The sequence below is a fragment of the Azolla caroliniana genome, unplaced genomic scaffold (genome assembly GCF_043228905.1).
Source record: "Azolla caroliniana isolate FFs.n. ecotype wild unplaced genomic scaffold, voAzoCaro1.0.p SCAF_2, whole genome shotgun sequence".
Lineage (NCBI taxonomy): Eukaryota > Viridiplantae > Streptophyta > Polypodiopsida > Salviniales > Salviniaceae > Azolla > Azolla caroliniana.
This window is the reverse complement of record NW_028230437.1, coordinates 4274563-4346651: the sequence shown is the minus strand read 5'-3', so window position 1 is coordinate 4346651 and position 72089 is coordinate 4274563. Positions and strand designations below refer to the sequence as shown.

General features: G+C 40.6%; 3 protein-coding genes across 6 annotated transcripts; 1 reads left to right on the top strand and 2 right to left on the bottom strand.

The window, feature by feature from the left end:
- Window positions 1-35883: 35883 nt before the first annotated feature.
- Window positions 35884-48484, bottom strand: LOC147867160 (embryonic stem cell-specific 5-hydroxymethylcytosine-binding protein). Of its 4 annotated transcripts, XM_087314942.1 has the most exons (9): window positions 48212-48484; window positions 44514-44670; window positions 43836-43850; window positions 41774-41859; window positions 41352-41464; window positions 41112-41177; window positions 38647-38759; window positions 38489-38554; window positions 35884-36840 (listed from the first exon to the last, which is right to left on the bottom strand). In XM_087314942.1, exons 1-9 carry the CDS (start codon window positions 48301-48303, stop codon window positions 36058-36060), a joined length of 1491 nt encoding a protein of 496 aa, XP_087171068.1. In that variant the 5' UTR covers window positions 48304-48484; the 3' UTR covers window positions 35884-36057. The 4 variants fall into 4 exon arrangements, with proteins under 4 accessions (XP_087171068.1, XP_087171069.1, XP_087171071.1 ...); XM_087314943.1 differs by lacking the exon at window positions 43836-43850; XM_087314945.1 differs by lacking the exon at window positions 48212-48484 and having other exon boundaries at window positions 43836-43905; window positions 44540-44656.
- A 5201-nt stretch (window positions 48485-53685) lies between these two features.
- On the bottom strand, window positions 53686-54117 carry LOC147867159 (uncharacterized). Its single transcript, XM_087339665.1, has one exon. It carries the CDS (start codon window positions 54115-54117, stop codon window positions 53686-53688), a length of 432 nt encoding a protein of 143 aa, XP_087195791.1.
- A 7692-nt stretch (window positions 54118-61809) lies between these two features.
- LOC147867158 (putative alpha,alpha-trehalose-phosphate synthase [UDP-forming] 7) lies at window positions 61810-65593 on the top strand. Its single transcript, XM_087314941.1, has 3 exons — window positions 61810-64055; window positions 64207-64483; window positions 64923-65593. The coding sequence occupies exons 1-3, from the start codon at window positions 62059-62061 to the stop codon at window positions 65256-65258; spliced, it is 2610 nt and encodes an 869-aa protein (XP_087171067.1). The 5' UTR covers window positions 61810-62058; the 3' UTR covers window positions 65259-65593.
- Window positions 65594-72089: the final 6496 nt, after the last annotated feature.

Here is a 72089-nt window from a genome sequence, read left to right as displayed (position 1 = left end):
ATAATGCTTAGTGCCTTCTTTTATAGTGTTCTCAGGAATAATCCTGAAGCTTCTAGAATGTTCCAGAGAAATCTGGAATATACATTACTTTCTTATAATAAAACATAAATGAAAATAATATTCTATGAATTACAATAGATGGTGAGATGGTTAAGAGCTCGACCCATATACCATAAGGTCATGGGTTCGAGTCTTAACCATCTCATGACAGCTGCCATCTCGTCCTCTTGGCCTTGAATTGATCTGGTTCTTCCAAATCCGTCTGTTGAACCGAATCGGATGTCTCCGATTCGTTCCAGCTCTTGTCCGAATCGGTTGCTCCCGATTCGTCTTCCGGTTCCAGGCCCTTCACCACATCAGACCATGTCCGGGTCTTGGCCTTCTTCTTCTGGTGGACTTTGTCCTTCTTGACTCTGCCATCGTTGCCGCTTGTTCTGACTTGTTCGGATGTGTCAACTTCCTTTGTCGACTCGGCTCCTTTCTTCTTCTTGTCTCCCCTTTTGTCGGTTCTTCCCTCACCGGCGCAATCAGCAGTTTCTTTGCCTTTGCCCGTTCTCACCCTCAAGTGTGGCACGTCGAGCTGCTGAACACCAAGCATTTCGGTGAAGTGCTGCAACTTGTCCGATCCGAGCGGTTTGGTGAAGATGTCGGCAACTTGCCGATCCGTATGAACATACCAAAGTTCAACTTCACCGCTCAGGACACGCTCACGCACGAAGTGGTAGTGCACTTCTATGTGCTTTGTGCGAGCATGGAATACGGGGTTCTTGGCAAGTTGCATGCTACTTATGTTGTCGCAGTAGATTAGGATCGGAATCGGCAACAGTCGCCGAAGCCAAATGGCTTCACAGGTGGCAACCGTAGCGCCCCGGTATTCAGCCTTAGTGTTGAGAGGGCCACTATTGGCTGCTTTTGGCTGCTCCACGCAACAGCTGCGCTACCAAGGGAAAACATATAGCCAGAGGTAGATTGGCAATCCGATGCATCGTTGGCCCAGTCAGCATCGGTGTAGCTGACTAGCTCTTCGGTTATACCACGCCGGTATAACAGTTCCCGGTCCTTCGTGCCGCTCACATATCGCAAAATTCGATGCGCGCACAGAAGGTGCTCCACGGTCAGCTTCTGCATATATTGGTTGATCACGCTGACCGGATAACTGATGTCGGGTCGAGTGATTGTCAAATATATGAGGCTTCCGACGATTTGTCGGAATCGCTTCTCATTGCAGGCCGGTCCAGAGTCGGGACGATGCTTCTGGTCCGATCTAGGGGTGTGGAGATTGGACGACATTCCTTCATGCCGAACTTGTACAACATATTCAACACATAGTGTCTTTGTGAGAGCAATATTCCATCGGGGGTTCGGATCACCTTGATCCTGAGGAAATAGTGAAGGTCCCCCAGGTCCTTCATCTCAAATGCGTCTGACATATGGGACTTGACTCGGTTGATGTCATCGAGTCTGGCTCCAGTGATGACTAGATCATCAACATACAGTAAGATGCAAACTGGACCGTCCGAACCTTGCCGAATGAACAACGAAGAGTCAGACTTGGAGGCCGCAAACCCCATCTTACGCAACCGGTGCGTGATCTTCGCATTCCAAGCTCGGGGGGCTTGCTTTAGGCCATAAAGTAACTTCTTCAGCCGGCATACCACCGACTTGTTCATCTCCATCTGGAAACCGGGAGGTTGGGTCATAAAGACCTCTTCTTCAAGATCTCCTTGAAGAAATGAATTCTTCACATCCATCTAGTGAAGATGCCACTCCCTTGCTGCAGCAACCGCCAGCACCACACGGACCGTCGTCATCTTTGCTACTAGAGCGAAGGTCTCATCATAATCGATTCCATGGGTCTACGCATATCCCTTCGCCACTAACCGGGCCTTCTACTGATTAACCGATCCGTCGGCATTGTACTTTACTTTGTACACCCACTTACATCCAATCGGTTTACAGTGACGAGGAGGGTCAACTAGGTCCCATGTGTCATTTGCATCAAGTGCCTGCATTTCTTCCTCCATAGCGGCATGCCAATTTGCGTCCTTTGTTGCTTCTGCGTAACTCTCCGGCTCACGCACTTCCGCCACCTTGGTCATGTACGCATAGTGATGCGCCATGTACTCATTGTACCCGTACCGCGTCACGGGGTTCTTTTGGCGGGAAGACCGGCGTAACTTGGTATTACCCGGTTTGGGGCCCTTCTTGGCCTGGTCGGACTTCATTCCCAGAGTTCCGCCTTCATCCTTTTGGAGTCGGATTCGTTCCGATTTGACTCAACGTTGCCAATTTCGTATTCTGACGTCTTCTTCTTCCCCTTCTCTCTGCGCGTGAACCGTCTCCTCAATTCCTTGCATGGGGAGAGCACAACAGAGTCTCCACTACTCGCCGGTTCCTCATCTGACTGGTCATCCCGACTCAACCGCATTCGGTCCACTTAACCGAAATGAGATCGGACTCTCTTCTAGAGTGCCGAGGTCTTCATCTTCTATCTGGGCCGGTTCAGGCTCACTAGCCTCATCCTCCAGTATCGGGTCAAGGTCGGAAGTTGGAGCCGGTAAGGCATACCATGATGCCGTCTCATCAAACTCAACATCCCAGCTAACTCGGACCTGCTTCGTCCGGAGGTTATAACACTTATACCCCTTTTGCTCATGTGAGTAGCCGACTAAGATGCACTTCTTCGACTTTGCATCCAACTTCCTCCGCTTTTCATCCGGCACATGCACATATGCAGTGCTACCGAATATCTGAAGGTGTCTCAAATTCTGATTGCGCCCGAAATAGAGCTCATGCGCAGACACCTTGTCATCGATCCAGTTTTGGATGTAGACGGCCGTCCGGACCGCCTCCGTCCAGTAGAAATGGGGCATGCTCTTCTCTTCCAGCATTGCCCTTGCCGTGTCCACAATCGAACGATTTTTCCTTTCGGCCATGCCGTTTTGCTCCGGCGTATATCTGCAATTGAATTCTCGCCAAATTCCCATTTGTTGCAGATACCCGTTGAGTTGACCGGAAAAGTACTCTTTTCTACCATCCGACCGCAAGCACTTGATCTTTCTCTCTGTTTCCCGTTCAACCAGGCTCTGCAGGTTCTGGAAACACTCGAAGACTTCACTCTTCTGCTCGATGAGGTAGATCCATGTGTGCCGGTTGTAGTCGTCGATGAAGGAGACGAAATATTGACTCCTACCAAGACTGACGTTCTGTGCCGGTCCCCATACATCCGAATGGATAAGGTCGAGCTTGTTACGGGTACGGTTTTGTTCGGTGGGGAATGGAAGCCGGTGTTGCTTCCCAAGTTGGCAAGCTTCACATACATGGGCCTTCCGGCCACTAAACTTCGGCAAACCGAAAACAACTTGTTTCGTTTGCATGTCTTGAAGCCACTGGTAATTGACGTGGTCGATCCGCTTGTGCCAGAGATCAATATCCGATTCAATCTTCTGTCCTTTGGCGAACAACGTGGTGCCGACATCATTGGTGTTGAGGATAAACATCCTCTTGTCTCTGCGCCCTTGCACAATGATTTGGCCCTCTTCCTCGATGAAGCACCCGAGGTGCGTAAACCGCACCTACATCCCCTAGTCGACAATCTGTCCAACTGACACCAGGTTCTTCGTGATGGTCGGAACGTGTAATACGTTCATCAGCTTCCCCCTCTGTCCAACATGGCTCAAAGGGACTTCTCCGATATGCCCGATTGGGTGAGGAGTGTCGTCTCCGATTTCGACAACTCCTGGTTGATCCAGTTTCTCCAGATAAGAGAATCACTCTTCATGGCTCATCATGTGGTTCGACGCACCAGAATCAACATACCATACTTCCTCCAATTTGGAAGTGGTCTTCTTCATCGAATTTGCCTCGTGCTTCATCACCAAGGCTGGACCCTTATCGGTCTTCCCGGTTCCGGATCCTTTCGATCCTTGTGCGTAGTGCGAGCCGGTTCTCCCGACCGGTTTTGCCGGATCCAGATTTGTCCGAATCAGCGCGCTTCTTCCAGCACTCACTTTCTCTGTGGCCCTTTTTGCCACAGTACCAGCATTCCGTGGCGGATTTGTCTTGCCGGCCTCCGGCGCTGCCTTGACTCCCCCTGCTTGTGGAAGTCCTGAAACTACTATCGGCACGTTCTCTATGCCTTCTTTCCTGCTCTTGCCAGCCGCCTCCAATGTGTGCCGACCCACCTCGTCCCCTACGCCCACGGGGCTTATCCACCTCCGTGTACAGCATCCGACTCTCCGATTGAGTGGTCATGGACCCACTCGCATGGTTTTCTTCGACCATCAACATCGATTGCAAGTCAAAAAAGGTCAGTGGTTTCTCTCGGGTGCAGTTCGCTGTCCGGATTGACCCATACCTTTGCGCTAGACCACCAAGGCAGATTTGTACCATTTCGTCTTCGTCTACCGTCACGTTGATGGACCCGAGCGCATCGCAAATCTCCTTTATTTTGGTGGTGTAGTCCGTAACCGACATATCTCTTTGTCAGATGTTGTTCAGTTCTTGCCAGAGCTGCAACTTACGGGTTGTGGTACTTGTGGAGAAAATCTTATGCAGATTTTCCCAGGCCTCCTTTGGCGTCTTTGCATACCTGATGTAGCCGAGCATCTGGTCGTGCACACAGGACGTGAAGCAGTATAATACTCGGCTCGCTCCTTGCTCCCATACCGGGAAGTCCTTGTGTCTAGGCCTTGGTGCTACCTCATTCGTTCCTTCCACGAAACTCCAATACCCATACCCAGTAGGTACTGGTGCAATTTGTATGACCAAGACGTGTAGTTGCTCCGGTCGAGCCTCTGTAGGAAGTGAACTCGCCATATCTTTGTCCATTTTTTTTTTTCTGTCTACTGTTCTCACAACCTGTAGGGTTCGTCTTGCGAAAGCAAATGTCGGCTGCAGAGGTCTTCAACCCTCGCACTCTGATACCATGTTGAAACATATGTGCGGAAGCGTAAGACAACAGCTTGGCTGCGTAGCAGCAGAGAGAGAGAGAGAGAGAGAATAATACACAGAATACATAGAGTAATCGGGAGAGATAGAGAGAGCAGAACAGGAATCTAGATTCAAAAATTATATCAACACTCTGTGCATACAACGTGCTCAACAACACTATTTATACAAGTCCTCATGGGACTGACAGAAGTACAACGTACTTCAATCAATGCTCACACGAGCGTCTGACACTAACTACGAGACAATAACTACCTAGTAATCTAAGCTATTACTCGGCTTTCGGTTACTGCTGGATCTGGCTAACCAGCTCCCCAGCTCACCGGCTCACCGATCCGGCTCATCCTTCCGGATGCCGATCCGGCTCAGGCTTATTCAGCCGATCCGGATCCGATTGAGCTTGCCATCAACAGATGTCAAGAACGCTTTTCTTCAAAGCGAATTAGAAGAGGAGAGGTGTACATGGTACAACCACCCGACTTTGAATCCAACATTATCTGCAAGCCATCTGCTGACTCAAGAAGCCTCTCTACAGCCTTAAGCAAGCACCACGTGCTTGGCACTCGAAGATAACACAATATCTTCATCGAATTGGCTTCTGAATGTCAAAATCCGACAATTCTCTCTATGTAAGAAGCGATACCGAAAGTCTAATCGTCGTCATCCCGTACGTGGATGATCTGGTCATTGGAGGTGAGCATCTAGTCGACATCAACAAGGTCAAATCCCTCATTTCCAACAAATTCGAGATGGCGGACATGAAAGAGCTCCACTACTTCCTTGGCATCAAGGTAATTCGAACTCCAGCCAAGATTATGATCTCCCAACGGCACTACATTCTCAACTTGTTATACAAGTTCGGGATGACTGAGTGCAAGTCTGTGGCAACACCTCTCGACCGAAACCTCAAACTAGATGCCAATTCTGGCACCACAGAGTGTGAGCCAACTCAGTATTGACAACTGATCGGTAGTCTTATCTACCTCACGATCACTCAACCAGACCTGAGCTATTCGGTCGGCCTTCTTAGCCAGTTCATGCAAATGCCACGAGATATCCATTTGGATTGTGCTAAGAGAGTGCTACGATACGTGAGCGGAACGATGGACTATGGCATTCTCTATAAGTCAGCCACACCAATTCAACTCGAGGGGTACACAGATGTTGACTGGGCAGGCTACAAAGCCGACCGATAATCAACCTTTGGTTTCATCTTCTCCCTTGGAAGTGGAGCCATCTCCTGGAGTAGCCAGAAGCAACCAACCGTCGCTCTTTTGAGCACAAAGGCCGAATACAGGGGCATGACGGTGGCTGCATGTGAAGTCGTATGGCTCAAGAGGATATTAAAGGATCTGGGCGTTCCCATCAAAGATCTAATTCTCCTTTACTGCGACAACATGAGCAGTAGTTATCTCGCTCGAAACCCGATGTTCCACGCATGCACGAAGCATATCGAAGTGCACTATCACTTCATTCAAGAGCATGTTCAGGCTGGCGATGTCGACCTTCAACATATCACTACGAATCTTCAGACAGCCGGCATCTTCACCAAAGCCCTAGGAGCCGACAAGCTTCGGCAATTCCTGTCATACCTTGGATTGACGGTCCTTGACTTCCCAAGCTTGAGAGGGAGTACAAGCGAAAACCGGATACCGTCCGAACCGGATACAAGCCGGTGTCGCGTTGTTACGCGCGTGCGTGTAGAAAGGGGCGGGACTACGGGGGTCTCAGACGAGGGAGTAGAGGAGAAAGAATAAGATATGATATGGAAGCTTAGCTCAAGAGGAGAAGAGGTAAGAATAAGATCATGACATAGAAGGATGTTGCACGCGGTGCTCGGCCACAACCGAGCAATAGGATTTACTCACAGAAAATAGGAAATACAAAGTACACGAAGATAGTAGAGAGAAGAGTACACAGGATATTTTTCGTGGAAAACCCTAAATGGGAAAAACCACGGGAGTCCTCAAACTCCAGCTATCACTATGAACAGAGATGTACAATGGTGAAGCTTCAAGGCAACAACCTTGAGCTCACTATCTTCGCCACAGGCGGCGGTAATACACAGAGGCAACGACCTCCTCGTCTCTCTCTCTCTCTCTCTCTCTCTCTCTCGGCTGCTCTCTTCACTCTCTCTAAGTGAAAAAACAGAAAAATAAGCAACAACTTACAGCACCAATAAACAGTTTGCCCTAAGTCATATTTATACACATATGACTTTCAGGCTATTTACAAATATAACCACAAGGGCCCTTGGCAAACATATTCACAAATATGTCCCCGCATCCGGATCTCTCTCCGGGTACATACATCATCCGGCTCCGTAGCCGGGTCTTCATCATCCGGCTCCGTAGCCGGGTCTTCATCATCCGGCTCCGTAGCCGGGTCTTCATCATCCGGCTCCGTAGCCGGGTACTCTTCATCCGGCTTCATGCCGGGTACTCTTCATCCTCCGGTTCCGTAACCGCAACCGGGCTTGCCGTCATCCATCTCCGGACATCCCATCCGGAGGGACCGTAAATCCCAACAAACTCCCCCTTCACTTCGGCATGGGATGTCTCTCCAATCCGATCCTCTTCCGGCATGCTTCCAGCTTGTCGGGTGTAAGTACCTTAGTCAGCATATCCGACCCGTTCTCGTCCGTGTGGATCTTCGTCAGCACGAACTCCTTGTCTTCTATCCTTTCCCGGATCCAGTGATATCTTCGCTGGATGTGCTTCGTCCGGGAATGGTAGGCCGCGTTCTTCGCAAGGTGGATGGCACTCTGACTGTCGCAGTAGAGTCGGTACTCCTCCTGCCGGATACCGAGCTCTCTAATGAAGTCCTTCATCCATATTATTTCCTTGCCGGCTTCAACAGCCGCCATGTACTCCGCCTCCGTGGTTGACAACGCAACCGTCTTCTGCAGCCTCGACTGCCAGGAAACAGCTCCCCCTGCATACGTCATCACATATCCTGATGTGGACCGGCTGGTATCTGCATCAGCTGACATATCCGAATCGGTGAAGCCGTCGAGTTCGGGCTTACCGGATCCGAATCGGAGGCACACGTTTGCCGTGCCCTTCAGGTATCGGAGTATCCACTTGGCCGCGTTCCAATGCTCTTTGCCGGGATTGCTCATGTACCGGCTCACCACTCCAACTGCATATCCTATGTCCGGTCTTGTACACACCATTGCGTACATCAAGCTTCCGACGGCAGAGGCATATGGTACTTTCATCATGTCCTCCTTCTCAGCCTTTGTCTTGGGGCTTTGCTTGCTGGACAACTTGCAGTTTGCCGGGAGAGTCGATCCGACCGGTTTTGCTTCCGACATGTTGAACCGTTTAAGCACCTTTGTCACGTACTTCTCCTGTGACAGCCACAACTGCTTCTTCTTCCGGTCCCGGATGATGTGCATCCCTAGTATTTGCCTCGCCGGACCCAGGTCTTTCATTGAGAAGGTTCGGTGAAGAGCCTTCTTCAGCATCCGTATCTTGACCTGGTCCCATCCGACGATCAACATGTCGTCCACGTACAGGAGGAGTATCAGAGAGTCTCCTCCTTCGAACTTCTTCACAAACACGCAGTGATCAGACTGCGTTTTGTGGTACCCTTCGTCTGTCATGAAGGAGTCGAACTTCCGGTACCATTGCCGGGGAGCCTGCTTCAGACCGTAGAGGCTCTTCTTCAACCGGCATACCAGGTGCTCCTTTCCTTTCTTCTCGAATCCTTCCGGTTGCTGCATGTAGATCTCTTCTTCGAGGTCACCGTGAAGGAATGCCGTCTTCACGTCCATCTGTTCTACCTCGAGGTCCATGCTTGCCGCTATGCTCAGCACCGTCCGGATGGAGGTCATCTTCACTACCGGGGCAAATATCTCGTCGAAGTCGACGCCCTTCTTCTGCTGGAACCCCTTCACCACGATCCTGGCTTTGTATCTCGGGGGGTTTCCGGCATCTCCCGGTTTCAGCTTGAACACCCACTTGTTTCGAAGTGCCCGCTTTCCTTTCGGCAACTCCACAAGTTCATATGTGTGGTTCTCATGCAGGGAATCCATCTCCTCCTGCATGGCACTTAACCACCTGCGGCTATGTGTGTCAAGCTCTGCTTCTTCAAAATTCTCCGGCTCCCCCTCGTCGGTTAGCAGCACATGCTCTGGTTCCGGAAATCTCCGGGGGGCCCTTCTCTCTCTTAGAGGATATCTCCGTTCCGGAGCTTCGGTAACCGGTTCTTCCGATTCTTCTTCATCCGAATCCATTTCAGGATCGGGGCCGGTTCCGGTATCATTTTCATCTTCTTCGGCCGGTTCTATTTCTTCACCGTCTTCGGCCGGATCTTCGAGTGTTAACCGGTCCCTTGCCGGTCGGGACTGCTCCTCGTAGAGTTTATCCTCACCGGTCGACTTGGAGCTCTTCATCTTTTTCTCCGACTCCAAGTCGGCGAGTGTCTTGTCCTCCATGAAGATGATATCTCGACTCCTGAATATCTTCTTGTCGACCGGGTCCCATACTCGGTAGCCGAACTCGTCGTCGCCGTAACCGAGGAATATGCATGGCCGGGTCTTTGGATCTAGCTTTCCTCTCCGGTCCTTTGCCACATGCACGTAAGCGAGACACCCGAACACCTTCAGATGCCGGTAGGACACTTCCTTACCGGTCCACACTTTCTGCGGCGTGTCTCCGTCCAAAGGTACTGAGGGTGATCTGTTTATCACGTATGTCGCCGTCGACATTGCCTCAGCCCAAAACCCCTTGGGTAATTTCGCATGTGCCAGCATACTCCGGACCCTCTCCATTATGGTCCGGTTCATCCTCTCGGCCAGCCCGTTTAGTTCCGGCGTCTTCGGCGCAGTAAACTCGAGCCGGATTCCCTTCGAGCGACAGTACTCCTGGAACTGTCCCCGGTATTCTCCTCCGTTGTCCGCTCGTATCGCTTTCAGCTTCTTGCCGGATTCCCTTTCCACTCTCGCGTGGAGTTCTTTGAAGACGGACAGTACTTGGTCCTTTGTCTTCAACGGTGCCGTCCACAGCTTCCGGCTGTGATCATCAATGAATGTTACGAAGTACTGGGCTCCGCCATGTGACTTCGTTTCTACCTGACACACGTCAGTGTGCACCAACTCCAATGGTGCGCCACGTCTCGTCGGTGGCCTTGAGTGGAAGGAGGTCCGGTTTTGCTTACCGGCCAGACAGTCGGTGCACTTCTCCAGGTGCACATGCTTCACTGGAATGAGGTTGTCTTCTGCAAGCCTCTTCATCCCCTTCTCGCTCATGTGGCACAGTCTCTTGTGCCACAGCTCACCGGCAGTGTCGGCTGCCACGTTCAGCTCCTCCGGACATAGCCGGGAGTTCATCAGGTACAGGGTGTTGACCTTCCGGGCCCGAGCCACTATCAGGCTCCCTTTGCTGAACTTCATGACACCGTTCCGGATGCTACCTGTGTAGCCTTCATCGTCTAGCCTCCCGGCCGAAATCAGGTTCAATCGAACCTCCGGAACGTGTCGAACATCCTTCAGCAGCATCTTGCATCCGGTCGAGGTTGTTAACCACACGTCTCCTATGCCGGCAATCCGGCATGTACCTTCATTTCCCATCCGGACAAAGCCGTGCTCGCCGGCTATGTAGGATGAGAAGTATTTCTTCTCCGGGGTCAGGTGGAACGATGCTCCGGAATCGACCACCCAGGTCGTCTCATCGCCGGCAAGGTTCAGCTCCCTTTCTTCGGTAATGAGCATGATCTCCTCTTCACTTGCCGCGAGTGCCGTCGTTCCTTTCCGGTCCTGCCCTCGCCGATCCGAACCTCTCCGGTCCGTGGCTCCCCTGTATGCACCGTTTCTCTCCGGTGACTTCTTCGAATCGGTGTCGTCGGCTCCGCTGTCCTTTCGGTAATGCCGACAATTCTTCCGGAAGTGCCCCGGCTTCCCACAGTGGAAGCATGTGGGTCTTCCTCTTGACTGCGACCGGGTCCCCGACTTCTCCCGTCTTTGCGGACTCCGGTTCCATTGTCTTCCCCGTTCCGATTCGGTAAGCAGCGCCTTCGAGTCGGAGGCCGGTTCTTTATCTCTCCGACGCGCTTCTTCGTTCAAGATACTTGTCTTTACCGTTTGTAGAGACAAGTTATCTTCGGTGCAGGAGGTGCTGAGAGTCACCACCAAGTTCTCCCAGCTGTCCGGCAATGTACACATCAGGATGATGGCTTGCATTGCATCCTCCAACGGGAACTTGATCGCCGCAAGCTGGTTCACGAATCCCATGAACGTGCTTACGTGTTCCACCATACTCTCGTCGTCCCGGTACTTGAGGTTCACTATCTTCCTCATCAGGGAGGTCCGGTTCAACGCATTCTTCCTCTCGTAGAGGCCCGACAGCTTCCGCCACATCTCGTATGCGTTGGTGTCGTTCGCCACATGTTGCAGAACACTTACATCGACGTATTGCCGAATGGTTGCAACGGCTTTCCGGTTCAGAAGCCTCCATTCCGACTCAAGTACCCCCTTCGGTATTTCCGACCTGTCAATCGGTTCGTACAGGTCCCGAACAATAAGAAGATCCTCCATCTTGATCTTCCAGTCGGCGTAATTCTGCGCATTCAGCACCATCATCCCCGGCTGCCCGCTGCTGCCGCCTTCCATTTTCTGTGTTACCGTCGCTCTGATACCACTTTGTTGCACGCGGTGCTCGGCCACAACCGAGCAATAGGATTTACTCACAGAAAATAGGAAATACAAAGTACACGAAGATAGTAGAGAGAAGAGTACACAGGATATTTTTCGTGGAAAACCCTAAATGGGAAAAACCACGGGAGTCCTCAAACTCCAGCTATCACTATGAACAGAGATGTACAATGGTGAAGCTTCAAGGCAACAACCTTGAGCTCACTATCTTCGCCACAGGCGGCGGTAATACACAGAGGCAACGACCTCCTCGTCTCTCTCTCTCTCTCTCTCTCTCTCTCTCTCGGCTGCTCTCTTCACTCTCTCTAAGTGAAAAAACAGAAAAATAAGCAACAACTTACAGCACCAATAAACAGTTCGCCCTAAGTCATATTTATACACATATGACTTTCAGGCTATTTACAAATATAACCACAAGGGCCCTTGGCAAACATATTCACAAATATGTCCCCGCATCCGGATCTCTCTCCGGGTACATACATCATCCGGCTCCGTAGCCGGGTCTTCATCATCCGGCTCCGTAGCCGGGTACTCTTCATCCGGCTTCATGCCGGGTACTCTTCATCCTCCGGTTCCGTAACCGCAACCGGGCTTGCCGTCATCCATCTCCGGACATCCCATCCGGAGGGACCGTAAATCCCAACAAAGGAGAGATCGGCGGAGGCAAGATACTCAACAAGTTATATTTAAACAAACGAATGATTACAACAATGGTGGCTGCATGGGCCACACCAAATGACTATGAGAAAACCCTAACCGAAGATGAATAAGGAAACCCTAAATGAAACCCTAACCCTAAAACGGTAAGAACTCTAGACTAAGTGGTATACCTCCCATACGCAAAATAGGCAACCCCTCAAAAGGGACCCCTCACTCCCTTTTATAGTGGTAAGGGGTGAGGCACAATACAATAGGAGTGGTCAATTCCCCTTTTCATTCAAAGGAGAATATTTGCCCCAATCTCGAGATTGATGGGCCTTAACTCTCTCTCCTCTAGCCATCCTACTCAATGCCCATCACTCTTACACTCATTCTCTATGTACCTCCCTCTAGTCCACAAAGTGCACATCACATTCACACTTAACAACTTTGTAGAGCACCTTAACTCCTTGCACTTTACATTTGCTTATTTGTCCCTATTTTACAATTTCCCTAAGTTCATGTGCAATGTTGCACATCTCCGTTTTCTCTATCCCGCTCGGTTTTCTCACCATGGGCGAAAAACATCACGACACCGGGTGTACCGGATACCATCCAAACCGGATACGAGCCGAAGTGGACATCAACCGAAGTAGCCGACCAAAGTTGAGCTTGAGGGGGCGTGTTGAGAATCAAGCTCAACCTAGTCTAGTGTGTGAACACACCCTTGAGAGTGTGCACTTAAAAGTCAAAAGTCACCACTCTTATCTACACATTAACTATGTGTCATAACTAATGAGTTTTCACATTCCCCATGACCCATGAGCTTTGGTAGTTAATGAAGAAAGAGAGTGACTATATAAAGCACTCTCCTCCTACTTTGTAATCAGGTCGATTAATCTCATTTGTAATATACATCTTCTTGAGTATTCTAATGTCTATCTAATCTATCTTGTGTTTCTCTCTCACTCACTCTCTCTCTCATACACACACACTCACAACAGATATCTCTAGTCTATTCCACAACCCAAGAATCACCATCGATTCTTTACAATACACCTAATTGATTATTATTCTACCTATTTTCTAATTACACAAGTTATCTTCTCCCTTTCTTAAGATTTTCTTATGATTTTCATCTACCCACCCACACTTCACTATTTTTTTAACCTTAATTTGTATGTTCATCTACACTATTTACTTGTGTTTCCCTATTGGGTAACGATTTTGTGTAGTCTATTTTTTTCGTATTAAGTGGGCATCATGCCGCATTTTAAATATTTTTTCCAAAGTGTCCTCTAGGTTTAACTCATGTAATTGAGCCTTAGAACTCGATTAAAAACACATGAGTTCCCCTATTGATGTTTAAATACTCATAAATTTGAGTACTACATCTTTGCGCACAACACCACCACCATTTGTATCAACTTGCGGCTTATGTCACAATTGTGCACATTACAATCGCCATATTGGGATGGATATATGCATACCTTGCACCATCCATTTATTGGTGGTATTTTTGTTTGGTAGACCACGCATGGTTTTTGAACCTTGTTTTTGTCACTTCGTGACTCTTATAGATAGTGACTTCTTTTTCTCTTTTTTTCATAACATTTGCTTGCTACTCGCAAGACTAGAATATTACTTGCGAGTGCACTTGTTTTCCACGTAATATACTTTCTCTACCATATCAATACATGTTGGGTTGGCATTCTAATATAAGGCTAACTAGGAAACTACATTGATGTTAGAACCATGGTTGAGCCTCGGGGAGCCGTCATGATTATTCAAGATAGAGATCCGAGAAAGACATCTTAGCTATGTTTTCCCCCATGGTTTTTAAAACACCATAGTGTTACCATAGTTATCGGATCTCGAATCACATCTCATATGTCTAGAGGGGTAAAGACATGAGATGCTTTCTTGGTAAAGTTCTTGTAACAATCAAAATTTCAAGCATTCATTTTGCTTGTGTATTTTCCGAACCTCCTTATTTATATTGCATACCCACACCTTGCATCATGAACAAGTTTTGAACGTTGTTGGAGCAATCTCTCAGACTGAGACCTCTCAACTCCAATCCGCATCTCGCACACAAGCTGAGATCAGTATTGAGCAATTGCTCACTACTACCTTGAATCAATTGGCCGAAATGAGGCAAGCCAATATGGCATTGGAAAAGAAATTCCAAGAATTGACTATTGAGTCCTAGAAGGAAGGTGAACCTTCTTTCGTAGTAACGCCATTCAAGGGAGATAAGAAAGAAAGAACCGAGGAGGCCATTAGCACTTGGCTTGGTCGTTGGGAGTCTCACTTTGAGCTCCACCCCAAGCCCAATGCTGTAAAATTTGGTTATGTCGGTCGTGAGTTAGGTGGTTGAGTTGCTACTTGGTGGCGCGACCTAAGGACTACAAAGAACTTACCCACAACTTGGGAAGGTTTCGTTGATGTTTTTAAGAAACTGTTCTTGCAACCACCTTCTCAAACCGAACAAGCACAACACTTGCTCACGTTGTCGAGTAAACCATTTACCTCTCTCGAGGATTATGTGCATCATGCTCGGACCCAGATCCAAAAATCGGGACTTATAGGTGAGAAATGGTTTGTCGCTTGTTTTTTGAATGGTATTCCCAATGTGGATTGCCATTGGATTGTCCATGATAAGGATCCCACAACTTTCGAGGAAGCCGTCACATTGTACTTCGGTACCATAGGACTTCCAAGAAAGACCACAATAAATTAGAGTTCGCCAAAACTCTGAATGTTAAGTTCATTGGGAAACGTAAGCAATCCAATGACACTCTTGATCACGACTCCAAGAAACCAAACCTCTTCTGTGCATATTGCAAGAAGCGGGGCCACACAAAGAATACTTGTCGTCGTCTTGAGAGGAAGTCAATGAACACCCCTCCTTAAGAAAAATCTACAAGTCACACAGGTGAGTCTTTTGACGTTATTGAAGTTCATACCAACCACTTAAGTTCATGTGAATGCACTTTTCCTTCACATTTACTTGGACCTAATGATTTACTCCAAGCAGTTGGGTATATCAATGGAACACAAGCACATTTCTTGTTTGGTTCCGGTAGTTCTCACAATTTTCTTAATGATTAGTTTGTGCAACAAATGCGACTCCACATAAACGCAAGTGATCATATCTATCAAGTTCACATGGAAAATGGAAGCATTCAATACATCAGTGGCATTGTTTGTCAACTGTCAATTCAAATAGATACCTATTTGGAGAAGCTTGACTTTCATGTTATGAAACTACAATCCGTAGATGTCATTGTAGGATACCCTTGGTTTTTAATAAAAACCTTTCTTTGTCCATTGATGTGGTTAATCACTCAATCACATTTGAACTTAATAATTGTAAACATTTTATTCAATGTTCCAAACTTCTTTCTCATTCACTTGTGTCTTCTAAATCTTTAAGTGTGTATTCTAGTTCATTAATTTACACGTGTGTAATTGATCTTACGCTTCAATTTTATTATTTTAATATTGAAGCCACAAAATTACAGTAACCACATTATGAACAACAATTACTCGACTATATTTTAGACGATTTTCAAGACGTGTTTCCTAATGAATTTTCGCTTACTTTACCACTAAAACGTAATGTGGACCATCAAATTGAACTCCTCCCCGGTGCTGTGAGCATTCCACCTTACCAGCTTAGTCGATTAGAAGAGGATGAGATCGCTAAACAACTTAAGGAATACAAAAGTATGGGCCACATTAGGTATAGTAAATCACCTTGGGGTGTGCCAGTTCTATTAGTTAAGAAGAAGGAAGGTTCATAACAAATGTGTATCAATTATCGCAATTTGAATAAAATGACAATTAAAAATGCATATCCGTTACCTCATGGCGATGATTTGATTGATTGTTTGCATGGGCCCAATATTTTACGAAAATTAACTTACGAACAGGTTATCATCAGATTCACATTACCAAGGATGATATTCCTAAAACTGCTTTTTGTACGTGTTAAGGCCAGTATGAGTTTTTAGTCATGCCTTTCAGGTTGACTAATGCTCCAGCCACATTCCAACAAATGATGAATGAAATTTTCCAAGATCAACTTGGTGATTTTGTTGTCGTCTTCTTGGATGATATTTTGATATATAGTCGTACCTTGCAAGAGCATGTTCAACATGTTCGATTTGTTTTGCAAAAGTTGCATGACAACTCTTTCTATGCAAAACATTCAAAATGTCATTTTTTCCAATAATCTATTGTGTACCTAGGTCATTTAATTACGGAAAAAGGCATTGAAATTGAACCTTCTCGTATTGAAAAGGTTAAACTTTGGCCCATTCCTCATAATATTCGTGAACTTCGATCATTCTTAGGATTTGTTGGATTTTACGAAAATCAATTCGTAATTATTCTAAATTGACTACGCCATTAACTAACGGTCTTTGAAAAGGTCATCCATGTAAGTTTGTCAAACCAATTTCATGGAATGAACAACTTGACAAATCATTTGAGACACTCAAAGAGCATGTGTGTGAAGCTTTAACTCTTCTTTTACCGGACCCTTCCAAGCCTTTCTCAATCGAAACCGATGCTAGTGATTATGTTATTGGTGTCGTCCTTTATCAATGTGGTCACCCTATTGCTTTTGAAAGTAAAAATCTTGATGCTACTCAATCTCAGTATTCGGTTCAAGATAAAGAGTTGTTCGCGGTAATACATGCACTAAAAACATGGAGGCATTATCTCTATGGAAATCAAATTGTGGTGACAACAGACCATCAATCCTTGAAGTATTTTTATGACCAACCAGATCTTGTTGGTCATAAAGGCCGTTGGGCTGACCTTATGTAAGATTTTGATTTTTCCATACGGTATCGCAAGGGTTTTATGAACACTGTTGCGGAAGCTCTTAGACGCATTAAAGAAGTTAACATGCTTAGCTTCACGAAAATAAAATCTTTGATCTTTTAGATCACCTTCGAGAGAAATACCTTTATGATAGTTATTTCTCGAAAAATTGGACGAAATCCAAATCTGGTTTAGATGTTGTTACTAGCACCCTACCCTCGAAGGTGACCTTTCACATTACAAACAATTTGCTCTACCATAGTGGAAAGGTTTGTGTTCCAGATTTACCAAACATAAAACAAAAAATTCTTCATGAATGTCATGATGCACCATATGTTGGTCATCCTGGAATACAACACACACTTGTTCTCATCTCGAGTACTTTTTCCTGGCCTAAGATGCGCTTTGACGTGCATAAATACGTGACTCAATGCTTACAATGTAAGATTAATAACTCGGAACGACTTAAAGATGTTGGTCTTTTACATCCCTTAGATATTCCCAACAACAAATGGGAAAGTATCTCGATGGATTTTATTGTTAGTTTACCTCGTACAAAGAGTGGTCATATGATGCCATTTGGGTTGTCATTGACCGACTAACAAAATTGGCTAGATTTATTCCTACAAAAACCATGGTAACCTCTCAACAATTGGCTTATCAATTTGTTGATGAATTATTTCATTTTTATGGATTACCTATGGATATTGTTAGTGATCGAAATTCCAAGTTTACTCATGACTTTTGGACTCAAGTTTTTAATAAGGTAGAAACTATGTTGAGCATGAGTTCCGAAAATCATCCTCAGTCTGATGGACAAACTGAACGACTTAATCAAATTATTGAGGACATGCTTCGAGCTTATGTGTCATGATATGACAAGACTCAAACCCATGACCTTATGGTATATGGGTCGAGCCCTTAACTATCACACCATCTATTGTAATTCATAGGATATTATTTTCATTTATGTTTTATTATAAGAAAGTAATGTATATTCCAGATTTCTCTGGAACATTCTAGAAGTTTCAGAATTACTCCTGACAACACTATAAAAGAAGGCACTAGGCATTATGTTGAACCAAATTGGTTCAACGCCAGTCTTAAGCCTCTCAGCCGCTTTGTACTTATCTTTTCACATAATATATTAACTGTTGTCATCATCTTTCTCTCTCTCTCTCCTCTTCTCACTTCCTCTCTCGGGAATCTTACGCAGTCCTGTCCTCTTAGTACTAATAGTACTACTCTTCTTAGTACTAATTCCATCTCTGCTTTAGTACTATTCCTGACAGTTTGAACCAATTTTTCCTTTCCTCCAGCCTACTTGTCATTCTCCCTCCTCCTCCTACCCTTTTCCCTATACTATGGCTACTGTTAGCACCCAAGAATATCAATCCATTTTTTCCGAGTTACAGTGCCTAAAAGAAAAGTTTGTTGCCCTGGAACAAGAAAACCAACGGTTGATAGGGGATCTCCAACAAATCGCTCTCGAAAAACCACAAACGCAACAACAACATGGGGAGTTAGCATTACGGGTACAACAACTCGAGGCAGCGTTGCAACAACAAGGATCAAGTCCCCAAGGATTTCATAAAGAGCCCAAGATTGGACTTCTTGTGAAATTTGATGGAACGCGATCGCAATTCCGGGGATTCCTTAATCAGGTACGCTTAGTCATCCAGATGCATCCTTCCCGATATCCCACTGATGCATCTCGAGTCGGCCTAATAGGCACGTTACTTAGCGGCTCAGCCTTGGCATGGTTCGCTCCGCTTCTAGAAAAACAATCACCCTTGCTTAATAACTTTGAAGATTTTATTGGTGAGTTTAAAGCCTGCTTTGGAGATATCGACAGCATCAGGACGGCGATCAACAAGATCCGAAGATTGCGTCAAGGCGATCGTCCAGCCTCTGCCTACACGACGGATTTCCGTCTACTGGCCTCAGATATTCCCTGGGATGATCAGGCCCTCATGGAGCAGTTTCGCTACGGCTTGCGCAATGATGTCAAAGATCTGCTTTTAACTTTCCCTGAAGAACCAAAGTCTCTTACGGAGGCAATCAGTCGAGCGGTCCAATGCGACAACCGCCTTTTCGAACGGCATTCGGAGTGTCAGTTACAAATACCACGCTCTCGGCCGGAACCCACATACACCTCAGTCACGGCTAAACCGTTTTCACGCGATGTACCTCAAGCCAATATTCCGACACCGATGGAGATCGACACCATGCGTCGACGCGGCCCGTTATCGGAAGAAGAAAAGCAACGACAACGTGCCAATCGATTATGCCTTTATTGCGGTGGACCAGGGCATATCGCCATCAATTGTCCCCATAGGCCAAGAAGACAGGTAAATCAAATCGTCGCTTGTACTAAACCCGAGCCAATTCTTCCCTTCGGAGTGTCTGATAGTATTAATAGTACTAATAGAGTGTCAGATAGTATTCATAGTACTAATAGCCCAAGTATCTCAAACAAATTTGAAATCCTTAGTCAATTAGATGAAGAGTTAAACGATTGAGTCCAGCCAAAATAGGAGCCGTTTGGTTGGACAACAGCCCTAGATCTGTACAACCCATTAGTGGTTCCATTCCTTCCAAGCAAGTTAGCAATGTGTTCCTAGCCCAAGTCATTGTTAGTACTAAAAGTACTCCCCCAGTACCCGTCCTAGGACTCTTAGATTCCGGAGCTAATTCCTGTTTCATGGATCGAAATTTTGCCCAAGCTTCTCAGATATCCCTAACAAAACTTCCTTGTCCCACATCTGTAGTAGTCATTGATGGTCGTCCCATTGCTTCCGGGAATATTGTAGAAGAATCAGAACCCATTCAAGTTGTCCTAGGTAGTTTTGTGTGTGTAATATCATTTAATATAATTAGTAGTCCAGAGCATCCCATTGTCCTAGGATTACCTTGGTTTGAATTACATAATCCAGCCATAGATTGGAGAACAAGAGAAGTCTGATATCGACCACCCCAAGAATCTACTCACCGAGTTTCGACCATTTCACTCCATCAATTACGCGAAGAAGGACACAAGGAGGCAATGTTCCTATTTGCAATATCAGTACATCCTTCCAGCACTATTAAGAAGGACTCCTCAGTACAACTTCCGGCAAAATATCATCCTTATGCCGATGTATTTGACAAGGTAAAAGCCGGTACACCCTTCCTCATCACCGTCCCTATGACTGTCCCATCGATTTACAACCAGGAACCGAGCCACCATGGGGACCAATTTACAACTTGTCACCCACCGAGTTAGAAGTCCTTCGAGCCTACATAGAGGAGAACTTGGCAAGCGAGTTCATCCGTCATTCGAAATCTCCGGCCGGTGCACCCATCTTCTTTGTCAAGAAGAAAGATGGCTCACTTCGTCTCGTCGTTTATTACCGCGGATTGAATAAGGTCACCATCCGGAATAGGTATGCACTTCCTCTTATATCAAGTCTTTTAGAGCGAGTTAATGGTGCCAAGCTTTTTACTAAAATCGATTTGCGAGGAGCGTATAACCTCGTGCGGATCCGACCGGGAGATGAATGGAAGACCGCCTTTCGCACGCGGTATGGGCATTTCGAGTATACTGTTATGCCGTTCGGCCTAACCAATGCACCCGCAGTCTTCCAACACATGGCAAATGATATATTCAGAGACCTCTTGGATATCTGTTTGATCATCTATCTTGATGATCTATTGATTTATTCGAAGACCCAGCAAGAGCATGATTCTCATGTACTATTAGTACTAAAGCGACTCCACGAGAATGGTCTTTATGCCAAGCTAGAGAAATGTAGCTTTGACTGCAAGCAAGTGGAATTTCTAGGCTACGTCATCTCCTCAAAGGGCATCGCCATGGATCCAGCTAAAGTCCAAACTGTACTAGAGTGGCAAATTCCACGGTCGGTACGAGATGTACAATGTTTTCTAGGTTTTGCTAACTTCTACCGTAATTTTATACAGGATTACTCGAAGATTATCTTACCCCTCACACAACTTACGAAGAAGGGCCAAGCATTTCTTTGGTCCATTGAAGCAAATATGGCTTTTCGGCATCTTAAGAAAGCCTTTACATCAGCACCGATTCTAGCTCATGTGGATACTAGCAAACCATTCATCATGGAGGCCGATGCTTCAGATTTCGCCCTTGGTAGCATCCTTTCTCAACAAGGAGATAAAGAGGAGTTGCATCCGGTGGCTTTCCATTCGCGCAAATTCGATGTTGCGGAAATCAACTACGAAATACATGACAAGGAGTTATTAGCCATTGTGGATTCATTTGTGCAATGGCGGCATTTCTTAGAGGGCTCTCCACATCAGGTTGTTGTCTTTAGTGATCATAAAAATCTTGCTTATTTCGAGAACGCTCGCGTACTAAATCGACGGTAAGCTCGGTGGGCGCAATTCCTCACGCGTTTCGACTTCAAAATCACATATCGACCGGGGAAGCAGCAAGGAAAAGCAGATGCACTATCACGGCGTTCATATCTTGCACCTCGTCCTGGTGATCCAACATTTGATAATCAAAAGCAAGTAATCTTGGGACCAACACGATTGCACACGACGTAGATTTTTCACACCCCGATGGATTCACGGATTACCGATGACATACGTGCAAACTTGAAGACGGATAGTTTTGCTCAAGACATCCTGGCGCACATTGATACTTCTCGGGCATCTTGTTCTCAGTCTCAAAAACCAGGTATTGACTACCGACAATTCGAATATCATGATGGTTTGTTATTCTTTAAAAAGCGCGTATATGTCCCCGATTGCTCCTGTCGCCTTCAAATCGTCCAACATTGTCACGACACCCATACGGCAGGACATTTTGGTAGTACTAAGATGTTGGAGCTAGTGCAGCGATCTTTTTGGTGGCCCCACATGCGCCGTTTTGTCGACGACTACGTTCGGACCTGTGATGCTTGCTGCCGAACAAAGGTGCCATGACACCATCCATATGGCTTGTTGGAACCCTTACCAATTCCAAGTAAGCCATGGCAGTCTATTTGTCTTGATTTTATCACAGATATGCCGGTCTCGTAGGGGTTCGATGCTATCTTAACCATCGTCGATCGATATACGAAGATGGCACATTTTGTTCCGTCTACTAAGGCCATCACTAGCGAGGAAACCACCGCCCTAGTCATGCGTGAGGTATTTCGGCATCATGGCCTCCCAGACAGTATCATCAGTGACCGAGGACCGCAATTTGCCTCCAAATTTTGGCAGCATCTCTTCAAGATTCTCAAGGTCTCTTGCAACCTCTCCTCCGGCTACCATCCTCAGACCGATGGGCAGGCAAAACGAACAAACCAAATGCTAGAGCAATATCTCCGGTGTTTCCTGAGTTATCAACAGGACGATTGGGCCGAGATTCTCCATTTTGCGGAGTTTGCGTATAATAATGTTGTTCACTCCTCGACTCGAGTCTCCCCATTCTACACTTATACCGGTTCTCATCCTCGTTGGTCGGTGATCGACACCCCGGAGCTACCTACCAATCCTCGTGCCGGGGATCATTTGGAGAGACTACGCAAGATTCAGACAGATCTCTCGACTCATCTTCGCCTTGCTCAACAGACACAGAAGACTTACACGGATCGTCATCGGCTTCCCTCGTCTTTTGCCATCAGAGATCGAGTATGGCTCTTACGTCGTCACATCAAGACTACTCGACCGTGCGACAAGTTGGATTATCGACGACTCGGTCCTTTCCGTATTTCGGGTAAAGTTAATGATGTCACATTCCGCCTTGATCTCCCTCCGCAGCTTCAGATACATCTGGTTTTCCATTGTTCTCTTCTTGAACCTCTTATAAAGCAACCACCATTCCCGATCGTGTTACACCATCGCCGCCCCCGCTGGAGTTGGACGTCGGCCCGGAGTATGAAGTTGCTGCCATCCTCGATTCCAAACTTATTCGCAACAAACTTTATTATTTGGTCAATTGGGTTGGTTATAGTCCGAGCAAACGCACTTGGGAACCCGCCGAGCATGTTGCCAATGCTCAGGATCTGCTTGCTGATTTCCACCGAAAGTATCCGGACAAACCCGGTCCGCAATCAGCGCCGACTCGTTCCACTCGTTGTCTTTAAGGGGGAGATAGTGTCATGATATGGCAAGACTCGAACCCATGACCTTATGGTATATGGGTCGAGCTCTTAACCATCACACCATCTATTGTAATTCATAAAATATTATTTTCATTTATGTTTTATTATAAGAAAGTAATGTATATTCCAGATTTCTCTGGAACATTCTAGAAGTTTCAGAATTACTCCTGACAACACTATAAAAGAAGGCACTAGGCATTATGTTGAACCAAATTGGTTCAACGCCAGTCTTAAGCCTCTCAGCCGCTTTGTACTTATCTTTTCACATAATATATTAATTGTTGTCATCATCTTTCTCTCTCTCTCTCCTCTTCTCACTTCCTCTCTCGGGAATCTTACGCAGTCCTGTCCTCTTAGTACTAATAGTACTACTCTTCTTAGTACTAATTCCATCTCTGCTTTAGTACTATTCCTGACATTATGTAGCAAAAACCCCGTCTAAGTGGAAGCAATACCTTCCTATCTTAGAATTTGCCTATAATAGCTCTAAACATACATCCACTGGATATAGTCCTTTTATATTGATGTATGGTTTTCAGCCACGTGAAGATTTTCCGACTACGGTGAGAAACTTGGGTGGGACAAATAAAATGGGGATGTGCAACATTGCACATGCACTTGTAAATTTGTATAATGAGAATAAGATAACAAAATGTAAAGGGAAGGGTAATAATCTAAGGTGTTAAAGGTGCACCACGAAGTTTGTAGAGGCATAAAGGTGATGTGCACTTTGTAGGCTAGAGAGAGGTACATGAAGCATACATGTAGGGAGTAATGGGCATTGAGTAGGATGGCTAGAGGAGAGAGAGTTGAGGCCCATCAATCTCTCCACCTAAGATTGAGGCCAAATATTCTCCTTTGAAAGAAAGGGGATTTAACCACTCCTTTTTGTAATGTGCCTCACCCCTTACTACTATAAAAGGGAGGGAGGGGTCACTTTGGAGGGGGTTGCCTATTTTTTTTGAGTGAGGAGAGGCTTCCACTTTTGGGTTTCTTTGGGTTGCCATTAGGGTTTTGAAATTTTGGGTTTTAGTATCTCGTTTTAGGGGTTCCATTCGTCTTCTTCTTCTTCTTCTTTTCCCCTATCTGGTTAGGGTTTCATCTAGAGGGTTTACATTCAGCCTACATGGCCACAATTGTAATTGGTGTGGTGCTTTCCATAATGTATCTTGTCTTGTTTAGATCTTATTCTCTTGAATCTTAATATTTCTCTTCCTTCTCGGTTGAACTCCCAAACTTCTCTCCCTCCTCTTACTCCCTAGTCCAGGACCCCCGTGGTCCTATCCTATCCGACACGCACGCGCGGAATTCCGCGACAATGTACCCTAGTCGATGTCACAATTCATCGTGATACATTAGACAACACATGCAATTTTTTGCAAGACATGAACCAAATGTTGCATATTGCCAAAAAAAATGTCAAGACATGTCAAGATCGTGCTCAATTTTATGTCGATCAAGATAGACGTCCTTGTACATTTACTATTGGTGAAAAAGTTTTTTTGCGTGTCCCTACTGACTCTACGTCATTGTCTACGGGCAAGTGCGCTAAGTTAACCCCATGATATTATGGCCCATTTGAAATCCTTAAGCGAGTTGGGTCATTTTCTTATCACCTTGCCTTACCCCATAACGTTGGTATTCATCTTGTTTTTCATGTCAGTCGTCTAAAACCATTTTAAGGCTTTGGTGATAACACCATCACAATCCAAGATCTTGTAACATTAGAGGATTTTTCTTACAAAACTCATGTTCCTGAACGAATTCTTGATTATCATACTAACCGTTTACGTTCTAAAGAGATTAGGCTATTCAAGATCAAATGGATGGATAAACCTATTGATGATGCCACGTGGGAACGCGAGCATACTCTTAAGGCACAATTTCCTCACTTTATATTGCAAGAGTGCAATCTTTTGAAGTAGGGGAGAATTTTATGTACACATAACGTAGGTGAGGGTAGGTCACTAATATTTACGTAAGTGAAGGGTATTGTCAGGAACAGTACTAAGACAGAGAAGGAATTAGTACTAAAAGAAGTATTAGTACTAAGAGAGGTGAAGAACTCTCGAGAGAAGGAAAGAGTGAGTGAGAGGGAGGGAGGGAGAGAGAGAGAGAGAGAGAGAGTGATGATAAGAAAAGATATATATTATGTGAAGAAAATGTACAGTAGCTAGGAGGCTTAAGACTGGCGTTGAACCGATTTGGTTTGAAATAATGCCTTGTGCCTCCTTTTATAGTGTTCTAAGGAATACTCCTGAAGTTTCTAGAATGTTCCAGAGAAATCTGGAATATACATCAATTTTCTATAATAAAACATAAATGAAAATAATATTTTATGTATTACAATGTATAGTCTAATGGCCAAGAGCTTGACCCATGTAGTATAAGGTCATGGGTTCGAGTCTTGCCATATCGTGACACTATCCCCCCTTTAAAACGACGAGTGTAACGAGTCGTTTTGGATTGAGGACCCGGTTTGTCTGGATATTGACGATGGAAGTCTTCAAGAAGAGCATGAGCATTGGTGACATTCTCTATCGGTTCCCAAGTACGCTCGTTGGGACTATATCCTAGCCAGTCGACTAGATAGTAGAGCTTGTTGCGAACAAGCTTGGAATCAAGGATGGCGGAAACCTCGTACTCAGGTCCATCTTCAAGCTCGATCGGGGGTGGAGGCTGTGTAATACGTCCTGGGATGGTGCTTTCTTGATAGGGTTCGAGGAGAGAACTATGAAACACCGGATGTATCCGAAGTTGTGGAGGTAGATCAAGACGAAAAGCGACATCATTAATCTTTTCGATAATACGGAAAGGACCTAATCACCGATAATCCAACTTCTCGCATGGGCGAGTAGTCTTGATGTGTCGTCGAAGTAGCCATACCCGATCTCCAATGTTAAAACTAGATGGGAGTCGATGATGATCCGCATAAACCTTGTGTGTTTGTTGAGCTTGTTGGAGATGAGTAGATAAATCCGCTTGTATCTTACGTAACCTCTCTAAACGATCCTCTGCACAAGGATTTGTGGACACCTCTGGGGTTTCAAGTACACACCATCGGGGGTGACATCCTGTATAAGCATAAAATGGCGTAACTTTCGTGCATGCGTGGATAGAGTTGTTGTAGGCAAATTCGGCGAAGTGGAGAATATCTGCCCAGTCATCCTGATGATAGCTGAGAAAGCACCGCAGATACTGCTCCAGCGTTTGATTGGTTCGTTTGGCTTGGCCGTCGGTTTGTGGGTGGTAGCCGGAGGAGAGGGTACCAGTGACCTTGAGCATGTTAAAAAGGTGCTTCCAGAATTTTGACACGAACTGGGATCCACGGTCGCTGATGATACTATCGGGAAGTCCATGATGCCGACATACTTCACGCATGACAATTTCGGCAGTGTCTTCACTGGAGATCTCCTTAGTACATGGCAAGAAATGAGCCATCTTCGTATATCGATCGACCACCGTTAGAATCGCATTGAACCCCTTAGAGACTGGAAGATCTGTGATGACGTCTAGAGCAATGGATTGCCACGGCTTGCTTGGAATTGGTAATGGTTCTAATAAACCATATGGATGATGCCTTGGCATTTTCGCTCTGCAGCATGTATCACAAGTCCGAACAAAATCCTCGACAAATTGTCGCATACAGGGCCACCAGAATGATCGTTGTACTAAATGTAGTGTTTTAGTACTACCAAAATGCCCAGTTGTATATGTGTCATGACAGTTTTGTACTACTTGAAGGCGTCAAGAACCATTAGGAACATACAAAAGTTCTTTAAAGAAGAGTAATCCATCATGGTATTTGAATTGCCGATAGTCCGTACCTGGTGGTTGCGACTGTGAACACGACGCTTGAGAGGGATCAATTTGTGCTAGTATAGCTTGGGCGAACGCATCTGTCTTCAAGTCTTCGCGTATGGTATCGATAACGCGGGAATCCATGGGCATGTCAAAGATCTTTGTTGCTTGTAGTCGTGTCGGTCCCAAGATGACTTGTTTTTGGTTATCGAAAGCTGGCTCGCCGAGACGGGGTGCTAGATATGAACGCCGTGATAATGCATCTGCCTTCCCTTGGTGCTTCCCCGGACGATATGTAATTTTGAAGTCGAAACGCGTGAGGAAGTGGGCCCACCGAGCTTGACGTCGATTCAACACACGAGCATCCTGAAAGTAGGCAAGGTTCTTGTGGTCACTAAATACAGTGACCGGATGAGAGGATCCCTCCAGAAAATGCCTCCATTGCATAAAAGAATCCACTATTGCCAATAGCTCCTTATCATGAATTTCGTAGTTGATTTCGGCGGCGTCAAACTTGCGTGAGTGAAAAGCCACAGGATGCAGCTTCTCATCATTCCCATGTTGTGATAGAATGTTCCCCAATGCAAAATCCAATGCGTCAGCTTCGATAATAAATGGTTTTTCCGGATCGACATGAGCTAGAATTGGAGCCGATGTAAATGCCTTTTTAAGACTCTCGAAAGCCACGTCCGTTTCTTCAGACCAAATGAACCGTTGTCCCTTCCTGGTAAGTTGTGTGAGAGGTAGAACGATCTTTGAGTAATCTTGTATGAACTTCCGGTAAAAATTGGCAAAGCCTAGGAAGCATTGCACATCCCGCACCGAACGTGGAGTCTGCCATTCTACCACCGTTTTGACCTTAGCTGGGTCCATGGAGATGCCTTCTGACGAAATGATGTAGCCGAGAAATTCCACTTGGTTGCACCCGAAACTACATTTTTCCAGCTTCGCATACAGACCATGTTCTCGAAGTCGTTTTAGTACTAATAGTACATGAGAATCATGTTCTTCTTGGGTCTTTGAATAAACCAGTAGATCATCCAAATAGATGATCAAACAATCATCCAATAGATCTCGGAATATATCATTAGCCATGTGCTGGAAGACTGTCGGTGCATTAGTGAGGCCGAACGGCATGACCGTATACTCGAAGTGCCCATATCTGGTGCGAAACGCGGTCTTCCATTCGTCTCTTGGTCGGATCCGTACGAGGTTATATGCTCCCCATAAGTCGATCTTCGTGAAGAACCTGGCACCATTGATCCGTTCTAAAAGACTTGAGATAAGGGGAAGAGCATACCTATTCCTGATTGTACTAACCTTATTCAGGCCACGGTAATCTACAACAAGACGAAGCGATCCATCCTTTTTCTTGACGAAGAAAATGGGCGCGCCGGCTGGAGATTTCGAATGCCGGATGAAACCATTTTCCAAATTCTCCTCTATATAGGCCCGAAGGACTTCCAGCTCGGTTGGTGACAAATTGTAGATCGGTCCCCATGGCAGCTCTTTTCCCGGTTGTAAATCGATGGGGCAATCGTACGGTCAATGATGAGGAAGTGTGTTGGCTTGTACTTTATCGAACACATCGGCGTAATGACGATACTTCTCGGGAAGTTGAACGGTGGATCCTTCTTTAGTGGTGCTGGAGGGGTTTACTGATATTGCAAAGAGGAACATTTCCTCCTTGTGCCCTTCTTTACGCAACTGACGTAGCGAAATGGTTGCCATCTTCTGAGTTCACCCTTGGGTTTGTCGACACCGGATTTCTCTTGTTCTCCAATCTATGTCTGGGTTATGTAACTCGAACCACGGTAATCCTAAAACTATGGGCTGTTCTGGGATACTAATAATATTAAATGATACTACACATGCTAAGTTATCTAGGACAATATTAATGGGCTCTGACTCTTCTATGATATTTCCGGAAGCAATGGGACGTCCATCAATGACTACTACAGAGGCTGGACACTAGAGTTTTCTTAGGGATATCTTATGAGCTTGAGCAAATTTCTTATCCATAAAGCAAGAGTTAGCTCCAGAATCTAGGAGTGCTAGGACATGTACTGGAGGGGTACTTTTAGTACTAACTATTACTTGGGCTACGAACACATCACTAACTTGCTTAGAGGGAATGGAACCACTAATGGGCTGCACAGATCTAGGGTTGTCCAACCAAACGGCTCCTATTTTGGCTGGACTTAGTCGTTTAACTCTTCTTCTAACTGACTAAGGAAATCAAATCTGTTTGCTAGATCTGGGCTATTAGTACTATTAGGACTATCAAATATCCCTACTGAAATAGGCTCGGGTTTAGTACAATTAGAACTAGCGACTATTTGGTTTACCTGTCTTCTTGGCCTATGGGGGCAATTTATTGCAATATGTCCTGGTCCACCGCAGTAAAGACATAGTCGATTTGTACGGCGTCGCTGCTTTTCTTCTTCGGATAATGGCCCTCGACGACGTGTAGTGTCAATCTCCATCGGAGTCGGAGTATTCGCTGGAGGCGCATTATATGACTCCCTCGGAAAAGGTCTTGCTACCACTGAGGCGTAGGTGGGCTCTGATCTTGCCCTCGGCATTTGTAGTTGTCATTCTGAACGTCGCTCAAAGAGGCGGTTGTCACATCTCACCGCGCGACTGATTGCTTCTGTTAAGGACTTTGGCTCTTCGGGGAAGGTCAAGAGTAAATCCTTGATGGCGTTGCGTAAACCATAACGGAATTGCTCCATCAACGCTTGATCATCCCAAGGGATATCGGCGGCGAGTAGGCGAAAATCTGCAGCATATGCGGAGGCTGGACGGTCACCTTGGCGTAATCGCCGAATTTTGTTGATTGCGGTCCTGATGCTGTCAGTATCTCCGAAACATGCTTTAAACTCACCTAGAAACTCTTCAAAATTGTTGAGTAACGGGGATTCCTTTTCTAATAGTGGAGTGAACCATGCCAACGTTGAGCCACTTAACAAAGTGCCTACTAAACCCACTCATGATGCATCGGTGGGATACCGGGAAGGATGCATTTGAATAACTAATCATACCTAGTTAAGGAACCCTCTAAACTGCGATCGCGTTCCATCGAACTTCATGGGAAGGCCAATCTTGGGTTCTTTATGAATCCCTTGTGTTCCGGGCCCTTGTTGTTGCATCGCTACGATGGTTGCTTCGAGTTGTTGCACGCGTAACGCAAGTTCCCCATGTTGTTGTTGCGTTTGCTGCTTTTCTAAGGAGATTTGCTAAAGATCTGTTAAGAGTCTATTACTAATCAATAGACCAAATCAAGTTAAAAGGAAGAAAATAGATTGGATAGAAGAACCCGTTCCACCCGACCACCCCCGAGCTAAGTAAACGTGATGATAAAATGATAAAATAAGGCACTACTCATAAGAGTTAAGTAGTGACGAAAACAAGGGTAAAAATAAAAATAAAAAAAAGAACCCATGTGTTACCTACGAAAAAAAACAATGTCACAAATAAATGGGAAGTGCAAGGTATGCACATATACATCCCAATATGATTGTTATAACTTGCACAATTGTGACATAAGCCACAAATTTATACAAGTGATGACGGTGTTGTGCGCAAAGATGTAATACTCAAATCCATGAGTAAAACATCAATAAGGGAACTCATATGGTTTTACTCGTTTTCTAAGGCTTGATGATAAGAGTTAAACCTAGATGACCCGTTGAAAAAAAAATCGTTCAACAAGCCACTCCATACGAAAAAAATAGTCTACACGTAAAGGTTACATCAAAAGTAAACGATGTAAATACTTTATACACGAAAAGGAAGTGGAAAAAGGAGAGTTAATTGTGGGCGGGTAAATAATAATTACTAGAAAATCATATAAGTGAAACAATACTTATGAAATTAAAATTTAATTAGAATAATCAACAATTAGGTGTATGGAATCAAACATGCCCTAAGATACGAAACCCTAGGGTAGTTGACATGCACCTCCTCAAGACCACCACATATCCCTAGAATCGGCCAAGTAATGGCTAATTAAAGAGGAAAGTGGCATAGGTAAGTGACATATACCTCGTCAAGGCCACATCATCCCTTAGAATCGGCCAATTGATGGCTAATTAAAAAGGAAAGTGGCATATGTAAGCTACATATACCTTGTCAAGGCCACAACATCCCATAGAATCGGCCAATTGATGGCTTAATAGAGAGTAGAGTGGCATAGGTAGGCAACATACACCTCGTCAAGGCCACATCATCCCTTAGAATCGGCCAAGTGATGGCTCAATAGAGGGGAAGAGTGGTATACTCAACATCATATGCAAAACGGCCATGAGATAAGCGTGTGCGATTAGAGCAAACACGCTCGACCCAATGCACAAGAATAATTATTATCGTAAGAGTTCAAGAGAGGAGAGAGTGGGATATATATCGCAATATGCAAAAGGCCATGAGTTGAGCGTGTGTGATTAGTGCAAACACGCTCGGCCCGATGCATAATAATAAGTAAAATCGTAGCGTAGTAGGAGGTAGAAAGAAAGAGAATAAAACGTAATACCAATTTGATTCGACCATAAAGAACGCATAATAGAAAAAGAGAAGAGATCAAAAAAGAAGAATACCGGGTTTAGAGTGTTGTTTTGATCCTGAGAAGAGCATGACGAGCCTTGTTAGATCCCCCTCGCTCACACGCAAAAAACATCAAAATAACAAAAAAATTGTTAGTAAAAGCTCTGATACCACTGTTAAGAGTCTATTACTAATCAATAGACCAAATCAAGTAAAAAGGAAGAAAATAGATTGGATAGAAGAACCCGTTCCACCCGACCACCCCCGTGCTATGATCTAGACATAGCCAACCTACCACCGACGTCCCATACCGCCGGATATTAGGATGACTAATACCTTGGAAGAGATAAACACGATCGTCGAGACGAAAGCCTAGCCCGCACCACCGGTGTCTACGACAGCAGCCTTCCGACGTCCTTCCTATGAGGGTAGCTAAGCCTCATATTTATACCTTTTCCTAGGCCCCTTGAATAGATGTGCCTTTCTAAAAGGCTCTCTATTCATTGGTTGTCTAAATCATGATAGTGCATGCACATATCATTCATTCTATCCAATCATTAGTCCCCTTTTTAATAATAGTGAACATACCCTTCACTAATGTAAATATTAGTGACCTACCCTCACCAACGTTATGTGTACATAACAAGATCCCCCAGCAACCGTTGGTTTTCTTGTTCCAAAGCATGGAACTTATCTTTCAAGCATTGAAATTCCGAGAAAACTGATTGATATTCTTTAGCGCTAACAGTGGCCATGGGATGAAAGAAAAGAGGAATAAGAGATTAGTAGGAAATGAGAGAGACAGAAGGTAGGCAAATCGGTTCAAACTGTCAGGAACAGTACTGAGACAGAGAAGGAATTAGTACTAAAAGAAGTACTAGTACTAAGAGAGGTGAAGAACTCTCGAGAGAAGGAAAGAGTGAGTGAGAGGGAGAGAGAGAGAGAGAGAGAGAGAGAGAGAGAGAGAGAGAGAGTGATGATAAGAAAAGATATATATTATGTGAAGAAAATGTACAGTAGCTAGGAGGCTTAAGACTAGCGTTGAACCGATTTGGTTCGAAATAATGCCTTGTGCCTCCTTTTATAGTGTTCTAAGGAATACTCCTGAAGTTTCTAGAATGTTCCAGAGAAATCTGGAATATACATCAATTTTCTATAATAAAACATAAATGAAAATAATATTCTATGTATTACAATGTATAGTCTAATGGTCAAGAGCTCGACCCATGTAGTATAAGGTCATGGGTTCGAGTCTTGCCATATCATGACAGGTATGTTCACTAATGTTAAGGCAAAGAAACCAAACCGTTTTCACTAATGTTCACTAATGTTAAGGCACGGTTCGGTTTCGGTTCAGTTCGGTTTCAAGGCAAAGAAACCAAACCGTTTATTTAAAACAAAATCAAACCAAACCATTTATGAACTCTCAGTATTTAAACCAAACCATTTAAGAAAAAGTTAAAACCAAACCGTTTAGGGAAAAGTTGAAACCAAACCGAACCATTTAATAAAAAATTTAAACCTAACCACTTAAGTCAAACTAGTTAAACATCTAAAGGAACAAAAATACATTAAATTAAATAAGCATTTAAGTTAAATTTATTAAATCAATAAAAAACATTAATAATTAAACCATTACATCAATAAACTATTAAGGTATAAAAATAAAAGTTAACCAAAAACCAATAAACCTTTAAACCAAACCTATAAACCCGAGTTTTAGAACCGAACCGTTTATCAAGAATCCAAACCAAACCAAACCATTAAATTTTTTTAGAACCAATAAACCATTAAACCATGGCTTAACGGTTTGGTTCGGTTTGAGCCGAAAACCGTGCCCATTGCTAGTTGGGTGGAATGGGTTCTTCTATCGAATCTATTTTCCTTCTTTTACTTTAGTAAATGTTCTAGTACTCAATCTATTTTCCTTCTTTTACTTTTGTAAATGTTCTATTGATTAGTAATAGACTCTTAACATCACCTCCCACCCTCCCTTCGCTATAGGCCACAAGAGTTGGCTCATACTAGTCGGTGTTGAATGGCACTTACTTACATTAAGTAACCAGTTTGAAAGGCTATGTACGTAGTCTCATTTTCTTGAACTTGATCGGAGAGTGATTCCCTGATTCATGTATAATCCACCGTGTATCGTCTTTTTATAATAATGTCTGCTAACTAATGGAAAAGTAGCTTCCGCTTGGAAAAAAGAAATATTTATTTTTCTCTCATAAATGTTAGTTTGATGCCATAGCAAATCATTATTGCCTTGAATGTCAATCTTGGTTAAATAGTGTCCCTATTTTATGTGCCAATAGGTAACATACAAGGATTCTTAAGATTGTTTCTAATCATATAGGAGTATTATGAGGTATGTTTTTTATGCCACACATGTTTCGCGTTTCCTCCTAATCTCGGATTTCTTTGTGGGAGTAAGTTTTAGGTCATGTACCCACCTTCTGATTGATGTCATCCCATTGACTTGATATCATCTCCACCTTCCTTTAGTTTATCCCTCACATTACAATGGGAGGATTACACACTTGTAAGATGGTTTATGAATTAATAGTTCAAACACAAGCTTTCTATCATGACAATCCAAGTACAAATAATGATTTGGTGGACAGTCCCAATGTTGATGCACCTCTTTGTTGCAAAGTATCTCAATATCTTCAAAATTACATGTCACATGGGTGTATCAACCTTAACAATATCTATCACTTCCACGTGTCTTTGTTTTATCATATATCACTTCTCAAAAGCAACATACCACATGGGTGTACCAAACTAACAATCTCCATTTCTTCTCACTTCTTCCTTCTCTTTCTTTTCTTAAGAGAAAAAAAAAAGGAAGAGTAAGAGAACAAAATGGCATAGCTTGGGTTTAGAGATTGGATTTTGTTTATCTTGAGTCTATCCTATGCTCTTGGTATGGTCTATGGTCTTAGAGACTCTATGCACAATATCATTAATTTACTTTCCAACTTTTTACATTGTGACAACAAAATTTCACTTTCATGATCCACTAGACTATTCTTTGGTTGTTATTCTAATGGTGGGACCAAGTTCAAGGTTTGTTTGTTTTTACACCAAAGTGAGCCTTACATCATGTAATTGGACAATGGTTGAACACAACCTAATTGTGCTAGATTGTGTTGAATAAGTTAAAGGGGTTTTGGCAATTGGCAAAAGTTGTGTGATAGAATATTGAAATGCACATTTGGCAAATGTTCCAATTTTCTTTGATAAGAGGATTGTGCATGTGATGCAATGATGGCCAATGGGGAACCATCATGTTGTTTAAGCATCAATATTCATTGATCTAGGAGGAACTAGATTGTTGACCCTAATGAGTAAAATTTTGGTTTCCACGCAATGCCAATGCATCTAGTAGTTTATTTTGCCCAATATGGGACCTAAAATACAAGCAACCTTGATATCAATGCATACTCTGCCACACATACATGCACCTTGGAACAAGGCATTGCTATCAATGTGACCACTACCTTTTATAACCGAGTGCCGCCAACAAGTACCCACTTCAAAGGGTAGAACCCCTATCATCACTTTCCACATAAAGTTTCTTATGCAAAACAGCAATCAAGAATGCCAATGCAATGGGAAGATTTGCCACATTCATATCGAACTTGCTCAAATGCAATTTATGTGATTTATGTTAAGCATTGGATGACAGTACCTAAGCAACTCCACAAAGAATCCCCCAAAAGTAAGTTCAACAACCAGTCATAGATGTTCATCAATCCTCTTGAGGTAGCCCTGCAAACCCACTTTCCGACTCTTTTCTGATTTCACATTAGAATGACAATATCCTGCAATTGTACCTTTTCAACCCTAGAAATTTCGCACTACAATCTCTTAACATAATACAGAACACAGCCAAACCACTTAGACAAGTGTTTTATTTAGCTTTACAAAATGAATAACAATGCATAGATATTAGGGGAACATATAGAGTTTAGCTGGAAAAGTTGGGGAAACCATAGCAAGTGTCCATCATGGGGTATACTGCATAATTTTTAACTATGTGCCAATGCATTTACTCGAGCATTTGCTTCACTAAATTTTGCATATGACAATTTATGGAAGTCAAATGAAAAAATTAGCAAAACCATAGCAACTGTCCATTATGTTAAAAACGTCACTCTTACACATCATACACAACATGGAGCTCCTCTAAACAATTCTTAATGGTTTTTTATCCATTGATAGACAGGTTATACGGCATCAAAAAAGACGGATAGGCAGTGCCTATATCCATATTTACACGACTTTTATATCCCGAGAATCAAAACCTAACCACCAATACCACATATATACTGCGTCCCCAAGGAAGCTAAGCAAGCATTTTCTAAGAAATGCAATTATCCATACACAGATGATTTATACAACAAAAAAGGCCTGAAATATCCCTGAACTTATTTTCTAAGAAATTTTGGCTTTCATGGTTCTCTATCACCAATAACTTCATCTTCTCATCAGTGGAGGTGATAGACTATAATATACCTAATGTTTTCCGAAGAAGTTCAATAGCGACATTTGTTTTTCTCCAGCAGCCATAGATGCTCTTTTTGATTTCTCATCCGGAGAGTGTTTTCTTTTCATACCTTTCCCATCGTCGTTTATATCTTCCTTATTCAAAGACTTTATACCCCTTCTATCCCATCCAAGACTAGAAATTTTTCCATCCTTTAAAGAGCATTCTAGTTTTATACCATTCTCATCAGTTGTGTATTTCTTCATTGGAGACTTTATACATTTTCCAGCACTAGAACTGTTTTCAGCAGGTATACGCTGGTCAGGAGAGTATTCTCTTTTTATACCTTTCCCATCAGTTATGTCTTCCTTCTTTGGAGACTTTAAACCCTTTCCAACACTGGGATCATTTTCAACCTTTATACATTCGTCTGGAGAGTTTTCTCTTTTTATACCTTTCTCATCAGTTACATCTCCCTTCTTTTCCTTTCCATTAGAAATACTGTCATACTTTATAGACTGGTGGTCTTCCTTCATTTCGAATACCTTCTCTACATCATTTCCAGATTTGTATAGAAGAGGATCTTCATCTGGGTGAGTACTGCCAAGAAACGCCTTTATCTCTGTATCATCATGTAGAAAAGATCCATGTGGAAGCTTCAGCCCATTCAATGGTGGTTCATCTGAAATCTTTGATACTAACTTGTGAGCAGAGTTTTTGGATTCCACACTTGCATCATCATGCTGACCTGTACATCGTTGCTTTTGGAATAATGTCAATATAGAGTTTTTGGTTTCAGTCACAAGCTTCACCTGTGCAAATTTAAATTCCAAACGAAAGACAAAAACAAAACTTCAAGTTACAGAAGGATTCAAAGTATGAATAATTGAAGATGGATGCATTACACTTCCTTCATGATGCTCAACAGATTCCTCACTGAAAGATGCTTCTTCGGAATGCTAATGTATCACAACTTCAGAGATAAATATAGGCTCATGTTTCACGCATTATATTCCATACATTGCACCAAACTACAAAACCATCTTCCCCAAACAGGCAAACCACCATCACCCACATACATTAAAGCCTATCCCTCGTCTACCATCCATGTCATTGGTTCCATTTGAGTTGGCTCACACTCTCTTTGATTTGAGATGTGTGTCACTGGGGCACAAGCCAAGGATTCATCATCTTTGCATATTCCGTCCCAAACAAGTTTCCGGGTCTTAAGTGTCATACTCTACTACAATGCACCACAATTACCTTCAAATTTGCTTTACCCACATTGTCAATATGAGCCCATCTATCCATGCAAATTTCTTTACCATCATAATTTAAACAATCAATCAATCACAGTATTCATTAGGAAATTTCTTGAGAGTCACTAATTAACTCCACACATACCATGGAAAAATGTTTTGCTTTGATTCTGTAAGTCAGAATTGACACCCGAGAATGATAATAATGTCTATACATCTAGTTATTGGATTGGTGGTTTTAAACCGTGGCTACAAGTTTGATCCTCCCCATGGGTTCAGCACTATTCAGTCTCCTGTGGCCATTAATGATACATGTATCTCTCTGTCAATCTTGTGATACAAGAATCCGCAAAAGAAAACTAGTTATTACCCTAAACAAGTCTTCCACAATAGAATTCGGAAATGTTTCATAGGAACTAATCAAATAAGGTTGAGGATTGGGATAAAAAATTTAGTTTCTATCTAAGTAAGGCATTTCTCTTCGTGTTTTAATTCTAGGAAAGGTCCAATGGATGTGGAAATAAATATACAAAGTTGCTTGCCTATTATATGCATTCAGGTCCATCAAATAAATATCTCATGATAAAAGAGTCCCATGGATCTTATTCAGTCTCCTGTGGTCGTTAATGATACATCTACCTCTCTCATGATACAAGAATCCCCCCCAAAAAACTAATGATTACCTGAACAAGTCTTCCCCACAATTAGAATACGGAAATATCTCATAGGAAGTAATGAAAAATAAGGTTGAGGATTATGATAAAATATTTAGTTTCTATCCAAATAAGGCATTTTCCGTTCGTGTCTAAATTCTAGGAAAGAGGGTCCAATGTGTGTGGAAATAAATATTCAAAATTGTTCCCTGTTTTATGCATTCAGGTCTATCAAATAAATATCTCATGATATAAGAGTCCAATGGATCTTATTCAGTTTCCTATGGTCGTCTCCATGGATCTTATTCAGTTTCCTATGGATCTCTCTTTCACTCTCATGATACAAGAATCCCCAAAAGAAAACTAGTGATTACCCTAAACAAGACTTCCACAAATAGAATATATGGAAAAATTTCATATGAACAAATTATAAGTTTGAGAATTATGATAAATATTTAGTTTCTATCCAAATATGGCATTTTCCCTTCATGTCTTAATTCTAGGAAAGAGGATCCAATGTGTGGAAATAAATATTCAAAATTGCTTGCCTGTTTTATGCATTCAGGTCCATCAAATGACACCTTGCCAATTGCTGGATTGACAGCATACCATACCTGGTCATCATATCATATATGTTATCAATGTTGCCAATGACTTAGCAATCACTAGTGCATTTAAAGTGCCAAATGCATCAAGATAAACCTACCAAATCTTCCAGATCATAGGGCTGCATAAGACTCCGAAGCGAAGGCAAAGAATTATCAGGATTCAACCACTCTTCTATAGCTTTCTTGCTTCCCAATATCACAGGCATCCTATCTGCATTGACAAGATGAGAACCATCCTTAAAACATCAAACATCCAATGCAACAGAAGGATGGCCAAGTCCCAAAGACAGAAAATTAGGGTAATGTCTTATCACATCTATGATTTGCATTCCCCACTTATGCATCCACCATACAGACACATTTTACTTTGCTGCTCCAAGTCTGTACATACAGTCAAATATGAAAAGGAATCAACAAAACCTATAAAAAGCAAAAGAGGCGAAAACAAGTAAGAAAAAAAACAGGAAATAGCGTGTCCTGATCTGGGAGCATACCTAGAGATACGTCCCTAGCATCACAAAATATGTGAAAACAAAGCAGCAATCAACAAAGAGAAGAGGGAGAAAAATAAGGAAGGAAAGGACAAAGGTAAGATCACATAAAAAATGCATTGAAAACCGAATGCGATCTTCAACTCTTCAGAACCTTGTTAAAGAAGTGCAAGATCATCATTAGCTGGTACTCAGTTCATAACAATATGTGAAGCAAAGACTGAGGTTCTATTGCATATTAGAATATAATATGCCTCAAACTGTCTAGCAACAGGCAAAGAAAAAATAAAAATAAGAAGTCACATTTATAATAGAGAAAACATGAAGTTGTTGGGGCATTTTCACTTTCTAATAGCAGCTCAACAGCAGACGGATGATAAGCTTATATAGAAAATAGAAATTCGAAATGGATATACCTAGTAGAAATGTATTACCACCCTTGCAAATGACAAAACTAATGGAATTTCACACATTAAAGAATCTTAGATGACTAAGATGGTACAAAGGTATATAGTTTCTGTCAAGAACGTGATAAGCCCAACTAAAACTTTTTCAAACCATCTCCAATAACTCAATTACATCACGCCTTCATTCGCGATGTGCTGAATCGACCCAATCTCTTCTTAATTGGACTAAAATGTCCAATCAGAGCATTCCAATGTGCGAGTGTTCTCTGAGCATGAATAAAAGAATGCTAATGTCAAGATAATGGGTTGCTCAAGGCTCACATGCTCCTGTGCAGCATGAAATGATGGAATCCTTAAAGATCTCACAATGAGACAAATCCAATATGCAATTGTTCTCTGGGCATGAATAGAAGAATGCTAATGTCAAGATGATGGGTTGCTCAAGGCTCACATACTCCTGTGCAGCATGAAATGATGGAATCCTTTAAGATCTCACAATGAGACAAATCCAATATGCAAGTGTTCTCTGGGCATTAATAAAAGAAAGGCAAACTCGAGATAATGGGTGAAAATAGGATATTACGTGATAATGGGGATTGCTTAAGACACGTGCACAGTCAATGTGGAAATGACAGAACCATAAAGGCTCAGCCACACAATTGAAATTTCCAAGAACATTGTCCACGTATTTAATAGCTTGTAACTTGCTAGAAATTTCAAAGGTACCAATGCTACACACCCTAACAACAAGGCCACTATCGAATGGCCCTTTGCTTTATATCATCAAGAGAATAGTGTACGTTACTTCTGGTTTCAAATATTTGTCCATAATCATTAAATCAGAATGCAAATATGTTTAGTATGAAGTGTCACTACACATTAGCCACCCACCCTATCGGGAGCCTAATATTCAGCATGACTATGCTGGAAAACTTAACTGAAAATAAAAGTTTTATGGATATCTCTCTTTTCTCTTAATGCTGCTCGTATAGTCTATAAATTAAAATGAGGTGGTGGATTTTCAGTAAGGAGCCCATCAGAGGTTTGTTGTATCTCGATTTACATGAAAGGGAAGTGCTAATTCTTGTTTTATCTTATAACACACCATATAAGAACATACAATTTTATCTTTTATGATGGCTTAAGTGCTCAGTGCCAACCAGACATTATTGCTTGCCAATTCCCCTCTAAAAATGCTTTCCCAAAATATTCAATCACTTGAATATGTAGATTGTTGATAATATTTTCTGTTTACTTCTCATATACCCTTATAAGCCAAGAATATGCTGGCCTCACATACACTGCATGAATGGACTCTTCACATGAGTGATTGTTTTATGCCCAATTTTTTGGAGATTCAAAAATGAACATATATTTATCTTTCGATGCAAAGAGTGGGTGCATTACATGTAATTACTCTAGAGAAGCCACCACTCTTATGTTAAAAGGCACAAAGGGTATAGATCAAATGAGGAAAACTTTTTCAAGGGCAATTGGAGCTCCCTATGTCTCTTTAAAACAATAACAAGTTGTGCACTAAGAGCTCAAATATGTTGTATCTCCTAATTTGAAAAGAAACAAAAAAAATTCTTTCTTACAGAATCTTTGTTAGAAAAAACTTATTTCTATTGATAATATCAATGTGTAATAAAGCAATTATCTTACCATGTAGCCACTCTAACGCCTTAGAAGACTGTGTCGTTAATATTGTGAAAGTATGAAGGACTTCACCTGTTTTGTTTATCAGAACAAATATATTAGCAATCAATCCTTAAAAGAACATCTGAAAGGACAAAGACATCAATGATTGTTAATATTTTCGGAAGTCATCTATAAATTTTCAGAATAGTCAACAAGTATGTACAATAAAGTCACATGATATGGAGATAAGTTGAGCATCAATACCTTCACTATTTGTCCAACAGTCATATAGACCAGCAAAGACAAGAGGACGTCCATCCTTAAAGTGGATATAGTATGGTTGTTTCTGTGTACCATCCTTTTTCCACTCATAAAACCTGGGAAGTGAAGGTGAAATAGTAATGAGAATTTCATCATCCACTGTTTGGCAAAAAGGTACCCCCATTCCCAAAGATGCAGGATAGATGTTGAATTAGTTGCCAGTTGGAAGTATTCATAAGGGAAAAACAAATAAAACGTGGCCATTCCTATGAAATTCCAAGAAACTGGTAATAATTCCTGAACATTTCCTAATACTTCATGAATGAAAAAAAAAATTTAATCAAAATCAAAATCAAAATTCCCAAGAGCTGGTCTCACATGTGCCACACTTATAACTCAACATAATAGCAAAGAAAAAAGTATACCCTTCAGCAATTGCAAGACATCGACACTTAGGCAGCAACCTACGGAAGGAAGCCTTTTCATGCACTGATTCCGATCGAGCATTGAACTGCGCAGATTTGTCATGAAAAGTTCAAATGCTTTTGCACAAAAACATTAAAATCTTTAAGAGTCAATTAAAGGCTATTGATAAGTAAAAAGCAAAATGAATGCAATGTCTAACCATCATGGTTGTTTACGTACCCGTATTTAACGTTTAAATACGTATAGTACCTCATCATTTGTATAGTACGTACCATAGATTGACATATTCGCATTCGTGGGGGTTACCATACGAATACATACAAATACGTATAAGAATACATGAAAAAATATTCGTTAAAAAAAAAGAAAAAAAAAGAGTTCCTTCTTTTTAGTTTCTAATATATATATCATATAACAAAGAGATTTTCACATTAAATATGGGATATTTAACTTGACATTAAAAAGGAGGCTTACAATAAATAATATTTTTATATAATAAATAGAAAACTTAAAAGTTAAAAGTATTTTTTTTTTAATAAATATAAAAAAATAATAAATAATAAATAAAAGGTTCATTAATTTCCCACTTTACTCTCCCACAAAAATTGATATTTTTATCTGTTATTAAAAGGGAACCTCATACTAATAATATTTTTATAATATATATAAAACTTAAATGTATTTATTTTATTTTTTAATAAAACGAAAAATAAATAAATATATGTAAATAAATTAACTAAATAAAAGGTTCCCATAAATTTCATATTTTTATTTCACATTAAAAAGGGGAACTCACACTAATAATATTTTTATAATATTTATCAAACTTAGATGTATATGTTTTAATTTTTAATAAAACAAACAATAAATAAAATTTATGTAAAATAAATAGAATAAATAAAAGGTTCTCACAAAATTTTATATTTTTATCTCACATTAAAAAGGGGACCTCACACTAATAATATTCTTATAATAGATGAAAAACTTTAAACTATTTGTTTTATTTTTAATAAATAAATAAATAATAAATAAAAGGTTCATTAATTCCCCACTTTTTACTCTCTTGACATTAAAAAGGGGACCTTAGACTAATAATATTTTTATATATAATATATAAAATTATTTTTTTAAATAATAAATAAATAAACGAATGGTTCTGTAATATTCTTGGGGTCATTTTGTATTCTCGAATTTTATGAATATTACGGATGTCGAATATTACGAATTTCACGCATGGGTCAATCTATGGTACATACTATACCTCAATGTTGTTCAGTCAAATATCATGTACATTTGTCCAATACGGTATTTAACGTATTTATAAAAAAACAGGTATAATACGTATTTATAAAAAGAAAATGTAAGTAAAACCCCAACAAAAAGCAAAAGAAAAAATAGATTTTAGTGAAAAAGAAACCAAAGGAAGGAAGAAAGAAGAATAGAAGAGATGACGATGAAGAAGATGAAGAAGAAGAGAGAAAAGAAGACATAAACCTGTCCTGACTCTAAGTGTGATAATCGCAAAAGATAGAAGAAAACAAAGAAAAGAGAAACCTATCATGAGAGTGATAATCGTAGACTATTCCTCAATCTATGAATAATGAAGGCATAATTGTAAATAATTACAATTTGAAGTAGAACATCGTGATACACACTTACACTAATTTATACAATAAGGGAATGTCGACATCCATATTACTACAAGTATTTTAGGATGTGAAATGTTCAAATGTCTTATATACATTTTAGGATGTAGAACTATATTGTACATCACAAAATTGTGTAAACAGAGATGTTTTTTACAATATTATAGATATTTTTTGGAAAGGTAAATAATTTTCAAATTTTAGAAGTATTTAACGTACTATACGTAAAATACGTATTTTATAAGTATTTAACATATTAAGAAAACGTATTTAACATATTTTTAAATTGGGACGTACTATACAGGTATTAATACGTTATATACGCATGGTATCCGTACCGTACCTAACAACCTTACTAACCATAAATAGAAATGAAACGCTTGCAAATAAATGTGACGTTTGACCATTACTTGACCATCAATAGGAATCCCTAGTAGAATCACAAGCCAGCCAATGAGACAATTCAGAAGTACAGGAAGAAACAACTCTAGGTATCATCAAATAAAAGGTTCGGTTCGGTTATGTTCAGGTTTCAAAAAATTTAAACGGTTCAGTTTCAAACCGTTTCGGCTTTGACCCTCTTAAACCAAACTGTTGCCGATTGTTACCCTCTATAATATTGTGATGTGCATGTGTCACAATATATATGTAGCATATAGAGTTTGAGAATAGTTGAAACTTCAAACAAAGACAAAATCCTATGCATGTGTCGTAAAATGCCCCAAACTTTTTTTGAGGACGATGATTGATTCTTCACAGGGGACTTTATGTCACAACTGTAACCATCATGAGGTCATTACAAGTTGCCCCCAGTGTGAGTGTACAACCATATTGTTGAGTGAACATAGGGGTGGACATGCACAGTAACCTTTGTGAAGGGTTAGTATACAAAGGCATGTTCTAAGGTTGGGAGGACAAGCCTAACACACCACTTGTGTTCGCCCATTCTTTGAGAAACAAAAAGGTATTGGAAACTGTTAAAAAGAAAGATTACATATGCATACTGCACCATTAACATTGAGAAAATAGTACTATCTCGATGATAGATGGAAAGGAGAGAAAAACAATTGACAAAGGGACAAGTTAAAACTACCATTCGGAAATGATCTGGCTTCTCACTTTTTTTGGTAAAACTTGGAACCAGACCCCATTTCATGTAGTGAACAACGAGACATTTGCTGTCTTCCTCTTGATGATAACGCACTACAGGCATGTAGGAACCTGGTGATACATTGTATGACGGACAAAACCTGTAAAGGCAATTTATATGAGTTGTATATCTGTAAAGACAAGTGAAATATCTGAATAACTACTACAGAAAATGTAGATTCATCAAAAACCATCCTAGATGGCCAAGGAGCAATACATCATATGATAAAGAACAACAAAAAAATACATTCATAAATAAAAATGAACAAAGAGAAATGCATAGTATGATGGATGAAAGCTTTAAAGACAGTGCACGGATACATCCAGTATCTGTTGCATCCCAGTTGGTGGTGCCAAATGACAAGAAAATGAACTGGAACTATTGGTTAAACAAAATTTTCCTAAAATATGAATTCACCATGTATAGAAATACAGAAAGACATAATTATCAATAGAAAAGAAGTTTTAGACTACAATTATCATTGATGGATAATGACAGTCAGACTTATGCATTCTACCAATTGTTGCATTCTTCACATGCCAGGTACAATGTGTCTAGACTATGTGTTGATGGAAAGCCCGTTTAGTTCATTCATTATGAAGAAGCGCATTGATCATTTTTCACAGATTTTTAGCCCTATATGCCAACATTCTAGGCAAGTTTCCAGTTATTTGGAAGATGATTTTACAGAGGATGAAACAAAGCTAGTGCTTATCATCCTCCAGCTGTAAAAAAGTTAGGATGAAATGGTGTTATGAATGAGCTAAAAAAGCATTCAGAAATTTACAGATTGTTGAAGATTGCTCTCAGTCTGCTATTTTAACAGGTATAGCACAATGATGAAATGCCCAACTCGTTGGAAGGTCGGTTTATCGAACATTTTCGGAAAGTTCCATTATCTTCCTTCTTTAATCAATAGCAAACTATTTAAGTAATGGGTTTCTTCTTTTAAAAGCTTATATGAAAGTCATTGTCAACAGCCACATGAGTATCTTCTTTTCTTGATGCATCCTAATGGCTATGGTTTTATTCAGGAAAAGAAATCTGAATTAATATTTTTTAGCATAGAGATGGCCATAAACAATACCAATGAATATGGCTAAGAGATTGCTATAACAATTAGATTTATTGAAGGCTTATGTCCATCTCAGTTGGTCTTTCAAAGCCAGTCTTATGACAAAATATGTTTTATGCAGGAGTTACCCCTTAGCTCAATCACTGAGGTAGAGTTGTCCCTTAAGTTCTCTCTCATTTGCTTCCCATGGCTAAACCACATCTAGAAATAATTCCCTTGTAAAACCAAGGTTGTTGGCAGTGATGCTTGAAGCTTTGTATGTGTAATGAAAAGGAGTATCAAAAGTACACACTTGATCATACAGTTCAGTTCATGACGTGGATCTGGACGCAATTCTGTCCTGAGAGAGGTTGATGTGATTTTCCTATGGTTTCAACATTGTTATGTGGGCATTGGCATCCTTTTCATACGTTGTTGTAGCATTATTGATTCACAATATAAAATAATATTAATGTGTTTTATGATGCCTTCAAGGATGGCTAAATACCTGGAGAGTGTGTCATTGGCGAATTTTTCCAATGTCTCCTGCCAAAAACAAACCCCAATGGCTATTTAGGGAGAACTCCATTACAAAGCATGTGGGGGAGGAAAATAGAATAAACTGAACCAACATGGGAACTGTAGCGATGTACGAAGAGAATTTTAGGTGAAAAGGAGAGAGCTCACAAAAAGAAGAAGGAAAATTAGACAAGAGAGGAAAACCAATTGGATTTCGGGGGTTGGTCACCACAGAAATTCCTGTCAGTATTTTAGAGGCATCTCCCGAAGATTTCATCTGAGGATAGAAGCTCTATGAGATTCAACTTTGCTGAAGAAGTCAAAGACAAAAGAGGGCATCATCAAGGTCATTTCAATGCAGCAAACAGATTGATTTTGGGTTGGTCACTCTCCATAGAAACTGAGGTCAGTATTTTACCTAGAATCTCCTTATTGCTATATCAGATTAAGCTAAGATTCAACTTGCGTATAGCGGACTTTATAAACTAGATTTCAACACAAAAAAGGACAATATTAAGACCATTACATTGCTTCGACCAAACTCTTCTCATATTGCAAGTTGAATAGAATCTTTGGATCTGTTGATAGTATTCCAAACCTAAGTCTTTGAAAAGATCCCTGATTGGACTGAGACAGGAGATAAGTAAAGGATGCATACGGTTTTCTGCCACTTACATGAAGAGGGCAAGAGTCAATTCAAAAATGGGAAAATTCAGAGCTCTAAGACTCTTGATGTAAGTAGTAGACCCTTATGCCACTTTTACTTATCTCTTATCTGATCCCAATCAAAGATGCTTTCAAAGACTTATGTTTGAAACACTATCTACAGATCCAACGTTCTTGTTCAACTTACAATCTGAGGAAAAAAATATTGTAATTACATTGATAATGGCCTCTTTTATCTTTGGCTTATTTAGTAAATTAAAGATTGCAGAAACCTCTATTCGTACCTTGAATCTTAGCTCAGATCTGACATAATTGCAAGGGATGCAGCTGGAATATTGACAAGGGTTTCCACAGTGATAAACCAAAATTCAGCATGTTTGCTACAAAGAAATGACCTTGATACTATCCTCTTTCTGATTTACTTCTTTCGCAAAAGTTGAAGATTTAGAGCCATTTATCCTCAGATTGAATCTTAGCTTAAATGTAATTGTAAGAAGACAATACATCCACAATACCAGCAGAGGTTTCTGGAAAGATCAATCCTCCAAAATCTTTCTAATTTTCCTCTCTTCTCTAATTTCCCTTCTTCTTCTTATGAACTTTCCTGTCCATCCAGTGGCACATTCTATAGGAATTTAGCTACCTTTTGAGGCATCATAAAACACATTAATGGTATTTCATCTTGTTAAACAAGAACGTCAGGACATCAATTATTAACATCCTTTGCAGTATCCATGAAATTTACATGCCCATCTGGAGACAAGTTAAGAGAGGATTGAATGTTTACCTTTCTCCTTTCCCTTGACCATCCCTTGATTAAAACTAATGAAATCCACCATCCATAACATTGGAACTGATGTTATGTCCATCGTAAACTCAATCCCATCACTTTGCATGGGGAGATATTCAAAAATATATAACCTTAATCCAAAAATTCCCACACATCCCTGGGTTTTCTTTTATTTACCTCAACGCCCTTCAGTTTTTCTATTTCAGCAAAAGTCATTGGTTGAACTCCAAATAACAATTATATGTGCTATTTTGGGAAATTTTACAAATAATCAATTCATCCAAAACAGAAAAATTGCAAAGAGATAGATAGATTATATTATCGTCTTCGGAGGTCAAATATGACCTATTAGACCAAACTGAGGGAGAGAGAGACAGAGAGAGTCTGGATATACAGATCAAATATCCCTAACAACGATTGCAGAAAAGAAAGATTATACACAGAAAGAAAGAGATGAGGATTCACGATTAGAAATCCTAATTTTATATAAAGATTTTTTATTTTACAGATAGAAAATGAGAAGCAGGGAGTGTTTCAATTCATGATCAGAAACCCTAAACACTGATGAAGAAAAAGAAAAGATTACAAACACACAGAGAGAGAGTTACATACCGTTCAGATTGTATGGATTTGAGTGGTGCTTTGAGGCCACAGGAAGCAGAGATTTCTTCAGGTCGGACGGTGCAACGAGCTCTTCCACACATGCTTCTTTCTTTCTTTCTTTCTTTCTTTCTTTCTTTCTTTCTTCTTCTTCTTCGCCACACAACGGCTATGCTATGGTTGCTTCTTCGCCTTCTTCTTCGCCAAGTTCAAATTTGTAATATTGCAGGTAAAAAAAGCTCTGCAGAATAAATTTTCTGAGTCATGGATGGGACCCAAGGACACCATGGGATCAATCGAATCGGGCATCAGAGTGTGACTCTCTCTCTCTCTCTCTCTCTCTCTCTCTTTGTCTTGACAGATTGATCGATAAGTTCGATTGGTCGGTTCAATAGTTTTCGATCACATCTTAACGATCCGGAATCTCTCCGACACATCGATTGATCGATCGATCGATTGAATCTTAACAATCCTTTCTTTCGTCGATTGATCGATTGATCGGCCAAATCTTAACGATCGGACACCGAGTGTGACCCTCTTGTCTCTCTCTCTCTCTCTCTCTCTCTCTCTCTCTCTCTCTCTCTCTCTCTCTCTCTCTCTCTCTCTCTCTCTGACGGATCGATCGAATATTAATGATCGGACACATTCACGTTGCCTCAATCTAGACACTCGTAGATGCGAGCGAATGGCAGATTACTGAACGTGCCAAATGTTCGAGTCGAGAGCAGAGAGTCGACATAACATTATGTTTGTAAAGATGGGTTGTAATATTATGTATGATGTGTGAGCCAAAGTGCCATTGTTCGTGCCAAGATTGAAGTGCCATTGTCTGTTTCGAAAGAGGGGGGGTGTTAGACCATTACACCAAGCCATGCAATTCCCAAACCAGGAGTGGTCCAGTTCCCGTGTCATAGAACTTCACAATTATGTAACAGCTTTATTGCAATACCATGCACTCCCACCCCCAATCAGAACAAACGTTGCGCAATCAAACCTTATTTTGCTTGATCCCCATACTACATGACCCACAACAACTCACATATAACCCAAGTAGAGAACAAATGATAGGCCAATGAAGCTGTGTTGAAGGGGTCAAATTGAAGAGATTTGATGACTCATTGGTGATATGAGGTGGCTCTCGTGACCATGTGGGAGAAGATTGAGACATACACTCTCATGGAAAACTAAGAACTGTTCGTTGTGAAACACGAACATGTCTCGGATCAGACTCCTCAAACTTCATGGTAAAATGAAGATGAGATGTCTCATTGGGCTTTGGGGTAGGTCATATTGAACCATCTTTACTTCTCCTTTTATTAGGGGTTTGTTAATATTTGTTTCTCAAACAAGCAAACAAATGGGAACCCTACATAAATTTTATAGGCTACAACCTACAATGGCCTCTTAAGAGACATTAATGCACTTCTTCCTCCCATACTCTTCCTCTTCCTCTCTCTCTAGGTAAGATAGATCATACATATTTGACCTCCAAGGATGATAATAAAAGCTATAGCAATCTATCTACTATACATAGATGACATTGGCATCGTTAGCGACATGAATGCACTTCTTCTTCATCGTCATCTTCCTTCTCTCTCTCAATCTATAGGTCCCATAGGTCATATTTGACCTCCAAGGATGATCATAAAATCTATTTATCTATCTACTATAATAATAAACTTCTTGATATTTCTATAAGCGTGAGGATTTTATGGCAAGATAAACCTTCTAGGATGTTCTAGGACTAGCTAACATAAATGCAACCCCTCTAAAGGCTATAAAGCTTGATCGCTAAGATTGCCCAATCAAATTTTCTTTTATCATTCACTTCCATTGACATGCTTCGTGGAAACCATAAACCAAGAATGCATTTCTCATCCAACTCCAATCTAGCATAGACTCCCTATTCTATAAGGTAGTACATGACTACCTTCATATGATAGGGAGTGTAAAACACAAAGATTTTGAACAAAGCCCAACAAAAAATGTGACAAAAGTATTGTTATGATTTTATATTATTGATAAAAAGAATGGAACAAGGGTTCCTAACCACATTGAACACCCCTAACAAAAGGTCAAGAGATGAGCACAAAACCCCGACATTATCATATATGATCAAATGGTCTTTGTCTTATATGTAGGAACTTCGCCGGTTGGTTGATCCAAAATACAAGGTAGAGTATCAACAATTTATTTGAGATGTCATGTTGAAGGGGTTCTCTAATCCCTTTAATTTCTTAGGTTCCCATATTGTCATGTGTTCACATATGTCTGAGGTCCTTATGGATTTCACTCGAGTTCTCTTTAGGGGACCGATAACAAAAGAACTAAGAGAAACAACGACAAGAGGACAGAAATGAAGAAACATGGATTCAAATTCCCCCTTTCTTTATATATTTTTAAAAACGACACGAGACATGTTGTAGAGTACAAATGCCTCTTCACACATCACAATGCAACATCCCATGCATCGTGCATTGTCAATGTCATTAAGTGATACACCTTATGAAAAACATGTGTCACTAATTAGTAATAAGTTGTGTTGGTAGCAATTGTAAGGATATCCTTTCTTTAAACTGAGATCAATTTATGACATAAATAATAGATGTGCTAGGGTACAAATTTATGAATTGGGGCAATTAAATGATTCTAGAGCATTACAACGAATTCTCTCGTGTAAGAGTTTATCCACATTATATAAATGATAGTTTCCCAAACTTTTTTCTTTTTTCTTTATGTCTCAAAGAAAATGAAATATGCGGTGGACAACTATAACAATTAATCCTCATCAAAAGTCAAAATGTTTGATAAACCTATACATAAAACATTTCCCTCAATTTGATGATTGGATCCTAGGCTTGTACATGAGGATTGGTGAGTCATATATAGTTCGCATAATCATGTTATTTAGTTGTAACTTGTGAGGTATGAATATTGTTTTCATACCAATCTTCATTTTTACAAGGAAGCACAACTGTTTTGTGCTTTAAAGAAGTTTCGACCTTTCATTATTGTAGAGATGGTTATAATACCAACAAACTTCATTCAAACGATGGACATAGATGTTGAGGAATCATGAAGATCAATAGTCAATAGGTGCAGATATGACGAAAGGTAACAAAGAGAAGTTTGTGGTAGATCAATGGAACCTATGCTTGCATTGTTGGCAACCGAGGAAATTAAGGGGGTTAGGAAATGAAGATGTGATTATTGTTGCATGTGCTCCCAACAAAGCGGGTAATGTTGGACGAGGATAACAATGAACAAATATAGAACATAATACATCAAATCAACTTCTATGGTTAAGCTCAGTCCTTAAATTCCACTCATGAGGCTGAAATGTTCAAGTCTCAACATTTTGTTTATCCAATGTATCATTTTACATTTTGTTTGTAACTCTTGATTATCTTATAAGTTATAACTATATGATATAGCAATTTGTTCTTCATTTCAATATGAGTTTTCTATAGTATATTCCATTTAAACCTTTCATAATTTCAATTGACATAACAAAACCATGTTTTAAATGTTTTATGTGTGGTCTTATGTGTGGATTGTATACTATCATTGTTTTTATTGCAAAGTGTGTACAAATATTTTGTGATTGTTCGCAACTTATATGTATTTGATGGTTACGGGGAATATTGTATTTATATTAAAAAAATAGGTAACTTCTCAATAGATTTGCATAGTGATGACAACTTGATGTAAAATATAACTCTTATGAGCTCTTTTAAACATAACGTGTTAAAAAACATGCGTTAAAATAAAACAAGCCATTCATGGTAGTTGCGTTCAAAAACTTGCCTTGCCAACTGTGTTTTGATGATTGTTAAAAAATAATAGGTTTTGTCATGCAACCGTTTGTTGTTATATGGACAGCAATTGGCCCCCTTTTTTTATCTAAGGTGTCACACAACAATAGCCAATATATATATATATATATATATATGAAAGCGACCTGTAAACAATAGAGTATCTATAGATACTTAGAGTGTACATAACTTGATTTGCATTTCACCTAACTAATGGGACGCAATATTTTCTCAGGAAAAAAACAAGCCCTTTATAGGGATGTTTGTCCTCTTTAATCAAGTCTTTAAAAGGGAAGTTTGCAACATTACTCATACATTATGCCATTGTGTTTAAAGGACATGGATCTCGTCACGATCAAGATAATTCTCTAGTGCACAATATTGAAGAGGAGTTTTATACAATCAACTAGCAAAAGCAATGTTTCCCGAGAGAATCTTTGGTTTCCCGTACAATTGAATAATAGAGTTATTTAAAGTTGTCGATCACCAATACCTCGCATAACTTCTAGATCATGTTTCAACTAATCAATCTTTAGACTATGTTTTTAATAAGGCGTATTTGCATCGAGAAATTGTATTTGTTGACATTGGTAAATAGATTCAAGTTTGTGCATTGTTGTTTTCCTAATTGTATGTAGATTATGTGTTTGGAACTTTTTCATTTTTGTGGTCTACATTATGTTTTTGAACTTTGTGGGTAATTGATGTTCTTTTTAAACCAGTAATGTTCTAATTAGATCATGCTTTTGCCAACAATCTTCAAGTCAATAATTCAAGTTTTCGTAAGGCAATGAAGTGTGTGATGTTCTACACAATTTTAATGGTATATTCCAAAGTTCATTTTGGACGAATTCGTCGACCAATATGTAGAAGTATTTGGAAGTGGTTAAGTTCTCATATAAATTGTGGAACAAACAATTATCATTAACATGTTGCAACTTATACCTAATGGTAGAGTATAAAAATTGATTAGTGCTTTAAAAAGGGCTAGTGACGGTAATGGATGGTTAGTATTGGTATTATAAGAGTTTATCCTTAGAGGCTAGTCTACAAAAACAATTTAGAGGCTTTAGAATTGTTTCCGGACTAAAGGTATTCTAGAGGTTATAATAATAGTAAAGCTTTTAAGTTGATTATCACTAAGTTTGAGAAGTTAATACTTGAAGGCTATAAGAAAATGGAGAACGTTCAAGTTTTTTATACCTTCTGAAGGGTGAGCTTCTTGCGTTTTTTTATTTTTAGTAGACTGATGTTTTAAAATGGCCGAAAAATGGTGCGAAAACTTATATGGCCTTTTAAGGATACATCACCTATAACAAATGGCCAAAAGACAATTTTTGGTGAAAAATTAATAAAAAAAACAAATATTTGCTTTTTTGGAGCAACAAATAATCAACTCAGTAAATAAATTATATGCATATTCAAGTAATAGAGATATTGTGGAGTATTCATTTAACATTAGTATAAATACCTTGGAAGTGGCTATACTAAAAGTCTTAGTTAATTGGATGACTCTTGCTATTACACATAAAAAGTTTTACAAGCACCTAAAAGTCAGTAGAACGAAACATTTAGTTTTCGTACAAGGGTTTAAAGGTGGAAGCACTAATAGTATGATCCCTCATTGGATGATGGACTTTATAAGTTGAACCTAAGATGTAGAACTATTGCCTATCTTTCTTGAGTGTTTTGTGGAGTAGAACTATCATGAAGGTGGTAATAATTCGCAACGTCATGGAGGAGGCCATCATCTAGGCTTATTACTTCAACTGGCACGAACCCAAGGCCATCTGCAATGGCCAAAAAGATGGCTCGCATTTGCATGCAAAATTCTTCCAACTCTATGAATCCACTCTTGTCAAAGTTGAAGGGGCCAAAGTCCCACTCATACGAAAATCCGTTACCATCGTTAAGATGAGATGTAGATGAGGAATTTAAGCGTATGTGTGCATGCTCAAATACTGTGAGTAGCTCCGATCGTGATAAGAGGTAATCTTTGTCAACATCTGCACGTCGAAATCGCCGGCCCATCGCTGCGGAGAAGGCTTCACCATCCTCCAAAAACTCCCTCACAACCCCTCCATCCAATAATAACACAGGCATCCTTTTCTTGATATCATATGTGTGCTTAGGTTTGTTTATATAGTAGAATACGGGGACCTCATGTCATATGGAGCAGTTGGGTCGCTTTTGAATGATTGTGTATAAAATATGGAGAGACCTGATGTCATATGGAACATTTGGTTTGTTAAATGTTTCATGTGCACCAAACCTTTCATCTCGTCTAACCAATTTGTGGGACACATGCATGTTATATGCCATCCACACCCTTGAAAACCACATGACCCCATTTCAAAGCACATGTCATTTAAATAATGATATTCATTTAGTGTTCACGATATTTGGTTGTCATAAATGGGAATTAGGCCTTCATAAGGAAAATAGTTGCAATAATAATAATCATCCCTTGATTTGAATTTTTATTACAGTGCTTGTGAGGTTAACAAATTGTGTAAACACCCCAAAATTACTTAGCATTAAGCAATAACATTCATGCATAATTAGTAACAATTTTAATTTATTCGGCTCTACAATGACATTAATTAGTACATGATTAATATAAGGATGAACTAGTTCATGATCAATATGCCAACTAATTGATGAGCAAGTCTAGTTAATCTATTGCTAACAACTCTCAGAATGTATACCTATGACACTTTCTTTTAGAGTTAAGAAGTATAGTTACATTAATTTTAGGCATATATATTGCAATCATGGAGATTAAGTAGGCACCTTCCTAAATGTGCCCACTGACAACTAATCATTTAAGGTCTCTACAACTAATCACTGGCATTATTGTTCACTAGCATTATTGTAATGACCAATGTTAGATGCTAATTTTAATGGGTTTAAGGATAGGATAAATGGAAAACAAGTTATAATAGGCCTTGGGAAAAAGCTATGTGGATTGGGAACACCTAGGTGTCAAGAATCCACATAGTTTGACTATACATGTAGAGGGAACTAGCTATCCCCTTTTACAAAACATGTCATATATGTTGTTGAGACCTTTTTGACGAGGGAAAATATAATATATGTGGTTTACTTGGCTTCCAAGGTATAATACAAGATCATGTTTAGTGATATACATTGCTAGATTTTTCGTATTGGTCTTGTGCTCCACTTGGGGCTAATAGGTGTGGATAAGCAACCTTAATCCATTATTTTTCCTAATCTTTTAATTAACTATTTATCATTACTTCCAATCATACTAATAACTATATTGACATACTTCACACAAGGAATGAGTGGGACAATGTTAGGTAGAGTATTTCCATGCCTCTTATCGAGTTGACATGCCTCATTTCAGGACATTTACGATTACATGAGGAAAGAAGAAGTCATCATATTTATTACGCTAATCATGTAATTAGAAGAGTGCATTAATACTAACACTATATGCCTAAAGTGATTCATCATATTATACCACATCATTGGTAATGTAATAAATTATACCACCTCATGTTTGTGCACCACCTATAGTGTAACCTCACAACGATAATAGAGAGAACTAGAGCCTTAATAATTAAAAAGCCAAACAATGCTCATTGGTCAATATTTCCTTGAACAAGAAAGGGTCTCTTGAACAAGAATGAAATAGACATGACAAATGTTGAATTCTTCGTATTCCAAACTTGGATGCAACTATGTGGTCGTTACCACATAACTTCACATGCATCAACGTTGTAAAGAAACTTATTGAATTATAATGCATATGGGCTTACAAAAGTGAGTAATGCATATCAACGAACATAACAATACTTGCAACTTCAATTGAATGCATGTCATATCATACATATTGTGTGAAGGGGTCCATTGAATAAATAAATATATCTAAATAACCATGTACATACTCATACACTCAAAATAATATACTAACTTTAAAAGGGCACCTGGATATGACTCTCTTTTAATTGGTTGAAATCAAATAAAAATATTCAAAATGTTCCGAGAAGTTTCAAACCAATTTGTTTACAAATGCTTCTAGTTTTCATAACTCTCAAACTGTTGCCCTAACTTTTATTAAGCTCCCAAAAGAAAGAAATCATGGGGAATAATTTCCCCCCATCTCCTTCTTCTTTCATTGTATTGGGTCTTGACATTCACACATTGTATATCGCATTTCCTAAAGTGCATGCCACATCGGTTTATGAAACTCATAACCTCATGTTCTCCAAATGGTTGGCACGTGGAAAGTCGGGTTTACTATGTGCATTTGATCAAAACACGTACAATGCACGAGACTTCAGATATTGGCCCCTCATGAAGTACATGTTAACTATTTTCTATTTAACATTCCCAAAGTTTGAGTAAGCATGGACTTTGTTATTCAAGTGGGGTCAATAGGCTCACGTTTAGGATTTCCACTTTGTAACTATTGGCATATATCATGCTTCAAGTGGTTAAACTTTAAAATGTTTTCCTATTAACGATTGGGGAAATGTAATACGTATTTCAACTCTAATAGGATTCATTACTTGTTCAATAATCATAGTTTCTTCCACATCAAAGACACTAGAATATCAACATATGGTGGAAAGGTGGCATAGACTAAGATTTTATTTCTTCTTATGTTACAAGGCAAACCAACTCATTTTGGAAAGTGGGCAAATGAGAGGAGCATTCATTCTTAGCAAGAAACAATCCTATGACCCACTTTTCCATCCATCCCTTGTCTACTTTTGAGACATGGGCGATACATCCTTTATGAACATCACTTGGACTAAATTTGATCCTCTCTATCTACCCATCCAACATTCTTATAAAGTTAACATCGTACATTTCCCCATATGTGAAATGAAAATTGGCATCTCAACACACTCTATACATACCGTTGGGAGGTGATTTTGACATAATTGCTTGCCTTGTTTTGTCGGTTGATTGCGTTAAACAATTGGATATTTTGTTAGTGGAATAGTATGTTATTAGTTTAGGTTGTTAGGCTAGCATAACTCCGTGCATCACATTGGTTGCCTTCCCATTACATAATTACTCGATTAATTGGCATATTGCATCGATAAATTAGTGAGAGTGATTGGATGTAAGAGGGGGGATTCCTTTGTTAGTTAGCTGGTTAATTTGATTAAAGGTGAGGTGATTAATTAGGTGTGCATATTATTTCGTCACGACAACATATTTTTATTAGGTGCTAAGTGATAAAGATATGGGTTTGACTAGGTTATTTTATTAGGCAACAAAGATAAAGAACATACTTTTACTAGGTAATAATCATATAAATAATACCTTTATCTAGTGTGTAGAAAAAGGCTTTCGCTTGTTATGGTCTTCGAATGAAGAAATATCGATCCATGGCATTCTCTTTGGATCACGATTTGTATCTTTTGATTTCACGAAGAGGAGATTTTTGAAAAGACATTAGATACGTGTGCAAAGTTAGAAGGAAAACATTCCGAAAGTAAAATGGTCTATAAATTTTTTTGTTTCATTTTGGCATTGTTCACTCAATTTACTTATGCTTTTTTCCCTAATGAAAAGCTTCTTTTCTGCATTTAAAGCCTTATGTCAATCCCACTTTGATTAGTCTTTCACACATAGAGATTTATCCATTTAGAGGGTAATCACACATTCTCTAATATAATTTTGTTGTTCATTATCAAAAGAAACGGAAACACCCATGCACACGCATAACATTCTCTACTTTATACATTGAAAAATAGATAATTGATCAGAGATGCATAGTCAGTAATGGCATGAGTTCACATATAACACGTAGGGAGAAGAACACATTAAGTAAAGAATAACACAAAATGAAAAGAAACACCTTTTGCTACAGTTACGTGTGTGTACAACAATTGGACATTATATGCACTCACTACAAAGTAACCCCCATGCTTTAGCTATTTCTAGTCTTGATTGTTGAACAAGCATAGTGTTCGTTGAATGTGCGGCTTTGACCAATCGTGACACACGCTTCATACTCACATACTTCTTTATAATGTTCATCGTGATATGATGTAATTGCCGACATGTACACGAATCTCGAAGACATACAAATAGGAATGTGGAGGCTATAATATTAGAAGTATTTGTGTGTGTGTGTGGTGAAGCATAACATGTGCAACTACGTTTGAAGAAATTGCATCACCTGCTTGCCAAAAAACAACAAAAGGCATAGTAAATATAGAGAGCCTAATAGGTGACAATTGATAATGTATTGGTACGTACAAAAGGTTAAGGATGACACCTCATACACATTGATAGTGGATTGGATAGTTAAGACATGGAAATAAATTTAATATAAAACTATATGCAAATAGAGGTTCTCTCTTTTTGACAAGAAGATTTGGTAATGGAAGCTCGTGTAGGTAAGATGCACACTTTTGGTTCAAGTATCTTGTCTCGTGTCTCGTATTTCTACCTTCCCCTTCATCTCATTTTGTTGATTTCATGCGCATATTTCGAAGTTTTGTGTCAATGAATATACATAATGGATTTAACCAAGCTCAAGTTCGTACATATTGCACATTTATGTTGTTGCATATCATTGATAATGATAAAAAGCTCCTAATGCGCATGTTCTTAAGCATACATCAATTGACACTTAGAGACCATGAGTTATGAGCTCAATCCCTACAACCCCCAAAGGTATCACATTAAATGTTCCAAGTTCATGGGTGTACTTAGTTTGGACTTGTTACCATGTGGGTTCGCACATGTAGATGAATGTCCGATACATACCCTTCTTTCCACCGACATAGTTGTTACCATTTCACACCTTCATTTACTTTGGGATGTTTGAGGTTGGTGAAAAACAATTAATGCATGGTACCATTGCCACGAGTATGATAATCAATAACCATCAATGTATTACATTGGCCACACCATCTTTTATGAGATCAAATATGATGGTGTTATGCAAGGTGTTGTTGATATGTAGTTGTTAGAATTTGAAAATCACTACCAATAAAAGCTAAAATGTAAAAACATCAAAGCTACCTCTTGCATTCTTAAGAGTGTTTGAACATGAGACTTTAATGGAAATATTTTAAAGTTCTTTCATGGCAAATGTAATGTCTTGTGTCCTCTCCATTGAATACTATGTCCCTATGCCAAAGGAAACAAGCTTATGAGTAACATGGGTGCTCTTTGCAGAGGTACAACGTCCACACTTCAAATGACAAAGTAAGAACATGGCATTGTGATTCTAGAACATGGTCGAATTGAGGTCACATATTGTCTCATATAATAAAACAAGTGAAAATGAAATGAGAGAAAGATGGGGAGGGGATGTCAGAGGTTTGGACTTTCAAAAAGTAACAAAATGAGAGAGAGAGAGAGAGAGAGAGAGAGAGAGAGAGAGAGAGAGAGAGAGAGAGAGAGAGAGAGAGAGAGAATCCATCTAAAAGTCATGTGACCTTACAGTTGTAACACTTTAGGATTGTATAATACAATATCCTTTTACAAGAGAGAGAATCCATTGAAAGTGTACATATATATAACGAGCGAAAATGATGTTAAGGGAAAACAATGTGCTCATTCACCAAAATGTGGTTGAAACGTTGAATGATATAACACGAAATCAAAAGGCGGCTGGCTAGTGACTATTGAAGAGATTATCGGATCATCGAGCTAAAAGATAAGGCTTGACTAAAAACTGAAGTCATCAAGTATGACATTGGATGACTCAGGGGCTGCCACATCGCCACACTACTCCAATATACTATAGCTTTATCTTGATATCGGGATATCTGTTTGAAACATTCGGGGTTTGTTTGTTAAGATATGTTTTATTCTCTTAGAAGCCCAAACCAAAACTCCTTTTTTTCAGAAAACAAGAGAGAGAGAGAGAGAGAGAGAGAGAGAGAGAGAGAGAGAGAGAGAGAGAGGTTCACATTCTTTAGTATAGGAACCAATCCGAACTCGTCCCACAAGATGGTCACGTTTCGTGATCCAATAAGAAGTCTCTCTCGCTCTCTCTCATTGTGTGTGTGTGGGGGGGGATATGTCATGTTTTCTCATGTGGACCATTAAGCTATCCAAAATCCCCACTTACTAGATAATTAATAATAATACTAACAATTTTATAATAAAAATAAAACATAATAATTTTTATAGCTCTCATTTTTATAATAATAATAGTATTATTATTAATAAAAAATGCTAACAAAGAACAAGAATACTACTATTAGTACTTCTACTAATAACAATAATAATTAAAAAAAACTGCTATTAGTACTACTAATCATAGTACGTAATATACTCGAATGCAAAAGAATGCGTATGTTATCAAAACATTCTTATGTTTTTATTTTAAAACACTTTTTTACCTTATAATAATAATAAATACAAAAGTATTGTATTTACCATACTTCAAGGGTGTTTACCATACTCGAATGATTGAAACATTCGTGAAGGGGAGAATGCACGTATGGTTCTAATAATAATTATCTAAAGAAAAAAATGTTTTTGGATTTCGTTTTCAATAAAAAAACATTAACGAAAAAACATAAACACAAAAGAGAACTCGCAGAAAAGAGTTGTTTTGAGATATTTATTATTTTGAGTGGCATGTGACGTGGCGGTTGGGAAGCCTACTCATGACGTGGCAATAGGGGAATGGGCCCACGTGGCAGTAGCTGATTAGGTTTCCCTGTACGATCCTTATCCACACAGAAAAAAATGGATAAATAAAAGAGAGGGGATTTATTTATTTATTTATTTTCCCGATTAATTAGCGTAAAAAAAGCCAAATTAAACAAATAAACAAATAAAATAAATACATAAATAAACAAATAAATGGATAAAATAAAAGAGAGGGGATTTATTTATTTTCCTGATTAATTAGCGAAAAATAAACTAAATAAACAAATAAACAAATAATAGAAAAAAACAAAAAAAAACAAAAAAAAAAAACAAAAGAAATAAATAAAATAACATTCTTCTCCCGGGATTGGCGAATTATTTGAATAAAATAAAGACGATAAATAAAAAATAAAATAGATAAAAAAATAAAAATAAAGGAGCTGGGATAATGAGATTTAAAAGCAGATAATTACAGAAAAATGTACCCCTTTCGTTAATTTAAATATTTCCGAAGAAGCAGAGCAATAGGGGCATTTTCCGAAATAAGGAAATCTAGAGAGAGAAGGAAGAGAGAAATCTAGAGAGAGAAGGAAGAGAGAAATCTAGAGAGAGAGAGAGAGAGAGAGAGAGAGAGAGAGAGAGAGCTTGGCGCCTCTCTCTTCTGTGTTTTCTTCTGTTTTTACTCTCATTTTTAGCTTCTTTTTGTTGCTCTCTCTCTCTCTCTCTGCCTTCTCTCTCTTCTCTCTCTCTCTCTCTCTCTCTCTGTCTTGGCGCGTGTCTTGACTCAGCAAACACGCTCTCTCTCTCTCTCTCTTTCTCTCTCTACTTCTCCAGAAGTTACAAAACCACCACAAAGAAAAGAAGTGGCGAGCTCTCCATTGATTCTCTCTCTCCCTCTCTCTTTCTATTTTCTCTGTCTCTGTCTCTGTCTCTGTCTGTCGGTCTGTCTCTAGGGTTTTTTCTTCACCTCTTACCTCTCAAACCGCAAAAGGGTAAGTAAGGGGCCTCATTAATCCGTTTTCCAGATTAAATTTGATTTTAATCCTTGCGTATATCCTGTACATCCTTATTGCAGAGAATCCATCCTCTCATTTTGCTAATGAATGTATTTCTCTTTTTTGTTTGTTTTGTTTTTTGGGTCTGCAGATTAATCAAAAGAGAAATCTCTCAGATTCTTTGAAGTGGGCTCTTCTTGGCTAAACCTAACTTCTCTTTTAAAAGAAGAAAGAAAGAAAAGAAAAGAAAGAAAGAAAGAAAGAAAAGAAAGAAAAGAAAGAAGATTATATCGAATTCTTGCTGCTTGAATAGCATAGCATACCTTCATATCCATTTCTGTTTCCATACATAAATCGCCCACAAGCCCTATCCTCTCAATACAAGTTAAAAAAAAAGAAAAAAGAGAAAAGAAAAAGAAAAATCAGAGGGGGCTGAGGAGCACAAATGGTTTCAAGTTCTTACTCAAATCTGTTGGATTTAACAGCAAATTATCACAAGACCCTCTCTAATCTAAGCAGAGCCTTGCCCAAAGTGATGGGAATTGGGGCAGCAGGGGTTTTGATCTCTGCCAACAATGGTGAAGAAGCAGAAGGGAACCCGATGATTGTGAGCCCTACCTCGAGCTTCTTACCTTCATCTCCGAAGATAGCCCGGAAGAAGACCATAATAGTGGCTGATATGCTTCCTCTACATGTGGAGGCTAAAGACCCAAATGATGGATCTTGGGCCTTCTCCCTGGATCAAAACTCTCTCTTATTACAGATCAAAGATGGATTGCCTAAGAACACACAAGTTCTCTATGTGGGCTGCTTGAATGCCGACATAGACATAGATCCGTCTCAACACGAGGCCATAGCCACGGCCTTACTCGAGAAGTTCGATTGCCTGCCCGTGTTTGTCGATCGAGACCTAAGAAAGAAGTACTTTGATGGCTTCTGCAAGCACCATCTATGGCCTCTGTTTCACTACATGCTCCCCATGACATTGGACTCGACCTACGGGTCCCGGTTCGAGCCCTCGCTCTGGCGGGCCTATGTCTCGGTGAACAAGATATTCGCGGATAGGGTTATTGAAGTCATCAATTCGGACGATGATTTCGTGTGGGTTCATGACTATCACCTCATGGCATTGCCCACATTCCTAAGGAGGAGACACTATAAAGTGAAGCTGGGTTTCTTCCTCCACACCCCGTTCCCTTCTTCGGAGATTTATCGGACCTTCCCCGTCCGAGAAGAGATCTTGAGAGGCCTTTTGAATGCCGATTTGATCGGCTTCCACACGTTCGACTATGCCCGCCATTTCCTCTCGTGTTGTAGCCGCATGTTAGGGCTCCATTTCAAGACCCAGAGGGGGTATATTGGATTAGAGTATTGCGGTAGGACGGTGGGCATCAAGATATCGCCCATCGGCATTCACATGGGCCGCCTCATGGCGAGCTTGGAAATGTCCGAAACACGAGCGAAGATTGAGGAACTAAAGGAAGAATTCAAAGGTAAGACGATGATTCTCGGGATGGATGACCTCGATGTCTTCCAAGGCATCGGATTGAAGCTTCTCGCGTTCGAACAGCTCTTGCAGAACCACCCGCACTGGCTAGGGAAGCTCGTCTTGGTACAAATCGCAAACCCTACAAAGGCCCCAGAGATCTCGGAGGTCGAGGATGAGATCCATATGCTAGTGAGGAGGATCAATGAGTCTTTCGGAACAGAGGATTATAGGCCCGTTGTGTTGATCCGACGGACGGTATCACTCAATGAGAAGATCGCGTACTACACCATGGCACAATGCTGTGTTGTGACTGCAGTTAGGGATGGATTGAACCTCATACCATATGAATACACCGTCTCTAGGGGCTCGGCCAAGTCTAGCCAGAGTATGCTAGTCATATCCGAATTTATCGGGTGCTCCCCTTCTCTAAGCGGAGCTATGAGGGTGAACCCTTGGGACACCGACAATGTGGTGGAGGCGATGCTATGTGCCCTAACCATGGCCGATGCCGAGAAGGAAATGAGGCATGAGAAGCATTACAAGTATGTGAGCACACATGATGTCGCGTTTTGGGTCCGGAGCTTCATGGCCGACTTGGAACGGACATGCAAAGATCATGCCCAACATAGGTGTTGGGGCATCGGGTTTGGTTTTGGGTTCCGGATCGTGGCGCTAGACCCTAGCTTCCGGAAGCTTTCCGTGGAGAATATCACGTCGGCATATAAGAGTACCACAAATCGAGTGATTTTGCTTGATTATGATGGGACCATCGTCCCATCCAATGCCATCGACAAGTCCCCCGGCCCCCATATCATATCCATGCTCGACAACTTGTGCAATGACCCCAACAACTTGGTCTTCATTGTGAGCGGGAGGAGCCGAAATGTCTTGGACGAATGGTTCGCTCCGTGCAAACGGCTCGGCCTCTCCGCGGAGCACGGATATTTCAACAGGTTTTGTTCGCTTCACAACCTTAAACATTTCTTGCTTGTTCAAAAGAGTGTGATCAACCCGACCCGACCCAAGAGTATTATCATATTACATTTCATCATCTCGAGTAACATCGTGTTTGTTTCTGTTTTCTTTCTTTTTGATCATGTGTAGGTGGAACCAAGAGCAAGAGTGGGAGACATCGGGACCTCGAATGTCCGATTTTAGTTGGAAGGAGGTTGTGGAACCTGTATTGAAACGTTACACCGAAAGCACGGATGGGTCATACATAGAAGTCAAAGAGAGTGCCTTGGTATGGCACTATCAAGATGCCGATCCTGACTTCGGATCGTGGCAAGCTAAAGAACTCATTGACCATTTAGAAAGCATGCTCGCTAACAAACCCGTCACAGTTAAAAGTGGTCACCTTATAGTAGAAGTGAAACCTCAGGTATACCATATAGTTCTTTAGTCAATCCATGACCTTAAACTAAAAATTATGAAAAGTTTTGTATAAGTAAGGAATGATACCCATGGCTCAACTCAAGCCTTGAACCCTAGGAATGGAGTTTTGCAAATCATTAGCATTTCCATTAAAAGTATCGAGAGCTTTGCATAAGTAAGAATGCAAGATCAAACCCCATCTATGTTGTGTTGCAAATCACAATTATACCATCAAATTATTGTGTTTATATTTTGAAGTCTTTTAGGTTTCTATAAGGTAGTTACCTCATTTGAACTTGTAAAGCATTACATTTATTGTGCATGTCTAAAGTCTCCCAAATGCTTTTATATGTGACTTAGTACATAATGTATTGTTTTGTTCCTTCTTTTGATTCTTCCATGCGTATGTTGTTTGTCTTAATGGAATGAAATTCAATGGATTGTAGGGAGTGACCAAGGGAAGAGTTGCAGATGAGTTGATATTGTCTATGGTGGAACGTGGTACGCCCCCGGAGTTTGTCTTATGCATTGGAGATGATAGGTCTGACGAAGATATGTTTGAGAGGATTGCAATGGCTATGGAGGGTTTCCCTCAGACACCCTTGGCTGAGGTATTTGCTTGTACGGTTGGACAAAAACCTAGTAAAGCCAAATACTATGTGGACGATACAATAGAGGTTATCAAGATGTTAACTGGCCTCACACAACCTTTGGAAGCACAAGAGACACATGGTATCATCAAGCACCATAACATGTATTCCTCGAGTGAGAAGCTGCGATGAAGATGAGAAAAAGGTGGTGTAAATCATCAAATGCCTGAAACAAAAAGAAAAAGGAACCCTAACAAGTATTAGGAAAGAAGGGGGGTGGGGAACCCTTTTCCTTGAGGGAAATGTAGTTTACCATTAGCATATTCCCTCCAAATTCATTGATTCTTTCTTATTTATACTCACACTTTCTTTTGTTATCATCTTTCTATGTAACACAAGAGGAAAAGGGTTATATAGTTTGTGAGAAACAAATACAATCATGAAACAACATTCTCTCTCTCTCTCTCTCTCTCTCCACATATTGTACATTATATTATATACTAATGCTAATGATTTCGATTGTTTGTGGCTTGCTTTCTAAGTGTTGGAGAACTTAAATTATAAGATTAATTAGCTTGAAAGTTTCCAATTGCAAATGTTTTAACGTCCAATAGCTAGCAATTGAAACAACCAATACTTTGAATGCCAACAAATTAGGAAGAGAGTTATTGGGATGATATGGTATGATGTGTTTTATGAAAGGTTGATCCAAAAGATATCATTAACTTTATGCGGCAGTCAAATGATCTGGTAGACTCGAGACTTTCTAGCACATGGTCTTTCTATGCAACACAAGAGGAAAAGGGCTTTGTAGTTTGTGAGAAACAAAAACCATCATGATACAACATTCTCTCTCCACTCTTGTACATCATATTATATTACTAATGCTAATGAGTTGGATTGTTTGTCGCTTGCTTTCCAAGTGTTGGAAAACTTCAAATTGTAAGATTAATTAGCTTGAGTGTTTCCAATTGCAAATGTTTTAACATCCAATAGCTAGCAATTGAAATAGCCAATATTTTAACGCCAACAAATCATGAATAGAGTTATTGAGATGATGGTATGAATCATGATGCGTCTTGTGAAAGGTTAACTTTATGTTGTGGTCAAATGGTCTGTAGACTCAAGACTTTGTAAGGACACATGCATGGCATTGAAGTTAATATTGTCTTGTCATTTTCCACATGGGTTGCTTGAGTTGACACCAAGTCAAACTTGATCACTTTGATCAATATGCACGTGTCCTAGTCTTATCTTGTCCTAGTCTTGTCTTGTTTAAATATCACATGTACATGCAAATTTGGGGAGTTGCAGAAATAGTTGGGCCATTAAGTAATCTCTTGTCTTGTGCAAAAGTAATCTTCGAGTAACCTATGTCGATCTTGTATCTTGTGCAAAAGGTAATGTCAGATTTAGAAAAGCACTCTTGGATTTTCTTGGGTAAAACAGAATCTTGGGTCTCACATAAAAGGTAATCTCGAGTGATCTGGAACTTCATTGAAAAGGTAATATTGTGTTGTATGGAAAAAAACCCTTGTCATATGCTTGGCCTTGAGTATCTACAATTTGGATGAAAATCTGATCCAATTTAACAAAAACTTAAACTAGCTTTGGTTTTGAGTGAATGAGGGGCCAACGACTGCTTTCATGTATGTAGAAATTTGAGATCAAAAGAAGAACTTGAGCTCAAATTCAATTTTCTGTGGAATAGCAAAACACAAGATTTTTTTAACTTGAATTGCCTCCATTGTCATGCAAATGGATTGAGAAGACGTCAATGCCCTTATCAAGGGTAAAATGGGAGTTTGATTGACCTTTATAATCATTTGTATGTTCATGCACAAGGATTAAGGATTATCACTCACTCTTGATCCTAATAGGATAAACTATTGGCATATACAAAGTTTTAGGAAAGGGGAATGTTTGGTACCATATGATAATGCAAGCTCGTATGTCATCTAGAAAGGCAAATATGGATAACAAAAGAGTATGTTTGAAGTTTCTTGTCTTAGATACCCCCTCCTCTCCCCTTCACGCGCTATTTTACTTTGTGGATTTCAAAAGGTCTATGACTTTTGGAGTGGCTAGCCATAAGACATGTCACATGGGTGACAAACAAGGGGATATTTAATTTGAATTCGAAGGCCTTCATAAAGCCACATAATCTTCTAATATGTCATAAATGCAACTCACATTGATGTGTTTTTTTGTCCCTTCTATTCCATAAATTTCTTCTACAAAAATGTTCTTTACTTCTATATTGTATATGGTATACCATATTATCACTTGAATCAGATTTCCCTATCTTTTTTTATATATTTAGGCCAAAGTGAAAAACGAAGAAGACCATTTAGTCTAAAAAATGATCAAGAAATAGAACAATGAAAATGTGCAACATAAAGGCTCGGCCATCATACTATAAAAATAGGGCTTTAACTACTAAATCTAGAGGTTGCACTCCAAATTACTCTCTAAACACATCTAGAGGTTGCGCTCCAAATTACTCTCAAAACACATGTATGGCATGCAATGCATTGTTTTGAAATATTAGACATCTTGAAGACTTTATGGTTGGTGACAATCAAAATGTAACACTTAACAACATGAATTTTCTCATAAAACCAAATGAGCTAGGTGCCAACATGACGTTGCTTGTGCCTCATTTTCACGCTTGCCCTCACATATACATATAGGAGTGTATGAAAATATTATTAATCCCCTAATACCTATTACAAACGCTTTTGCATAACCCAATGAAGATATTGAACATGCAGGTTGTAATGCGTGGTAAACTTATGTAATCCACCTATGCCTAGGCTTTTCTTTACTTGCATCTGTCCATTCTTTCATCTTCACTTTGCATAATATGCATCATCGCTATACAATAAATGGGTTCAACCATATTTTATATTCTCTCCAAGTCCAAAATATTTTCCATACTTCAATACTTTACCATTTGTATGTTGGAATGACCTATGAGCAACTTATTTTCATAAAGTGAACAATTTCAAGGAAGTACACATAAGTTGTGTTTTGTCTACTCTACAACTACAACATGGATGGAATATGAATCCCAAGGATACTCTATGTGAACTATTGGATTGCAATGTGTATGTCTTGGAGAGTGCCTTATAGGTTATAGGGTGTAAAAGAGGAACAAATAAGATATTTTGCTCTACCATCAATACTTGTTACTGCTAATGAATGTAACAATTTAACGAGCATGCTTTTGAATATTAAGAATATGAAATTATATTCATGCTTAGGTTACGCGTTTGTGGATATTCATCTTGTTGCTCTTCACAAACAATCTTGTGATTCAAAATTTAGAAGCAAAATATTGTATAACATTCCAAGATTCCATAGAGAGCATAAAGGCCCTCACATAGGCTTCCATCATAAAAGAAAACACAGAGAAGAGAAATATATTGTTGTGAAACAAACCATGTAGATGTCTATCCATGCCCATATGTAAAAATGAATCTATCGATTGTGCGAGTTCATTTAAGTACTTGGAATTGATGTATCCACAAACCACCGATTAGCATGTGCATAACGTGTTAGTCGAAACCTAGATAGTTAGAAAAACATTTGGCCATTTGATTTCATTGGTTATCGAAGTCTTTTATAAGAGTGTCATGACATTAAACAGGTACATACATTGTTCCTATGATGCAATCTATGAGTCAAGGCAATTGTCCCATATTAAATGATGCTCTTAGGAATGGGGATGAGCTAGAGACCTTGTTGAGATTCCACAAATAGGTGGTCAATTGAAGGACATAGATGCACATTCACCAAAATTTGATGTGTAGAATTCTAATAGCAAAATACATAATAAAAAGAAGAGTTTTTTTTTTCTTTCTACATGGAAATTGAGATGGATGTGTTCATAACCATTAAGTTGCCCATACTACACCCCTAATCCATGAAGTGTTATGGAAAACATAGGGAAGAGAAAGTGTGAGTAAGCATGCGACAAACTACCGATGACCTTAAAAATCTAGGCACTAAACACTCACTAAGGGCATTCAAAAGCCCACAAATCTTCGTAATGCCATATCTTGGAACAATATATGCTTTTCATAGCTTATACAAATTTGACATGTGACATCATCCTTTGTTGTGGGCATTGGAGGAACTGACATTAAGGAAGCACATGTAAGCAGGAATGAACATTGGTTTGTAAACCAAAAGATGGGACGGAATAAAAGAGGAAAATGGAGAATGTGAGGAATATAACGCAATGGTAAACAAGTTGATTTGGTTGGTGGATAGGGTTCAAGGGTTAGGATGTAGCCTACCTAGACGCAAGAAAACAATAGTAGGATAGATAATTATAAAAGCATCTTGACTATATCCAAGAGTGGTTGAATGTGTGAAGAATTAACAATTATAACCTTGTCATACAAGACGGTTTCATTGGTATAAAGGTGAAGGCAAGCTACAATATGCCCAAAAGGTATTTTTTTTTTTTCAAAATGAAGCTACTTTCCCATTAGTTAGGAAGGATTATTACATAGAGAGTCTACAAGGAGACTTATACACACATCGGGGAGTCTTCCTCCGATCAAGTAAAAGAAGATGAGCCTACTTACAATGCCTTGCGGCCTGACTTAATGTAAGAAGCTACCTATATCCAAGGCGATGCCCTTCAATGTTGCCTAGTACGAGTCGGCTCTTGGGGCCTACAACGAAGAGAGGGTGGCAGGTGAGTAGTAAACAACCAATGTGGGGGCTAGTAGTTCCACCTCGGGCCACTCCCGCCTTGCATCACCATAGGTGTGTTTCGCCATTTCTGCCAAAAGCGCAAACGGGCAGTGACCACGTCGTTGGAGTGGCTGCAAACCTCTTCCAGTTGCCCTCGTAGGCAGCTAATAAGCGTGAACCATATGTCCATGATCACTTCCTCCGGGGGCCATACCGTACCTTGGAAAACCTTGAGGCAACGCGCTTTCTATATATACCACAAGGTGAAACCTGCGATCAACATCTAGATTTCCGGAAACCTAGGGGATGCGGGCTACAAGCCTCTTTCAAAACGGATCTTGACGATTTTGCCTCTTGTGCATACATAGTACCAACTATCCGCATTGACGACGTCTGTCCACCCTTCGACCGAGTGATCAATCCATGCCGCAGCGCTCCACGAGGATGTTCCTTCAACTTCACATGCCACAAGGAGGCAAGTCACTCTATCCCATACCTTTTGAGCTTGAGGGCAATCCCACAGACAATGTCTCAGAGTCTCAATAGGTCGAGAGCACAGTGGGCAGCCTAATGGGCCGCCACGTTTATCTAGCCATTTGCCAACGGGCACCACATTATGACCGATCTGCCACCAAAAGAGCTTGATCTTTTCAGGCATGTGGAGACGCTAGAGAACCTTCCAAAAGTTAAGGAGCGCCTCATCGGGGATGCCCAATGTTCGCCAGCCATTGCGAAGGGGGCCACCTAGCTGCAGCTGCAAAGTTCGACCCAATTTAGTGGTGTAATCGAAGAAGTGGTGGAGTCTATCATCATGTTTCCATCTGAAATCCCCTGGGTCCCAATCCAGATCGACAAGGGGGCAATAGCCGTATACCCTTAACCTCCAATGGGGTTCCACCTTAGCAACATTCGGGCCTGTCTTCCAAATGTTATCAACCTGTGCCACCACTCGGATTGGGTGCCAAGAGCCCCTGCTCTGACTGTCCCCAAAAACTGCATCTCTCCCCGATCCGCTCACACCCTTTAGCGACTTGACCATTCCAGCCTCGTCAAAGAGACCAAACCATGCATGTTCTCTCGCCTCCCCCATCGGAACCCTGTCAATTGCCTCAACTATCAATCTCCGCATTTTCGTAGCTCCCTTGAGGGGAGGGAAAAGGTCCTCTTGGGCTCTTCCTGAAACAACCATGCGTCTCCAATCGTCTATAGATAGGAGGCTTGTTTGTGCCAGCTTTCCCCATGCTTGGCCCTTAAGTTGCCCTAGCATCGTGTCGTCACTTGTTCGCACGTGAGGATTCCAGAATAGTGGCTGTCTAGTCCATTCGATCAATGTCTCCGGGGTGTGCTTGACCAAATGCTGTTGTAGATGGCACCATGCCCGCAAAATGGAGTTCGCGACCCTATCCTCCGGATGGCAAGCCAGCTTGGGTGGGACTCCGCTCGTGCAACACCAATTCAAGGAGTCAGGCCAAGGCCTACCATACTTGGGAGTCCCTGCTTGCAGCCTGTTGCGAAGTAGTACCTTCCAACACCCCTTACCTGGCAGGAGGCAGTGAACCACCATTTTAGCTAGCAATGCACAACTCTGCATTAAGGGGTTTATGAGGCCAAGCCCCCCTTTAGCCCGCGATTGCGTTATCCAGCACCATGACACTCTGGCAACAGCCCTTGGGTTGTCCTTACCTGACCATATAAACCCCCTGATGGCAGCCTTTATCGCGTGCAGACGTGCAGGGTCCATAATCCAGCATGAGACTGAGTGCCACATGGTAGCGAGCAACACTTGGTTCGCAACAAGGACCCTACCAGTGAAGGATAATTTAGATCTACTCCATTGGTTCAACTTCCTATTTATTTTGGCTTGTACATGGGCCAATTGCGCTCCCTTGGGGATTGACCTCCCCATCGTAAATCCAAGGTACTTGAACGTCGTCCCATTAGGGACCCACATAAAATCGGCATGGGGTTGCCATCTTGGTTTCTCTTGTTCGCTGAACCATAGGCCTTGGGTTTTATTCCAATTGATCTTGGCACCAGCCACCCGACAAAAGTCCTCGACAAGATGTTCAACCCGTTGCAAATTCTCCTCATCACCTTGCAAGAAAAGAACCGTATCGTCAACATATTCAGATAACAACAAATCTTCAGTCACATTGGGGATGGGCAATCCCTGTAGCCCACTGGTTGGTGCTTGTAAGTAGGCGGAGAAAGCCTCGGTTACAAAGAGATAGAGATATGGGGCTAGGGGACAACCTTGCCTCACTGAGCGTTGTAGTTGGAAGGTGGGTCCCCTAGAACTAACCATCAGCATGC

What these genes read in the sequence shown, in the direction of transcription:
- LOC147867160 (XM_087314942.1), bottom strand. Translation starts at nt 48,303, where the DNA reads ATGTGTGGAAGAGCTCGTTGCACCGTCCGACCTGAAGAAATCTCTGCT. An exon ending in CTGTTGGACAAATAGTGAAG is followed by an intron (nt 41,178 to 41,351) that starts GTATTGATGCTC and finishes TAAACAAAACAG; the next exon opens with GTGAAGTCCTTCATACTTTC. An exon ending in GACCTGAATGCATAAAACAG is followed by an intron (nt 36,841 to 38,488) that starts GCAAGCAATTTT and finishes AAATTTGCACAG; the next exon opens with GTGAAGCTTGTGACTGAAAC.
- LOC147867159 (XM_087339665.1), bottom strand. Translation starts at nt 54,117, where the DNA reads ATGCCTGTGTTATTATTGGATGGAGGGGTTGTGAGGGAGTTTTTGGAG.
- LOC147867158 (XM_087314941.1), top strand. Translation starts at nt 62,059, where the DNA reads ATGGTTTCAAGTTCTTACTCAAATCTGTTGGATTTAACAGCAAATTAT. An exon ending in GAGCACGGATATTTCAACAG is followed by an intron (nt 64,056 to 64,206) that starts GTTTTGTTCGCT and finishes GATCATGTGTAG; the next exon opens with GTGGAACCAAGAGCAAGAGT. An exon ending in TAGTAGAAGTGAAACCTCAG is followed by an intron (nt 64,484 to 64,922) that starts GTATACCATATA and finishes AATGGATTGTAG; the next exon opens with GGAGTGACCAAGGGAAGAGT.